The following is a 71,395-nucleotide window of genomic DNA, read 5'->3' on the forward strand; positions in this document are numbered from 1 at the left end:
GAGCAAGAATCAGTCAGCTTGACCTGCCTCCATGTTGTTATGTGCTTCAAATCAAATCCCCCTCTTTCCAGTGTTGTACATGGAAGGAAAGCGTTGCATCCTTTAATACTTTATCTTCTCAATTTTCCCGTGATAACGACAAATGTCCATGTGTCCTCTTAAGCTCTTGTCTTGTTCATCTTGAATCCTCAGAGTTTAGAAAAAGCACAAAATAAACAGAAATAATCTTAAATGGCATCATTCATGTGGGAAAAGGCTTCGTGCAAATTGTTTTGTTTTCAACAACACAAGAAAATGATCCAAGTAAAAAAGTTTTGTTACCTCGAGATAAAATAATCTGATTAATGGAAAGATATCAAGAAAATTAGAGAGTTCAAAACAACAGAAAGAACTTATCCCGGGAAAACAGAGTGTATAAAGTGTATGCATGTATGTCCTCTTAGGGCTTCCGTAGTTGCAGGGAATTACCTATAATATCAAAATGCTTCATGTAACAAACCCACTGATGCATTTTACACTGCAAAGCAGAACATTATTTAGATTCAAGAGAACTTAACAGAAATCAAGTCCTAAAGATATCACATATATAATGAGAAAACTTGAATGATGTAACAAATACATCTGTAATATTTGCAGACGTAGCCATTTAAAACTTGAGTTTGAATATTTCTCTTCAAACAAGCTACTGTTAGCTGTTACGGTGTTTTAACAATAAAACTACTAAATTGGAAACAACTTTTAAAAAAAGAAGAAGAAGTTTATTCAACATCATAAGGATCACAGAAAAATAATTACTCAAGAATGTAACTTCTTTTTTGTTCCTGTTTTTCCTTCCCCCTTTTTCATTTAATTTGAGACATGTGATTTCGTTCTATCAGCGGACTTTAGATGTGTTTGTGGTTGCTGCTGAATAAGTCCGATCTGTTAAATTGGTGGTCTTTGAAAAGAGCTTACACTGCGATCAGCATGTTTCATTCCCAAGTCCAAACATAGTCATAAATGTGAATGTGCCTGGTTGATGTTAACAAATGTGTTCATCAGCAGTGTTTTTAACTTCAGACTCTTTCCTTGTGTTTTTGCAGAGTGATGTCGCTGTTAGGTTACTCCCCCGACGAGCTGCTGGGCCGCTCCATCTATGATCTGTGTCACACACTGGACACAAACTGTCTGATGAAAAACCACGTGAACTGTAGGTATTTTTACACACACACACACACACACACACACACACACACACACACACACACACACACGCACACAGCAGCAGCAGCAGCTTCACCCCTCTGTATCTCTCTCTCTCTCTCTCTCTCTCTCTCTCTCTCTCCCTGTGCAGTGTGTATGAAGACTCAGTCCGTCAGCGGGAAGTACAGGATGCTGGTGAAAGGCGGAGGTTTCGTCTGGGTGGAGACTCACAGCGCCGTCATCCCCAGCGTCAGACCCTCCAAGTCCAGAACCGGGGTCCACCACCCGCTCTGCATCCTCTGTGTTACTTATGCGCTCAGGTAAAGTCTGAATCGGATTTTTTTTACAGCCATGATCAACGACCTTTATAACGTTGAATCCATCACAGTCAACGTTTCGTGGCCTTCTCTTGTGAAATAAATGAATACTGAGATGTACAGTAAAATAACAACACACAACTCGACAGATGGGATGATACAAAATACATCCGCTCTGTTCAGTGAGGAGGTTCCTGAGTCAAATCCCTGTGGGACAGGAGCCTCTCTATGTGGAGTTTGCATGTTCTCTCTATATCAATATATGTGCAAGTGTGGATTCTCTGTGGATACTCTGGCTCTTTGCCACAGTCCAAAGATATGCTCATTGGGGGAATTGATGACTTTAGATTGCCAGGTGACTGACTGGCCAACAATCCAGGGTGTGCCCCGCCTCTCGCCCACAAGTGCTTCTTCTTTGTTGGAGTTACTTGCGGTTCACATTATGTTGAGCTGCTGTGATGGAGTGATGTGTAAGGTTAGGGTTGGCTGTGGAAACTCAAGTAATATCATTGTTTACTGTTTTGAACCCTACCAAACTGTGCTGAAACGTATTGATTTATATATTGTTGATTAGGTGCTAGATTTCTTTGTATATCAGCAGCTGGTAAATGTTTTTTTAATTTAAGGATCTGAACAAAGGTTAATCACCTGATGGGACTTTCAATGTCCCACAAACTTACCTCAGTGAAGTGTTTCTCTTTTCTCCAGAGTATTAAAACACGTAAATAGTTAAATGTTGTACGATTGTCTCACAGTGGTGTGGAGGAGCCGTCCCTGCAGCTCTCTGTGGACCAGACTGTCTCCAGATACCGGAGCGAAAACTGGAGTCTAAAAGAACCCATCTGAAACAAACATCAGTCCTCTCTACCTCTGTCGTTTCTTTTATTTCATTTGTTACTGATGTAATTTTGTGTAATTTTCTCGTTCAAAACATCTTTTTTTTTTTTGGGTCATTCACCAACATTTCTTCATTTCTATCAAGTCAAAATGTCTGCTCCAACCAAACCTCAGGGAAGTGTTGTTTTTAACCCATTCAGCAGTAAGTTTCTTACTTCACACTCTGTCATGCTGTTTTGCATGATGGTTGCAGTAGCATGACTTCCCTCTGTAAATGAAAGTGGTAGCTCTGAAGGTGTAGACGGTGGTTGAGAGACCGTTGACGGGGAGTGGCGAGAGCTGAAATTTGTTGATGAAAGCAAGCAGTTTGACTTTTTTTTGACCTCTCAGAGCCTGACTTTACATCCTGTGGGGTTTCCTTCATAGCCACCTGACACACGGGGTTACATCTGACTGTCAATCCCAGACATGTACAAAACACACACGCACACACGCACGCACACACGCACATACACACACACACACTCACACACACACACGCACACACACACACAATAAAAATAGTTAGATATGCATCGTGCTGGTGAAGAGATGTGAGCAGACGCAAGTCAAAACCACAGCTTCCTGAATAGAGACACTCTATAGGAAAGTTCTCGTGGGAACTTGTTCAACTTTTTACCTCTTGGCCTCTTGACTCTCACACTTTCAAAAAAGACAGAATATTTCTAGTTTCACTTCTACTGACTCATCAAGTATACAATCAACATGAAATTAGAAGAAAATCTAAATAAAAGTCACGAAAAGACCTAAACAGAAACAGGCAGTGTTGATCATTTTTGAAGCTATTTTTGATAAAACTGAAAAAGCTTTAATTGTCTATATTTGGATGCAAAGGCATGAATTAGTCTTTGATTTGCACTTGCACCCCATGTGCGGAGCCTTTGGCTCTTCAATCAGGCGGCCCAGGTTTGAGCCCGGCCTTCGCCTCCTTTCCTGTATTTCATACCTTGCTCTCTTTTTCCCAGATTTATGACTCTATCCACTGCCCTGTCTAAAGAAATAACATAAACACTCCAAAAATACACCTTAAAAAAGCTTGTTTGTTGTTTTAAGGCTTTGGGCAGACGTCAAAGTTGCCACCATAGGGCCTCCACTAGAGGGAGCTGTGAGGAGCCAAATGAGCAAAATGTGCTGATAGATAAATAATTAAGTGTTGTGTGTGAAGTTTCTTTCTTTATGAAGTAAGTTTATTGCAAAGCATCCAAGAATAAAGTTTAACCTCAGTCGGCCTGTTCTCATTTAAAAAACACATCGCGGACCTCATGTCACCTTTTTGAAGTTTTCTAAGAATTTAAGATTTGTTGTAGAAACAATTCAAAACCTTCACATGGCACAATACCAAAAATATCATGTTTTTAAAAAATGGTTTAAACTGACCCTTTAATTACACTTTCATATTAATTCATGTTCACAAACTGTCCGGTTAAAAGACCTTACTCTTTAATATGGGAGGGGGAAGATGGGATAAGATGCAGGAAGGATTTCTGGTTTGTGTTCCTTGGGTTCCTGTTGTCTACACGTCCTTGCCGCTGAGGCGGAGGTGTTCTTAGTCACAGACATAACTGCACATGTTTAGAGTAAAGGAGAATTGGTAACAGAGGCGTGGACAGTACATTTGTATTCTCCTGGTTGCGCTGATGCCTACTGTACTACAGCATAAAGAAAAACAAGACTCTTGCTCCATCTAGTGTTAAACTGCAGTCAGTAAAAAAAACACAAGGTGGCCATATTCCTATTGAGCTTTGGACATAGCCTCATACTGTTTAAACAACCTTTAAAAACCTTTCTCTACATTTGGACTATCAGCACAGGGAAATGTTTTCTTTGCAGATGGGTAATACATTTGCTTTACCAGATAAAAAAAAAAAAAACTTTAAAAAATGTTCACAAGTGGAGCTTCACCACTTTGTCCTAAAAGCAACTTATTGCAATAAAAAAATCCATGTAAAAAGACAGTATAAATGACTGTCAACATGTGCAGTCCTTTGATCATAAGAAGTTCTTTTGTTGATGTAAATTAAAGTTTCATTTGAAAATCTGAAAGAAGATTTAATCGTTACCTCGATCAAACCCAATCCCACGGAAAACAACATGTTTCTAATAAAGCATGTCGGTCCACTCTGTTGGATATTTACATTAACAACAGTGCCAATGTTTATAGAGCACTTTGAAGCACCTTATCTTCGGCTTGTTTTGCTGGTGCGGCTGATTTCCCTATATGACTGTGCTTGATCGTGGTACATTTTATCTGATCCTCCTCTTTTGTTTTATGTTTTTATGAGCGTTGTAAATGCTGGATATCCGCTCTCATGTTATTGTACTTCAATGTATTAAGTGCTTTATGAGTTAGATAAATTCTTGTTTTTTCTCTTGGTGTTAGGTGAGCTCACTAATACAACCACCAAGCAGTCATGTTGATAGGACGGGTTATTGAAGGATAAATTATCATCTATTAATACAGGGGTATTGTCCAGTAGGTTGAAGACAGAGATTGGAGACTTTTTTTATTTATTTATTTATTTACAAATCACAAGGATGACATTTGTAGATTAAAAGTGATGAAGTTCTGGTGAGGACCGAATCTGGAAAGGTGTCTTTGAGCAAGGCACCGAACCCCCCCCCCCCCCCCAACCAGTTCAGGAGTGCTCCTTCCCCCCAACATCTCTCCATTAATGCATGGAGAGGATATTTCAGCCTATATGTGTGTGGCATGTTCAACAATATTCAGGGTAACATTTAATTTTCCTTCCCTGGATTATTGATTACATCTTCTAAAAAGTACATTTAATCAGACCATGTGACCATCTGCATTTTCATTCATTTATTGAGTCACAGGAAATCTTTCACAAGGATTTCTAAATAACACACAAAAATGCACTTTTGGACCTTTTTTTTTGTTCTCTGTATTCACAGTTGTAATTCTTTAACTAGTCTTAAGGACACTTTTTGAGCTGTCATGCCCTCTTATGTTGTGACCTTGTCTGTTTACAAGGTGACCCTGGCAGTCATCTTGAGAGTCCTGATAGCTCCAGTTTGACCCACAAAAAAGGGGTGGAAGAGGTCATGATGGTTGATTCAGGGTTTTCATTTACTAGCACGAGTTCTCATATATAATGAGGAGACACAAAAAAACAGGAAACGGACCCTGATCCTTCAAACTCAAACATGGCTTTCCAGTGAAAGCAACATGTGACCTGTCTGAACAGGCTGTTGTTGGTTCATCTCCTCACTCTCGGCTCCTTTACCCTCCAATTCACACCCCTCTGGTTGGGTGGGTGTTGTCAGGCGTTCAGCCAATGACTGGACAGTGCTCAGCTCGTTTTTGAAACAGGACCTTGATAAATCAGTGTGTGTCAGTGCAAGGATCAAAACGCAGAGGGGAAAGGAGGAGGAGTGTTCAAGGGGGTAATATGATTAAACATAAACAGGAGGCACACAAACAGGAAAACACTGGAATAGGGATTAAAGTCACTGAATTGTTCCAGATGTTTTATTTTAAATATTGGCATTGATTAGTATTTTGTGGTAGAGTGAAGAAGTGTTGTCACTTTGAAAACTTAGCTACACTTAAAACAGACATACTTGAGACAAGTGACCTGTGAGAAGTTCAGTAAGCTAAAGCAACTTCAGAAAAGAAGTTCAAACTGTTTTATCATAAAAAAGCAATCAATAAGGCAGTTTTGATAAGAAAATGACACAAGATAAAACACAACCCCGAGTTAAAGAGCTTCTAAATTACAGTTTATTGCAAGAGGGTGCTTGTGTTCATAAAAAAAATACATGTTCAAAAAGTACAACTGAAAATATTCCTTTATATTCAGAAAAGTCTCTGAGTGTGTTTTGATAACGTAAATACTACTTTAATAACAAATTCACACCTAATTATTCAAGTTCAGTTATACTTAACATTCCAACAAATGCTAAAAGCCAAATATTTTATTGATCTGCTTGTAATGATGGTGATCAGAAAATATTTTGATGAAGGGTCGTGTTTTTTTTTTTATGACAACAACGATGTGTAGTCACATCATCTCAGTGTGTGATCAGGATATCCCCATGTAAGAGTCAATAAAGCTATATGGCCCTTTAGTACACACAGATAGAACAATGGGGAGATAAGCCCCTCCGTTATTGCATTAGCATTAGTGAAACATAGCTTTGTGTCAGTTGAAATGGACAGCACAGATACTATTGATTGTTTTGTCCAACCTCAAACGAATAATGCAAGATGCTCAGAACATTTAGCCAAACCTGCATCAACCTGTGTGTCCTTGTTTATTAGATGGTTAAAAGAATAATGGACTTTTTCTTTTCACATTGAGCAATCATGCGTTTGTAACTCTGTTAAAGCATGTGTATTTGTACCTGCTGCTCCCGGGACCTCATCTAATCTTATCTCCTGTGCAGAGTCCACAGATGGAAGTCAGGGCCTCCATACAGACGTGCTCAGCGCTAAGACTCTGTGTCTCTGTCATATAACAATGTTCACACGCATACATGTTTCCTTAAAATACTGTGAACATGCAATGAATGTTGGGGAAGTTCCCAGCTACCTTATTGTCAGTGGACACTTGTGCACTTCCATAGAAAGCACAAAGATGGGAACTGCTGCATGAGATTGTTGCAAATGCTCACCGTGGATATTCGATTAAAGTTCCCAGGTTAGAAGCAGCTGGATGCTAATGTTAGCACATCATTTAATTTAACCTGAAACTCATCACCTCTGATTTCACATCATTATGTTTTCATTTGCTGATCATTTGGAAGTCAAACCTTTAACATTTATTTGATTGACGAGGCAACACAGCGATGCAACTTCATAACAGCAATTAAGCTTACCAACACTGAAATCAAAAGAAAATGGCTGCTATGGTTATTGAATGTGGTCAATGTTATTTTTAAAGATATTTTGCGTATTTTAGAGAAGTAGAATAACTGTTATGTTAACCTCATGGTGAATCCCAAAAAAGATGGTCAAAGTTAGGATACAGCTTCTGTGGGCTGCAAAATATAAAACTATTTCAACTAGAGTTTAGACATGACACTGGATACAACAATATGTAAAACTTGTGTTTAATGACGGACGGACAATCAGGGTACCACTGGTCTTTTTTGGTTCATCCCGTCGGGACATTGAATATTGAGAAATGATTTCATGCAAAAAATTGAGATTGAAATAATACTACCTGGCCCAGGTCAATGCACTGACTGGTGCTGCATGGTAAAACAAACAAACAAACAAACAAACAAACAAACAAAACTCTGCTTTGGCTGACCTGCTGATTAAACCCATGATACCTTGCTTCTATATATGTTGAGTCAAAATTCCTCTCAGGTTCCCTCTCAGCTCAGTGGGACTGACTCTCAGACTCTTTCCCCTTCCCCTTCCCCCTCCCACACAAACACACACACACACACACACACACACACACACACACACATCCCCCTGTCTTGTCCCAGCTGTCTCTGAAATGCTTCCTACCAAGCCCCCTTTCACACACACACACACACAAACAGACATAAGCACACCATGAATGACCTGCTGACCTAAATTACACCGTGTAAATTGGACACATATACTGTAATTGGATGCATTCAAAATGTTGATGCACCCATGTGTGCACTATAACACACACAAACATCTAGACAAACTAAACAGCCTATCCAACAACACTTTTAGTTTGTTATTGTAAATATGTATATAATACATAATGTGAGGAATTAAAAGTTTGTTTGAGTTATTTGATTTTAGCATGAACACACATTCAAATTTCAAAAGGGCCCTCTGTAGCATTAGCTTCAGAAAGTCTGAACCAGTTATTTTGAAATGAAGTTTCAAGTATGACAGGCGGCTGTGTTGGTCAGTACGCATGGATCCCAGATCCCCTCAATTTTGAAGTCACTTGCAGATAGAAAGAACATCTAGTCTGGTAAAATATGTCAACATCTACATATATGAATAGGACAACATTTGCAAACATTAATGGTTCTTAGAGGAAGTAATGCAAGTTCAAAGCAGAGCACCTCACTGTAGCAGATGCAGTGTGTGAATACAAAAGCATAAAGCGCTGTGGAGAAAGACAATGTTTTTTGAATTTATTGTTTTCAACTGGATGGACTGTCCCACACTTTTATTTGCACTCATATCTATTTAACAGAAATAATGTTAGTATCAACGATCCCTTATTTTCTTAATGTAGTACTTTCATTAAGGTCAGATAGTCTAGTTCATTGAAAACAAATATAATTCATATACCTCTGCAGCACTTTGTGTTTAATTTGACCAAATGTTTGCATGTTAAATGTTTGCATGCATGCCATATGGCATAGACCATTTTTCATATTGAGGCAAACATGGATATATTTAGATGGAAGCTGTCAGTAGAAAAGTAGGCTATTTGTGCTCACAAACACAAGCTGTACATCACCAGCTGATCCCCCCTCATTAACTGTAGCAATTATGGTGGGTAATCACTGATGCCAGCACAATGGGCCTTTTCACAACATCTCCCACCTGACTCTGTCTTTTCACTCAAAGCAGTGCCACTCACTCAACAGATCAGAAAACTGCTGATGACAGCACACCGCACAGAGATCACAAAGTACAAAACACTGAAAGCTAATGAATGACTACTGATGCACATCATCTATCTAACTAACTAACTAACTATAACAGTTTGGGATATGTTTCTACAAACAGAATTTTTTATTTACCAAACAAAGTATACATGAGATACTTCTCATGATCTGAAAATATCTTTAATGCTATAAGTTTGTTAACTTTTCATGTTGCTGATTGGTGGTTGTTGGGTCTTCAAAGTCACGTCTTCTTAATGTCCCTATGTGGAGAGGTTAAGTAAATATACATTATTAATATACTGCTTTATAGAGAATAGCATAGAATTAAAAAAAAACCTGGTACCCCAAGTCGGCCTACTGTACAACCTAACTTACATTTTTTGTGCATTAGGCCCTATAGGCCTAAATCCCACCTCTATTTGTACAGATCCAGGCTAGCTGTTTCCATCCACCCCCTTCATTATGCTTGGCTTGGCTAGTTGCCTGCTTTTGTTTCCTTATGGACACTAGGATGTTTAAGTTTATATTTCATCTTAGACAGGAACGCAAACCATCACATTTCTAGGAACTTATTTAGGCCTACTTAGATTGGCATGTCTTTAGGCTAATTCTAATGTCCATACAATTTGAGGGCATCTTCATTAATTGTTAGACAATAAATAGGCCTACAAGTCAATACCGTATCAAACAATAGGCTAAGCATGCTCGTATAATATTGATGGTCGAACAGAAAATATAATTTTCGCAAAAATGCAAATCACCATTTAGTTTGGAAATTTTCCAGCTTGGACTTTTTATTATTATTATTTTGACACCAGGGGAAATTATAACTCCTTAGTTGATCCTTTAACCATGTACATAACCATTATTAGATAGGTGAAAATAAACGATTTCTTCATTTGACTTTCATATTTAACCCTCATGCCTGATCCTGGCCATTTGTGTCCACTTCATTTTCGTCTTTTAAAAAGAAAAAAAAGTTTGTAGGCTATAAATACAAAAAGTTCCGTCCTTCATGGAGACCTTTAACAAAAAAAAAATAAAAAAATAAAAATAAAAATAATAATAATAATAATAATGCATCAGTCTGTGAGTGGCCATTTTTGACCTTGAACAAGGTGAAAGGGTCGTGATTAGGTCATAAGGAGGTTTAAATGTTATGTTTGAAAAAATAGCGGAACAAAATAGCGGGAGCGCGCGCTGTCAGTTACTTCGAAGTAGCGAGGGAGCGAGCGCGAGCTTCCCTCGGTTGATCCTCCTCTTCCGCGTGAGTCCCCCTACCCTCCTTGGCTCGTGCTGCCTTTTAAAGCAAACTGACACCGCATGCTATTCCCCACTCGGCCAGAGGACGGGACACGGTGAGGAGTCGCTGTGTCGTTCATTCTACCCCCCCTTTTTTCCTGTCGTCACCCTCATCGTCCTTGTTGTTGTGTTTAGTTCGTCAGTTCGTTCTCGCTGTTAGCTAGTTTCAGTCATGTATCGGTATTTCGGGGAGCTGCTGAGCCGCTCGGCGGGTACTGCCCTGGCCTCAGGGTGCGTGGACTCGGCTCTCCCGGTGTCCTCGTCCCTGATGCGGGTCCGCCACTATGCCGACGCGGCGGACAAGCCGGACGACCCCAATTTCTTCAAGATGGTCGAGGGTTTCTTCGATCGCGGCGCCTCCATCGTCGAGGACAAGCTGGTGGAGGACCTGAAAACCAGGGAGAGCCCCGAGCAGAAGAGGAACCGTGTGCGGGGAATCCTGCGCATCATCAAGCCCTGCAATCACGTCCTGAGCGTGTCTTTCCCCATCAAGAGGGATAACGGAGAGTGGGAGGTGATCGAGGGCTACCGCGCCCAGCACAGCCAGCACAGGACACCCTGCAAAGGGGGTAAGACCAGAGCCCACTGCCCCCGAATGACAGCTAGCCTTAGCCAGCTACTTAGCTTTAGTTAGCAGTGACATCAGCTTGTTAAAGACACAAACACAAGGTAGTTGCTTTAAAGAGCTGCACACGTTACTGCACCGTTCATTTATTTACTCTTCTATCTGTGTATTATCATTCAGACTGACTGCATGAATGGGCTTTCATGTGTTCTGTTAGTTTCCTGTGTACGTCACAGCTGCTCAGATGAGCAGTGCACTTTACACAGTGACCTTCCTGCAGCTCACCTGTAGCTGCAATGCTTCTGTAGTTGATTAGCTTGCATGCTAAGCTTGCTGTACTTTGTGTGCAGTGTTATCTCTATCTTATCAATTTAAACATATTTGTGCCAGCCCATAATACACTTTCTGATTTACTCCACTCACTAGATTGATCTGGCTCTGGGTGCATCTCTGGTGTCATTGATTTTATTTTCTGGGTACATGTATGATTTGATGAACAGGGCAGCGTTATATCACTGAGAATTGCAGGCCTGATCCATCTCCACTTGAGCTACAAAAACACATGGTTTCACAAAGAGGAACTATGAGTCATGGACTTTTTTTTTTTTTGCATGATTCATACAATCTGGAAGGACACACACACGTGCACAACGGGGCTCTCACCCCGTGTGTGCAAAGGGCTTTCAACAAGCCATGCACAGAGTATAATATGACAGAGTGAAATATGCTCTTAAGCTCAAAGTTCAAGGTTCAAAGCGGAGCCATTATGGGCTGCTGCAGTGCACTGTGGGTAGATTGTGAAGAAAGGGGATTTGATGTATAGGAAGAAGACAGGAGGTGTGAGGGCTGGGGAGGGGGTGGTTTTATTTCCAGGCACTCCTATTTGTCAGCAGTGGGGGAGGGTGCCGGGTGGTGGAGAGGAGGCATTCTCAATAGAAAGAGAAGTGCCATTCAGTCAGAGTGCACGTCTGAACAGTCGAACATTGGCATGGTGTGAAACCTATCCACTACATCTGCTCGTTGTGAAAAACGTAGACTTATTCTGGGGAGGGATATGTCTGCTAAAGAGTCTCACATGTTACACATTTAAAGAGGTCAAAGCCATGTGCTATCTCTTGAACAGAGCAAAAATATCAATCACATATTTTCACTCCTAACATCTTTACAGTAATGGATCTCTGAGTCTACAGTCCATTAAGATCTCTCAGAGAAGCTTTATGGGTAAAATCAATATCAAACAGACAGAATCACCCGAGGAGAGAAGATCCTCATTTTAACCCTGAGCTTGGCACCAAAAGTCCTCTACAGATTTACTTATTTTTCTCTTATATTCTGCCAAATCCAAAGTACAGCTTCTCAGTTTTCACAAAAGTAGTCCTACAAGGTGAAAAAATAATTACCTTTTTGTTATGGGGCAATAAAGAAGTGGACACATTTTGTTTTGGCCAATAAAGGAAGTTTGTTAATTTGATGTCTAACTCCTGAATGAAAGGCTTTGTACAGGGCAGTGGTCGGAGCACTTATTATTTTTCAGTGGGTTTAATCATTGATCATTGGTGCACAGACCCTTCGGTTGTGTTCGGATCAAACTTCAAAGTGCAAAGGCTGGTTTTGTGTGTGCATGGGCCGCTCATACGCACGCTTTCCACCACCATGAAAAGGAACAGCTGCACCACAGTGCTCTCTGCTGACTCCAGATCCAGGGTCTGCTCCTCCCTTCAGTTAGTTAGTGTGTATGTGATAATAGATTAAAGAAATACAAACATATGCACAATCTGCCTGATAGAACATTTTCTGGACAACTTCACAGATCATTTAAAAAGATTTGTCCATCAGAAGTCAAGACACAGACATGTTCTTAAAGCAGTGGAATATTTAATGATGCATCTCTTGAAGTGGTACATTTGTTTTAAGAGAAGACAAGAAGAAACAACTGTTATCAAGAGATGTCAGGCTTTCATCTCAGCTAGAATTTGTTCTTCAAAAAAAAAAAAAAAAGTTCAAATTTGCTTACACCTAAAAAGCTCTGGAGCCGAACGTGTCTTTTCATTAGGCCTTTCAGTCTGTCTGTAGATGTTAAACAAGCCTTCAGCAGGAATGCTTAATGTTTTATCGTGGGCTCCGTTTGTTTCCAAAAAGATCAGCTTCCCCCTTCAGAGGAATGTGTTTACGATTATGATTTTGTCCGGTTGCCATGGAGAACTGTTGGTTGGGCGGATACATGGGTTGTTGGGGAGGGGGAGGGGATGGGTCGGCAGCTAAGCTTTTTTTCTCTCTCTTGTTTTTAATTTGATCAGTGAGCACACAACAGCGTCCGTTATCGGCGAGCGGTAAGTCAGCTGATCTCTGGATGAAAGGAAGTAAAGAGGGCTGAAAGAAGGGGGCTTTGTTTGGAGAGGTTTGGTCTTTTCCTGTGACTTCAATAACACAAATGGAAAGAGGGCACAGAGTCAAGTCATGGAGTGGCACTTAAAGATGACCTCATAGTGGGCGGGCTTTTACTTGCTCTCCCAGTCAAACAGACTCTGAGCTTTTGTCCAGCGTGTATAGAATCTGCCGTCTCCTCTTTGTGCTTTTTGCCCTTGGGTCTCTCTGTGGGAGCTAACTGTGGACGGGCTATATTTGGAACTGCTGGACAGTCTCACAAACACACTGTGCCACAGATGTAAGGTGGAGTAGTGTGTCTTGGGCAGCCGGACTTTGTCATCTCATGTAACGCAGCACACAGTCTTCCTCACATGTGTAGACTGTAGGAGATCTCCCACTGGACTGAAGGACTTCAGCTCGGCAGCAGTGGAGAGGGAAAAGGAGGGCCAGGATTGGTTTATCCCGTCTCCACCCATCCTTTCGTACTTCTGTTACTGCCAGACGCCGTCAGTGTTCTCTGACCGGTAGAAAAAAAGATCGTGATTTTTTTGGGCCAAGCTGTCGATATAGTGGAGACAGTTTCTGAGGAGTACAATGACACTTAACACCACAGCCAAATACAAGCCACATGAGCTCATAACCTGGCATACATGTTTTATTTTGTTATATATTTTGTTATATCTTAGTGTTTATTTTTGGGCCATCAGAACATGGTTTGAATCATAAACAACATTGTAAAATCTTTGTTTAATTACAGAGATGTACACTAATAAAAAGTCTTTAGAATATAGTTCTTTGCTGATCAGGCAACAAGCTACCCCCCTGTTCCCCCCCTGGCCACACTGCAGGAACAGAAGAGTGTGAATGTGCTGGAAATAACAGCAAGAAGACCTCTTATAACGTAATGTGAAGGATTCGTGAACTTATGATTAACTTCAGTTCACGTTAGGTCTCATTCAAGTGAGGACGATGGATGAAGTAGTAACACGCTGAGTCAGACTGGCAGGGAAAGCTGTCGCCTTTTGTTGCAGAGGAGGACAGTGGAGAGGTAAGGAAACCAGGATCAGGGAGTAGGAAATGTCATGTGGAAAAGCGCCAAGTTGGTCTCGAACCCGGGCCACCTGCTCCGAGGCCTTTAGCTCCCGTAGATGTGGCGCATGATAGCAGTGTTCGGCTACTTGGGGGCCCTGTCTATTTTTGTTTCACCCCTGCTCTGAACCCTTTAGCTCATAGTTGCTAACTAGCTAGCAGACTAACTAGCAAGTAGCTATTGAAAAACTGATAAAAACATGGTTGGCAAGGTTCCATATTGACTCGTGTGCTGTACACACTTTACACAGCTCTTTCCTTTAATGTTGCACTCAAGCCGAGGTTAATCTGGAATCTTTCTGCTGGCTTCTGCAGCCATGTTTCCTCAGCTCCCATTTCCAATAACGTGCCTGGCAGACCTCGTCACATACATGCATTACCCACAAAAATAACCGCGTTGAAGAGAAAGACTGAGACTGTAACTAAAGCGAGATCCAACAGACAGACAGATACGGTTCACTTCCAGACTGGAGAGTCAGACTTGTTTTTGTTCCTGCAACTTTATCGATCAGTGAAAACTCAGTTTATTGAAATTCTTGCCATTGCGTAAAACTTTATTAATATTAATTAATTAATTAATGTCGAACACTTGAACATGGTTGCTGTATTTTAATCTGCTCTGTGTTTGTGTTTCCCTCAGGTATCCGTTACAGTACAGATGTGTCCGTCGATGAGGTCAAAGCTCTGGCCTCTCTGATGACTTACAAGTGCGCTGTCGTTGGTAAGTGTTGTATCCTAAGCTTCCACAAAGCCTCCTGCTGTGTTTTCAGTGATTTGTACGCATGTTTAATGTTTAAAAGCTTCCATTGGACTTTCTTTTACAACATTATACGTGATGCTTTTGTTTTAAAGAATCGCTGCCTCAGAATAGTTTTCTATCCAGCGTGTGTGTTGGTGTGTGTGATAATGTCTTATCGTATCATGCGTGCAAATCTTCTCGTGGTTTGTAAGTTTTATTATTCTCCTCCAGATGTGCCATTCGGAGGAGCCAAAGCTGGAGTCAAGATCAACACCAAGAATTACTCTGTAAGCTTTCTAAAGTCAATCCTCTTCCCCCACACGCTCATGGAGAGTCTCAGACGTGTTCAAGTCTTCTCTGATATGACGGCCTTTCCTGTGTCTCTCACTTTCTCTTTTTAACGTCTTAACAAGGATTGTTAGGATGTCAAAGGCAGAGCTGCTGGATCTTAACATCTAGTTTTCTTTCTTGGTCTTATTAGTTTTGATCTTTTCCTGCTTTTTATTGCTATATGTTCTCGTCAGGTCCAGAGATTGAGCTTTTTTTATTTAAAATTGTTCCTGAATTTGTGCTTAAGTGTCCTCAAAGTGCTCTTAACTACAATGTGTTATTAAAAATGAATAAAAGCAAAAACTATAAAAGAGGGAGCCTGAACTCAACTGTTGCAGGAGAGAATCAAAGACCTCTCTTAAAGGAAACTGTGTGGTCAGAGACGGTCTGACTTATACGAGCCTCCTGTAGCTGAGTTTTGGCACATGCATCTGATTATGTAGAGGAAGTTTAGTGATGAATACTGTGAAATAAACAGATATAAAGGTCACTGGCTGTTGCCTCCAGGCTCTTCACTCGAAAATAAACCCCAGAACAAAAATCTCAGTTTGTTCAAACACTAGAAGCATATTTCAGTTTATTAAACTAAAACTGTGTCTTCCCTGTTGGAGTTTCATTTATTTTTCAGTCAATAACTTCCCTTGTCTGAATATGTTATTCTGCTGTAACTAAGCAACAGATCATTTCCTGTAACTCTACTCTGTGTGTCTGTGGCAGGATAACGAGCTGGAGAAGATTACAAGGAGATTCACTATCGAGCTGGCGAAGAAGGGTTTCATTGGTGAGTGCTTTGAAATGTGTGAATTTAAACCAATCACAGAAGTCATTTTCAAAAGTTGCCCCTCGTCATTCGACTCAACGGCTGTGGTCGGTGGGGCGGTGAACGTTTCCACTCAGACAGGGTAAACATTTCCTGTCATGGAGCTGCTGTTTGTTCAGGTTGGGTTCGCTCTGGGTGCGCCCGTGTCGAAGGAGGAGGAAGACGATTAATCATGGTGAAAAAGAAATCAAGGATAGAGATTATAAACTGGAACCTGATTTTTAAAGGAGCAGAACACAGACACGATACGCAATCTTTGTTTTTCAGTAAAAGTTCCAACTTTAACTCCCAAAAAAACATTCGGGTTCAACTCGAACACAGCTACTACAGACTTTCAGTAGACTGCAGTAGTTATGTCATTTGTTGGGGGTTATGCAAGACCCTTCACATTTGATTGATGCACACTGGAGGCAAAGCTGCACACATCACTGCCCTGCTCTGCAACATGCTTAAAAGCCCTTTGAGGCACGAGTGTGACAAAAGCACAAAAGCCCTCTCGTCACCTTCAAATGGTCCAGAATGCAGCTGCTTTTATTAATAGAGACTCTGGACTCCTTTCATTCACCTCCCTTTCATTTTCATATTGATTGAAATATTGAACTGCTCACTTCCAAGGTTTTACATTCGCAAAGTGCCTGGTTATATTGTCAATCTACTAACCCTTTATTAGCCCTGGGACCATCTAAGATCATCCAATCAGGTTGTGCAATTTAGACAGTGTGCAGGAGTTTGCTTGCACACTGATTTAGTAATTGAAATGACCTCAAAGCTTTTTTTGTTGCTTTGGTGTTGATATTGTTTGATTTTTACAGGTTACATTTCTGGTATTTTTAAAGCCATTTATTGGCTGAAAACTGCTCAGAAAAAAAATCAGCGTTAACCATCCTACATGTCTCCCACTTCTTCCCCTCTCCCTTCCGTTCCTCTGATCTCCTCTCCAGGACCCGGCATCGATGTCCCGGCCCCCGACATGAGCACAGGAGAGAGAGAAATGTCCTGGATTGCCGACACATACGCCAACACCATCGCACACACTGTGAGTTTTCACCAGTCTGTATGGATGTTTATTTAAAAACAGCATGAGTCATATGTAAACCATGAACGGTGGTTTCTGGCTGCTCCCTTCGCGGAAGACCACTGAAAGGTTCCTCCCTTTTAGAAGCAGCTTCACACACTGACGCCTCTGTGTGTGTGTTAATCATTCTCTGATCAAAAGCTGTCAAAAATTTGACTAGGGATGGAGAAATGTACCCGTTTGTGTGTCCAACCCTTTGAAAACAGACCGCTCCTGGTCGGTGGGGTCGGTGGGTGTATTTTAACGTGGTCGTGTTTGAAAAGACTGCAGATTACATTATTTATCATCTGAACACTTAGACTGAGAACAAGGTAAAAACATGCAGGCGGCAGGTGTGGTCTTAATCTGGCTGCTGAATTATTGTGCAGGTCATAGGTCAATGATGAGAGGTGTTTCATTAAACAACATCTTTTCATTGTCCTAAAAAAAATATATATATATATATATATATATATTTTTTTTTTGACAGCCTTCTGATTCTCTTTGTGTAGCTGAATAAAACAAGAAATGTTTTTTTTTTCAAAGAAAGGGTCCCAGCTTCACTGAAACCTGTTGACTGACTGTTACTTTAAATGTTGTCATCCCACTCCCAACTTAACCTACAGTAGAGCTGAGCAATCTGCTCCACATAGCTCTGGCACGGCTCTGGAGTTGCTGACACATTCCTGCTCTGGGTATCGAAGGGTAGAGGATTATGGGTAGTGACTACTGCGATGCAGTCAGCTGTCACTGCGCCTGAGACTGTCGCACTATGAGACAGTACTGTGTGCTTGTGAAGCTGTAAACACCACAGCTGCAGAAATTCACTGTTCAAAGTGTAAATGAATAAAAACAGATGTTTATTCCAACAACAACCTCCTCTTATTGTCAACACATTTTTATTCCTAGCTTTATGCATCTGCTGCAGGGAGAATAAAAAGCCCAGCCCTTTGGCAATTATCTTTTTCTGGCCCTTACAAAAAGGTCATTGCTTTGCCTGGGACAGTGGTCTGATCTCCTTTTTTTGTGTGTGTGCAGGACATCAATGCCCACGCCTGTGTGACAGGAAAGCCCATCAGCCAGGGAGGAATCCACGGACGTATCTCAGCCACCGGTCGTGGAGTTTTCCACGGAATCGAGAACTTCATCAACGAGGCGTCCTACATGAGCATGCTGGGCCTGACACCAGGCTTCCAGGACAAGACCTTTATCATCCAGGTAACAAGACACACACACACACACACACACACACACACACACACACACACACACACACACACACACACACACACACACACACACACACACACACACACATCATAGTAGGAACATTATACTGGAGAGACCCTGATACTTGCTCACAGATCCTCGCAGGATTTAAGTTTTTATTTGAGATCATGATGAGAGCTTTTAGAGCTCAATCAGAGCCGAGCCATCTGTTTGAGTCTAACCCTGATCTCTTCATGTCAAGCCGTCAGCAGAGAACTGACAGAGTCCTGTCTTTGGTCATGAGAAATAGAAACTGTACACTTCCTCTGCTCCCTCTCAAGCTGGCCCACATTGGAGGATAACTGGCTTTGGTTCGAATTTCCCCCCCCATGATACAATCTCAGATTCAAATATGATTATAAAAAATCATGTGAAGATGAAATCGAGCTTGCCCTTTTTGTTTCTAAAGTCTTAGACAAATAATTTCTAAAAAAAGAAAAGAGTACAGAAGAGAGAAACATCTGAGACTCAAATCACGCCGAGCCTTTCTTTATTTCAGGAGACGTGTGATTGAAACTGTAATCAGAGAAGCAGGAGGGCAAAAGGTCTGAGAGCCGTTTATTCTCCTCAGCACATGGCTGCTCTTCACGTGTCACAACAACACACACACACCTACACACGCACAAACACGCACACACCAACACACACACACACTCTGCAGATCCACACATTGTAGTCCCCCAGGTGTTGGCCTCAGTTGCTTTCCAGGAATACCGTCTATAATTACCACTTTGTAACGACAACAATGTTATGTTGTATGTTTAGATGTAATTATATCTAAGACAAAAGTCAACTTGCTCTTTTTTTAGTACACTGTCACAAATATGGCGTCTTGTTGTAGATTTTCAAAAAGGTCATTTCTTTCTTTTCTTGCAGTAAAAAGGGATGATGTTTGTTGAGATTTTTTTTACACATGAGGGAGGGATGAGAAAAGCGTCAATGGGGAGGTGAAGACGTGGTCACAGCAGCTGAATCATGACGTAGATGCTCAAAAAGCTTATCTCTTAGTCGTGTGTGTGATTGAGGATTATACAGTGGGGAGATGAGATTTTCTTAGAGATTTATTAGGAGGAGAGAACAGACAGTATGACATCGAGATCAAATCAGAAAGTGCCTGATGGACCATTCATACCGAGGATACTGTCCCGTAATCTCTCTTTTTATTAGATTATAGTCGAGGACGTTGTAAAGCACTGATTGGACTGTTTTGCGTCACTTATGAATTTTGTTTTTTTGCATTCTTATTTGAATTTTAGCAACAGAAAGGTTTGACCAAACAGAATCAATGTTTTCTATTCTTGTTTTTTTTCTCTGCGACATTTTACACCTTAATGAAACTTACAGCATCTGTCTGATGTTTCATCTGAAGCCTATGTTATAACCTAAATCAGCCACATGGGGGCACCAGAGTACGTAGTTGCATGAGGAACGATGTCAAACGCATGAAGCTGATGATATGATGAAATGAATGAAGGTACACCTGATTGAGTCTCACCCTGCTCTGACTTTCCACAGGGCTTTGGTAACGTGGGTCTTCACTCCATGAGGTATCTGCACAGGTTCGGGGCCAAGTGTGTGGGCATCGGTGAGATCGATGGATCCATCTACAACCCAGAGGGCATCGACCCCAAACAGCTGGAGGACTACAAACTGGTAGGAGCACTGTCGCCTCTCCATCACTTCTCTGTCCTTTATTTGATCCTTTAAAGCTACTTTTTATTCTCCTCTGCTTTCGCTCCCAAAATACACAAGTACGACTTTTTTTTTTTTTTTTTTTTTCATCTCATGGAACAATATCGCTCTGAGAGGGTTGTTACCAGAATTGTAAACTTTGATATATCTAAAAAAGTGTACCGGTAGTTTTAAAACGTTTTAGGTACTGTAAAATGTTTTTTATTTTTATTTTTATTTTTTTTTTAACCACCAACTTGTACTGGTACATAAAACTGCAAAGATCACAAAGTAAAACATTTGGTATTTTTATAATAATAAGTAGAATTTTCTTAGATTTTATTACTTCATATTGCTGCACTTTAAATAACCATTTAATGTCTTTAATTCACTGCTTCATTTTTCGATAACAGTACCCTCTCATTACTTCATCTATAGTCGGCTTGGCCAATGATGCTCTCTGAATCTTACTCCCTTTTTTTTTTTTAATAGCTTTTGTTTCTTTGCGATCCGATGCAGTTCAATGGAACGACTCATTTTGTGTGTGTGTGTGTGTGTGTGCTTTCTGCAGAACCACGGCACCATTGTGGGCTTCCCTGGAGCCAAACCTTACGACGGAAACATTTTGGAAGCAGACTGCCACATCCTGATCCCTGCAGCTGGAGAGAAGCAGCTCACCCGTGCTAACGCCCCCAGGATCAAGGCCAAGGTAAAAACGTGTGATGTACCCATGATGCTTTGCTTTAAGTGCTTGTTTAAATGCACACTAGTTGGGAGAGGGTGCTCACTCTCTCCTGTATTTCGTCTCTCCCAGATCATCGCTGAGGGGGCCAACGGTCCCACCACTCCAGATGCTGACAAGGTGTTCCTGGAGAACAACGTCATGGTTATTCCTGTAAGCAAACACACAATGTGCAGACACAGAGACGCAGTATAGACGACAAAATGTAGCAGGATTTGGAAAGAAACACTGGAATCACTTTACACACAGAGCTGATGAAAGCTTTTCAAATGCTAACTCCAAAGTCGTGTTTACTATTTTTTCCCTCAGCGTAGTTTATGAGAAAAACGTGTCTTTGGATGTGAAACATAGTCATGTGAACATATAATACAAGTATATAATAATACAACAGGCTTCTGAATGTAGACAAAAAACAAACATACACGGATTTGATGAAATCAAGTCTAAAGAACACTTTTGATTTACGTTTTCTTAATAAACCTCTTACTGAAGATGGACACAACATTATGATTACCAGAGATAGACAAGGACGGTGCTGAAAAATAAAGGCAACAAAGACGTGCAGTACTTCAAGTGTCCACTTGAAGCAGGCTGCAAAAGCAAATTAATAGCCATAAGCGCCCATATTAATGTCAACTTTTTTTTTTTTTTTTATTGCAAATAAAACTGTACTAGGATGTTTTTTTTAACCCCCTCTGTTTTGATGATATTGAGTTTAGTTTGCATCCTTTGGCGTGTGGCTGTGTTGACTGACAGGGAGGTGTGTTGTAGCTGTAAGCCTTAAAGGTTACAGCTCCAACTCTTTGCCTCTTTTTAGATTTTTCCAAAGTTAATTTGAGGTCAGCATTTCCAACATGGCCACCACCAGCGTTGGCCTTCATAGTGTTTCTTCAGAAACCAAACGTCACTGAGACGACGCCCATCAGGCAGCTGTCATTTCAAGATTAACTTTCATCGAACATTGAACTCTAGCTAAAGATGTTTTTGTTTTTGAAATTCAAGTGCTCTTATTTTAGGAATATTTCATGTCGACAATTTTTTTCTCTTTTAGACCATGACTTCTAAAAAAAAAAACATTTCACAAATGTATTCATTTATTTGTTTATTCCACACAATAATAATCTTCCAAACATTCAGCATGACAAAGACATTTGAAGCTGTTCTATCTTAAACACACACACGTTCAAACAGGGAGATGATGTGTTTCTGTCTGCAGGACATGTACCTGAACGCTGGTGGTGTGACTGTTTCTTATTTCGAGTGGCTGAAGAATCTCAACCACGTCAGCTATGGGAGACTGACCTTCAAGTATGAGAGAGACTCAAACTACCACCTGCTCAGTGAGTACAAGACCGCTCCCCCCCCCCCCCCCCCCCCCCCCCCCCCCCACACACACACACACACACACACACACACACACCACTGCTGCAGACTCACCGGAGTCCGGAGACAATCTGGACATTCAATACGGATATATTTCCTTTTTAATGCTTATCTCTTCACACATACTCGATAAGATATGACCAGGACCAGGTTAAGAAAAAAAAGCAACAAAAAACAAATCAGAAAGCAAACTCAACTAACCCAGCTAAAAAAAAGAATTCTGTAATAGTCTGGTATTTAGACATAATGCTGTTCATTTATCGCCCCCAAATAGTTCCCTGCTCTTTATTCCTTTGCGTCAGGTGCATTGGTTTTTTTGTCCTCGCCCTCAGCACCTCCACCTTTATTTAAATCCAGATGTTCTAGTGTCTCTAAGACTGCCTGTTCTACTTTTACTAGCACATTCACTTTCATGACTTCAAAACCTCCCTCAAAGTCTTCCATTAGTCTGCCAGACACAAAAACTATTCCCGTCCTATACACAATTATGGTGCCATGTTTGTGCGTGACTTTGGTATATAGCTCTGTAGTTTCCTCTTGACCAGGGTATTTTTTCCGAATTTCTCGCAGCCATTCTTGTTCATTTGGAGTCTTGAAGATCAGGTTTGTTCTTGTATTATCCTTCTTTTGATCGTAGTACAGCTTTTCAGGATTTTGATTCAGTACCCTCTTCTTGAATGTATTTTTTTGAGTTTTGCTGTAGTCCTCAGGGTATTCAAAAGGAACAGCTGGCATCTGCGTCAAAACAACACAATCATTATTGTAAATAAAGACGCAGCTGATAAACTCATTGTAAAGTCAGACTTGCTGTTATATATTGTACCTTGTTCATTTCTTGCTGTTTTGATGCTCGTGGTTATTCTGCTTGGTGGCGGATACTGTGGTTCTTGCAGCAGCTTTCTGAACAACAACAACAAAATGGATGGAAATTGGATGTGAAACTTTATCGAACGTGGGCATAAAAACCTCCACTTTTAGTTTTACCCTTTATCTCGTGTTTGTTAATTACTCTTCATGTGCCAGATTAATTCAACTTTTAACACAAACTATTAGAAGTTAATCTTCAAAATAATTTTAAAGACAGTGAAGAGAAGTTTTCTTACCGAGTCTGTGTAGGGTCAGGCAGCGTCTGTGAAGGAAAATTCTTTCTGGGAACAACAAGTTCTGTGCCTGTTTTATACTCTTTGGCTGGTTTCAATTCAGCCAATATGTTGACCATATATAGTTGTATTATGCAACAGAAACACGATTTTGACTTGAAGAGGAGGAGCAGCATAGATTTTCAGGAGAAAGGAAACTGAAACTGTTGCGACATGAATAATCCAGGGTTTTGCTTTTTTTTTTTTTTTTGAGCTGACAGTGTTTGCCTTTATTAATTGTTTAATGCTCCAGAGTCACACAACACACTCTGATTTCACTGGGTTGGCCTTCAATAAAACAACGATAAAACTCTGTGGTGATCTATAAAAAATAAAGTATTTGATTATGACTCTTAAGTTCAATTTGCTTCTCGAAGAACTTTAAAAGCACTGTCACTCCTTCTCCGGGGTGAAATAAATTAAACAGTCTTTCACGTTAAAAACCAGAAAACATTAATCTCACTTTCGTAGATCATCAAAGCACTACATTACATTTGAGTTTGGTCGTCACTCGCCTTTTGGTGTCGAGAAAGAAGGTCTCTAGTGTCTCTTCAACTTTTTTTTTTTTTTTTTTTTTTTTTTTCTAGTGTCTGTGCAGGAAAGTTTAGAGAGGAAGTTTGGCAAGCAGGGTGGACCCATCCCCGTCGTCCCTACTGCTGATTTCCAGGCCAGAGTTGCTGTGAGTAACCTCTGCACACACACACACACACACACACACACACACACACACACACACACACACACACACACACACACACACACACAAAACTCAAATGTGGAAATAAACGTTCTGTTCTACTTAGTAATTGGTCCACACTGGTTTGGGATAGCTCGACTAAGATAACGTAGCGTGTAAAGGTTGAAGCCTTCATGTCTGTACATGGAGGTAAGCTGGAGCTCTCAACAGTGTTCATTTTATATATTTTTTTACAAAAGCACGGTAAAATCTGGCTATTGAGCTCATGTTTGTAACTGTTTCTAATGGGTCATTTTCCTCTGGTGAAATGATCAAACTTCTGAGCAACATAGATTGACTCTGATATCCATTCATCGTCTGTTTCAGGGTGCCTCTGAGAAGGATATTGTTCACTCTGGGTTGGCCTACACCATGGAGAGATCTGCTCGGGTAAGTGATCACAGGAGACATAATAAAGTTTGTTTCAGTCAACGGGAAACACGTCCTGAAGCAATTTGTTTTTGGTGCCTTCAAAAACTTTGATGTAATCTGCAGAAGTCAGTGGAAATGATCTCAGATAAATTAGTGTCGGCATATGTTTTATTTGTTTTCTGTTGGATATTGTATTGGGTGGTTGTTTTAGAAAAGGGGTCATTAGATAGCATCATTAACATTTCTTTCAGCACGATATAGACTGTGGGCCACGTCAGAGTAAAAAATTGCAATACCATTGCATGTTCAAATTAGTAAAAAAAAAAAAAAAAAAAGATGCACAATTTGCACAAAAAGGTCTGTTTACATTCCAGCTCACCATATCAGTGAGTTATTTTTTTAGTTTCCCCCTTTAAAATCGGTATGAAAAGAAAAATTCAACGCCTGGCTTGACTTGTTTGACCATGTGATTGGTTGGATTTATTGTTAGCCAACATGTATAAGTGTGTTTTCTTTTTCTTTTTCCAGCAAATTATGCGCACTGCGTCCAAGTACAACCTGGGTCTGGACCTCCGGACGGCTGCTTACGTCAACGCCATCGAGAAAGTCTTCAAAGTGTACAACGAGGCCGGGCTTACCTTCACATAAATGGCCAATCTTTTCCTCTCCCTCACCTCCACCCTCCTGCCTTTGATCCCTCCTGACCCCCCTCCCACCTTTTAAACAGCCTTCAGAACATATCACTGTTTACCGCTGCTCTTTGGCTCTTTTACACACGCAAGCACACACACACAGACACACACACATCGAAACATCGGCTTGCCTCATACTTATCCTGTGATCTCTGCGCTGCCATGCGTATCTCTGTTTAAATGTTGCCCTTATGTTTATGTTGCCTGGTTATATATTGAGATAAAAGCAGAAAGAAACAGTAACATCTTGCCGAAACAAAAGACCCTGTTCAACCTTCATAAAAAACGTTCATGATATTGTTGTGTGGCAGCCATGTTCAAAGCGCCATTATTGTGATCGCTGAATACACGTGTGACCCTTATTTTGCAGTTATTCAGTAAACAGCACTACAGATGCCTTATTTGAGCAAGAGGTCTGCTCTTAAATAGAAATAGCCTCTTGAGTCTAACTTTAATTTAAAGGGATTTAGATTTAGCTTCATGTGAATAAAAAAGAGTAGTCATTTTATGCCCCCTGAGTTTCAACTTGAGCTTTAGGAGGTAAAGGGTAGTTAGAGTAAGTTACCAAGGTTTAAGATCCCCCCACAAGGATCATCTTCAGTCAGAGTTTGTGGATTAACCTGCAGAGATTATCCCCGTCACCTCTTTTCTTCCCCACTTTCCTGTCGCTTTGCCTTGAATATTAAAAGCAGCTTCTCCTCGACTCCTCCGCTGGCCAAGAAATGGGAGCAGGGAGGGGGGCTTGGTGTCACTGTGACCGCCCGTCCCCATGTTTGCAACTGTACTCAGTTTTAATCGTCCAGTTCCTCAACATTCAAAGTGTTTTTGGAGGAATTTTTTATTTTTATCTTATTCTTTTTATTTTATTTCTTCTTCTTTTTTTTTGAAAACCAATAAAATACTCAGAAAAAGAGGCAAAAGTGTGTCCCTTCATCCTCATTACATGATAGGTCATTCTGAAAATACTGGAAACTGAAGTGGAAAAACAATGAAAGGTTTGATAGAAGGGTGCTTTCCTTAGAGAGAAGATCCTCTAACATCTCTGCTGTCTTTCTCCGACCACACAGTGTTCAGTGTTGTGGCATTTATATTTAGTGTAGTCTGCTGTTGGAATTTACTTTGTCACTTAACAGATTTCACTTGTATAAGACAGTCAGGAAGTACCGCTGATAAATTTGCAAAGATATGTAACATCCAGAGTGAATTTTCATCTGGACAAAGACCACCTTAAAATAAGAGTTGAATGGTATTTTGATATAAGCATTTTTTAGTTGGCAAATTAAGTATGAATTAGAATCACAGTTTGCTACTTATTGTGCCTTCTGATCTCAGTTAAATTGAGAGGTCCCTGTATTAAAAATCTAGCTAAGGGTGCCAGTGGCTTAGCGCTTAGTGTGCACTGCACTCCCCATGTGCAGCACATGAGACTATAATCCTATTTAAAAAAAAAAAAACAACTAGCTGTAATAAAAATTTCTGATATTTTTTAATGTATCACAGAAATAAAAGACACAAACAGTCGTAAGTCACCCCATGTTATAAATGTGAAGAAAGGAAGATACCACATACATGATTTATACACACAATGTGTGCTTTACGGGATAGATACCGAAAGGACTCGTATGACAGTTGACACACAAAGCTGGAGTCTCATTGTCATCACCAGGCAGTTGAGCAGAAATGCTACATGGTCAGATAAACGTGTTCAACAAGAACTTGTGTAAAAATGAAACTGAAAACACAATGTTTCCAAATGTAGTTGCTTTAAAGTTGCAGCATAGACTCTCTATTGTCTTCTCCAGGTGCAGCACCTCAAGGACACTTTCTTTATCAGAAACTAACACACAAACATCACCTCATCTCCGCTAAACTTTCTGCTGACACAGCACACAAACATTTTAGAGGAGGCAACTTACTACTGTATATAATCCTGTGATTTCTTACATTTGGGGTCTACTCTCTGGTTTTGGTAGCTGACGTGCGAGTCAGCGAGGTAGACCCTCAGCTGAGACAAGGCCCTCGGTATCTGCATTGTATTTCCTTGCTTCATTAAACTTTCTGGTTTGTTCGATTTGAACCCGAGTCTCTTCTCTCCCTTCTCTAAGAAAACCAACACGCACAAGGTGACTCAAAAAAAACCCTGAACAGTGACTAGCTGGAGCCTCATTGTCATCACCAGGCAGTTGAGCAGGAATGCTACATGGTCAGATAAACATGTTCAACAAGAACTTGTGTAAAAATGAAACAAAAATGTATTTGCATGTATTTCCAAATGTGTTTGCAAATATTTGGTTTGAGCTGTGTTAGCTATTTTCTTTTTCTAATATGCAAGGCTAGGCTAACCTTGACCCATCTCTATCTGCACGCAGATTTGAAATGGCATTTGAGTATTTTATGTCTTACTCTTGGTAAGACTGTCCCTAAAACAACTACATAGTTTGTTTGCTTCTTTTGCTTCAGTCTGAGCTGTGTTCTTTTTCTGAATGTTGCTTCTTTCAGTCTTTATGCTAGATAATAGGCCTTGCTACGCGTGACACATCTCTATCTGCACACAGCACACAATGATTTGAAATGGCTTTTCAATATTTTATGTCTTGCAACACCAAAAGATGAAAAGTTCTGGAGTTATTTTAAAAAGTCATCAGGTGTTAAACCTCACTTGAACACTTTAGCAGGTTAATCTGACACAGATTCACATCTTGTTCAAAAATCTTGACACAGTTGCTGGATTTCAACAAAAATCTTTTATTTCACTGGTACTGTTTATAAAATCAGCAAATCTGCTTTGATGCCAACTTAAACATGGTGTGCGATTTGTCTTTGTGTGGGATTTGTGATTTAGTGTAGAAGTGTGCTGTGTGTGTGTGTAAATTGAAATGTGGTGTCATGTAAAGTCTGTTTGTGTGTGTGTGTGAGTGAGTGAATGTCAGATTGCTTGATAAGGCAACATGCAGTCATCAGTTTCCATTGGCCTCAAAGTAAAAACACACAAACCTGATCCAGACACAAACACACACACAAACAAACACACACACATACACACACTTTGCTGGCTTAACAGGTTCTATGTTACCACACACATATATATAACACACACATAAAGTGCTTACAGACACACACACTGATGCCGGGCAGACAAGCAGTGAGAGATGCGACAGGAGAAGGAAGTCCTCTGATTGGCTGACACAGTTGATAGATGGGAGCTTCAGAACGGCGAGGCTTCAAACTAAGTAAAGTAAATTAAACTACCCTTAAAAATACAACTACATATCCCAGAATTCAAGCTGGACACATAACTACACATAAAGCTGATGTATGCTGAAACCTAAACCTTCATTCTGCTCTCTTAGCAGACTGAACTGAGGTTTTTTAATCACAGAAATCTGAACAACCTGCTTGTTTCTTTCAATGGCATGCACACAAAGACTAAAAAGCAACTACACACTAACAAGAGGTATCTGTATCAGCTGCAAGCTTCTCATCCTTGATTACAGCTTTTGAAACCTAGTTTTTCCTTTGAGTTTCATGCAATGCCAGCTTTGAATTAAAAACAATGTATTTCATCTTAAAAGCAAATATATGCTGTATGAAAATGTTTTAACTCTTCATTGACTCTTGACATACTAGTATTCAAATACATAATATTGACTGTTTCTCATTTGTATTCATTTGTATGTAATGCATAATTTTGATTTTGAAATCTAGTTTTATTATTTGATTACATTACAAGTATTTCTTTTTGTTGCTCAAAATAGCCAAAGACAATTTTTTGCTCTCTATGTTAGGTGAGGGCCGCGAACCAATCAGAATTGTGTAAACAATATCTTATTTGCAGGGGGATACTCCTGTCAATCAATATCTAACCAAAGCAATATTTCTTGACTGTTTAACCCAATAATGTAAAGCTCATTTGTTCCATTTACTCACTCTAAAAACATTGACTGTTACAGAGGCATTCTTTAAAAATGACAAGACTGCATAACACCACATGGAACAACGGCTCTTGTCTTGTCGTGCATCACTAAACGCAAACCATATTGTTGCTCAAACAGCTGAGAAAGATGAGCACAGTGTATTGCTTCCTGGTTAATGTTATAACCCTGTTTCTAATAAATGCCAACGCCAAACACACACTAATTATACAAAGCTACACAAAACAGCCACTACTCTATTATTACAACACGAGACGAGTCATTCCACACACATGTGCATGCAGGCTATTGTAGCTTTCTAACTACTGCACACACAAAACAGAATGAGATCTGTCTTTAACACCTCTGGAGATTTAGTTTATACGTCATCAGCTACACATGCAAACACACACACACACACACACGCACATACGCTCACACATATATTTAAGCTATCATGGAGAAAAGGCATAAAAAGAGAAGCTTGCACACACCCTCACACACCCTGCCTCAGTCACACAGTGAGTCATTGTTGTGGTTGCCCAGTGTGTGTGTCTGTGCTGGCTTCATGTACTGTATGTGTGCGTTTAATGTATGTGTGGAATGAAGGTGTATCAGTTTTGTGTGTGTGTGTTTGTGCGTGCACTGTGTGTTTGTGTGGGAGGATTCCCTAAAGGTTGTTAGGGGGGGGGGGGGGGGGGGTCGGTAACAACACAAGGACGACACTAACACACGGGTGAGGCAAGGGTGAGACAGGCAGTGAAAGAAAACAGAGCTACAGGCTGCAGAAAGGGGAGCGGATAGGTGATGGGAGGGAGCATCACGAAGGGTGAGGCAGAGTAGGTGTCGGTAGGAAGGCGGGGCTCAGGTGCGGCATCTGGAAGAGTCTGTTTGAGTTGATTTTGGTTCTGTAAAGTCACAAAAAAATATGTCGAACATCTGGAGTCTGGTACAGCGAGGCGAGGGGAGCGAGGGGCCGTCGGAGAGAACGGTAGGGGAGGTCCTGAAGACGACTAATAGCCCTGGGTAGAATGGGAAAAGAAACATGGTTATGCCATTAAGAGTCAAAAGAGTTAAAATCATTTCCAAGTGATAAAAAAAAGTATGTATATATATGTATATGTATATATATATATATATATATATATATATATATATATATATATATACACACACACACACACACACACATATAAATATATATATACATATATATATATATATACACATACATATTGTACAATATGTATACAAATTGTTTCATTTAACAAGAAGTTTCACAGATGAATATGGTTTGACTGAGTGGCTACAGTTCTCATTTAACCTCAGCAGCACTCAAATTTGTTTCCTTACCTCTCCTCCCTCCCCACCCTGCTCCATCCCTCCATATTCTCCCTGCAGGGGGACAAAATAAGAGAGAGAATCAGACATTGAAGAGAGGTGGAGTTTTCGGAGAGGATGAAAGGATGGGGTAATAGCAGGGCAGAGGGCCTCAAGCGCCAATGGCCATCTAGCGTCCGTTTCCCTCAGTCTCCGACATAATAAAGCAGTTAAGCCTACAAAGAACATGCTGTTTGGATGACTCGACTCTTATTATCATGCTTAAACTATTCCCTGCAGGATCAGTTAGAAGTTTATAGGTTTACAGCTTGTAAGAGGGAAATGGTAAAATTTTTTAACTGCCTGTCTGAAGGTGATTCAGGCGGAGCAATGCATGAATCTAGACTACATCGGCGCATGCCATTAATATACTCTAATTGCTTATCTGACGTGCTGGAGATGTGGTTAAGAGCTCTAAATCTACAGAGGGGCTGCATGGTTAGAAATGTAGAGTTTTAGTATCACTATTGCTTAAAGTAAACGCCGGAGAGGTTAGAGGAAAAGGTTGGCTATATTCAGATCAGGATACTTAAAAATTGCTAACAAAGACGCAGCTTTATGTTAGCAATTTTCTTTATTTAATGAAAACAGCTTCCATTTTTTCCTCCTTCCCTTGATGCTTACTAAATTGATTAACATAATGAGCTAATTTACACATTGTCACCAGTACCTTATTTACACCTGTACTGTATATCATGTAATCCAATATTCCTGTAATAAACCTCACCATAACCATGACTCTCCTGCAGGACTATTGCAGGTTCATTGGATCAGATTGTACAGGTTTGGTTTAATTTACTGGCAACGTTGTGCAGGCAGCATGCAGGTAATGCCCTTTTTTCTCTTTAACCCCAGAACACTCCATGGCCTATGAGCCAACAATGCTCTGTCCAATAAGCACCTCATATACAGGCTCCTCCTATCAGGGAAACACAGATCAGACACAAACAACAGTATGTAAGACCACCAGCAGCACATAACCACAAACAAGATGAAGCATACAAAAGCACAGTCAAAGTAAAGAATAAACAGAAGACACAGACAATCTGTTACAGAGAGATGAAGGGTAGACACAAATGTCTAAATGACAGTTCATCTAACATCAACAGATGTTAATCAGCGGAGTTCATTCAAAGAGGACAATAAACCAGACAATACAGCAAACTTAATTTAAGACCGAGTTTAAATCGTGGACTGTATAATCTACAAGCAGGATTGAAATTAATAACGTATTATCTAATTACATATATTTTAAATAAGTCACAAATGCTGATGTGTATCAAGACTCAGAACAGTTCAGCCAAAAAGGACATCACGTTAAACTCTAGGAAATCAAAATCCTCATAATGTTAAGTTTTCCCCATAGATCAAATTATCAGTTAATTAAAAAATGGAGATTCAATCATAATGATCGACTGTCAATTGTTGCTACTCTATTTCATTTAGAGACCAGTCAATTAGTTTACAAATTATTGCATGAAATGGTTCCAAATAAACAAGAATTGGACAATAAGAAAATATGGTGGATTCATTAAAATGTAACACAAACAGTTGGTGTGGCAAATATGGGGAAAGAGCTCGATCTAGTGGTTGAACTTGCAAAAAACAACAACAAAAGTTTCAACAGTTTATAACTAAAATTAAAATATCAGGCTCTACTAAAATAACTTTCTGATTCTGCCAACTTTTGTGTTTAAGGGACCTTTTCCATAAAAAAAATACGCTATCATGGTTGTCCTCTAGTATGGTTAAACTGAGGGCCCTTAACCTGTGTTGCCATGGCGACTGACCTGGTTGACCATTCCGGTCGACGCGGCGACATTCTCGAGCCCCTCTCCGGATGCTTGTGAAACTTCGTTGGCCGCGCCCACACCTGCGTCTCCGACGATGTTGGCCTGGTCTACACCGGTCCTGTTGGCGACTGGTATGTGCAGTGAGGTACGGTTAGTGTCACTTTAACACACTCAAATTGTTTAAGCACTCACTCAAAAACACAAATATGTCGGCCTAATTGAAACGGCCAGTCATGTGTGTGACGTCAGGTCCTCCATGCAATACGGATTTTACAAGGAATGTTCCGGAAACGGCCCATTAGTAGAAGCACAACCAGTTCAACCGGTTCAAACACTGTCGAAAGGTTATTTTATGTACTTGTTTTATAGTTACAACAGACTGCTAACCTTGCAAGTATTCCTTGCAAATATTCCTCTATATGTAGAAAACATGGCTGAATGCTAAAGGTGGTTGTTGTTGATGTAGCAAGGTGGCGAGCCTAGTTGATAATGAACTTTAGGCTTAAGTTAGCATTTATTATTATTTTTTGTTTAAATCATGTTAGCTCGGATATGAATTCTCACATTGTACAGTATTTCTTATTGTATTGTGTAACTCTACTAATATAATACTCATTTAAATTATTACTAACCATCGAAATCTTGCTTAAACTTTCAATTTCGCCAAATTTACTAACAGATTTTTTGCGGTTTGTCTGTTTTTTATTTAAAGAGAAGCAATATAACAATTTTATTGAATAAGCTTCATTTAATTACTTACAACCTGGGACACAACAGTTATACTTCATAACAACATTTGATCTTCCCACACTAAACATGACCTTTAAAAAGGAAAATAGCCTCTGTCTGATTTTGATCATTTAATCTTTTCTTGTCACCAAACTAGTTTCCGTAACCAGTTATTCGATGATCAACACATGCAAACATTTTCCTTATAAAAGAAAAAGTATGTTAATTAATAAATCTCACGTTTTTTCACTTGGAAGTATGTTTTCTTGAGTAGTGCCGTGCCTCTTAATTTTTACACTTTGCTATACTGTGCTTGCTCCCTAGGGGCCTTTTTAAAAACACCTACTTTTACCAGTTCGTAATGAGAACCCATAGACTGTAAATAATAATAGACAGAGCCGGGTGGCGCCACACATTGGTTAAACAAGGGGGCTTTAGAAGCCTGTTGGTGGCAGTCTCCATGCTAGAAATGCTGTCTCATCTTAACACAGTCAACCAACTGACAGGGCGGCAAGAGCTGGAGCTGAGGTTGGTCTTAAGGCCCCGTAGAAACAGCTACAACGTGCTGTACATGCACATTTTTCCTGCTAAAGTAAGTGTCCATAGTCAGAAAGAAAACACGCGAGATGACCTTCTTCCTTAAAATACAGACTACTGGTGGGAAATAGTTACAAAAAAGATTTTTCCTGTGCAAAGTGTTGCCACAGATGTGTACATGAGTGAAGCATGGGCAAGCCAAAAGCTTTTCTTACCTGTGTTTACTCCCTCCTTTGTCTTATTGCCTGAAAATTAAACGGAGATCACAATCAAATTCAATAATGAAAAATAGAATAATTATTTGATTTATTCTACGTTCAGTGTTTTAGGTTGAAAAGATAAAGTTGTTGCTGTAATGCTCCATTTAAAAAAACTAATTCCCACAGAATCAGTTCAAGTGATAACATATTTATCCTTAGTTTTGATAACATTTCTTAGCAGCTGTTGACCCCATCACATCACACAAATGCCTTCTGAGCTTGTCGAGTCACCTATTCATTCAAAGACTGACGTGTTTCCCCACTTTTTTGTCTCATTGGCTTGCTCCATGTATGCTGACATTTGTCTTTCACCCTTCAGAATTAATTGTTTTTAAGATCTCGTTAAACCTCGGCTGTGTTGATATTTCGTGGTCTATGAACACACTTTCAGTTAGGAACATGCTATGAACAGCAGCACCTTGCTACTTCCCCCTTTGCTCAGAAAAACTGTGCTCATTTCATTATGATCCCAAACAGATTAAATTGTGGTTATATAATCTGGCAGATTGAGGGGATAGAAATAGAGAAATATCTGCCCTAAAACGATGAATTGGAATATTGGTGGGAATGTTCAAACAAAAGGAGGAATGAAAGAAAAAAAACCTGCAGAATCACACGAGTTCTTGCACATTAACTGTTCTCTTTTTGCTCATTGACACAGATGCTGCCCTCGTGCATCCAACCATCCCCGCTCTGTCTCCTGTTCTCCTCCATCTTTCTGCACGCTCCCTGTGCTACATGAGCCACGTGCCTGAGCACTGAGCAGTACTGCAGTACAGCCCAACACACACACACACACACACACACACACACACACACACACACACACACACACACACACACACACACACACACACACACACACACACAAAATGCAATGACACAGCTTCTCTCTCTCTGTCAGTAGAGGGAGCCCCCTGGGTGTCACTGACAATATCTGTACAGGATCCGATGCTGCTCTGCCTGTGTCAACTGTACCTATGAAAGTTAATTTTTCTGATTGATCCCTCCTTTTGCTTTTAGATGTAAATTTTGTGCATATGCAATTCCAGGTGTTGCACACAATAATGCCAGTCTTTTAGAAAAACAAAACAGAATTTAAATAAATAAATAAATAAATCCTGTCCATAAACGACCCAGATCCAATTACTGAAGATTATGTGGATCACAGTTTTTTCTCTGGGGTTATTTTTTGTGTTTGCAGCTCCATAACACATTTAAATAATGTACAAAAACATTCTTGTGTGTAGACAGACACACTATCTACATAGACACATATCAATGAAAGCTGTGTAGGAGAGGTAAATGGCAATGATCTTTGTGATACTCAAACAATGATAATAAGCAAAAAAATCCTTTTTAGGAAAAAAATAATATTAATGCAAGTAATCAGAAGCTACAACCTTTTAGATCAACTGTTTTCTGGGGAGTTTTCAGGCTCAAAGTTAATTCATAAAAATGTGTAGTTACATGCTCCAATCAACCATTTTTAAGACCCAGAAAAATCCCCCACTATAAAACCCCATTGTTGGAAATATGTACAACTAAATTCTGTTAATTAAGCTTTTAAGGAATCTAAAGCTGTGTTTTTTGGAACTATTTTGTTGCTGCTTGTGTCCAGTGACCGTGTTGTTTGTTATTTTTTAATCCCAAATATCACATCACGCTGTCTTTCCACTCTTGACCTGTTGGTGTGAGTGGGCCTTCAGACCACCATAAACCCACATTTACATCCTGACGTCTGCACACTGCTACAGGCAGATACAGTGTGTTATCAGAGCTATCGACCCTCCTCACTTCAGTGATCACACCCCTCTCTCCTTCTCACTCTCTACCTCTCTCCTTCTCACTCTCTACCTCCTCCTATGCTGTACTCATTCATTTTTCCTTTCTCTCTTTCTTCTTCTCGCAGTGTATCAGTCTACTTTTACCCCCCTCCTCTCTCGTCTTTACCTGAGTCTAAACCTTCCACCTCCATCACAACCCTCTCTCCCTCTCTTTCTGTCCCTCCATCTGTTCATCCACAAGAACAGAAGCTCAAAGCCTTTTCCGACATAACCTCCCCCTCTTGTCTCTTCTTTTTCTGTCCCCCCCCCTCCCCCCCATGCATCCATCCATCCATCCTTCCTCCTTTCTGGGATTGGTGGTGGGGGTTGTATTTTCAGAGCTGGAGGGGAGGAAGATGGTTAGTCATCAGAGCAGCACCACTGACAGGCAAAATCCTGCAAATGCACATCCACGTACTTGCTTGAACACTACGACAGGGTGAGAGTGAATAGGAGGGGGTTTGATGGTAGCACATTGCTGCAATGCTCAAATGATCCTTGCTCCGTCTTCTTCATCTTCCTCCAATTTTAGCTCCCCAGTCTCCTGATATTACCCCTTTTGATTTTTGAAATACTAATTATCTGCTACAATATACAGATTTTTAAGCTGGACTGCTGGAGGCAACGACATGACTTCCACTTCGCTAACTCCTCACCCACCCTCCTTCTTTCAACCCCCCTCCCCTTCCCTTTCTAGCGGCCCTAAAAGCCTGCTACTCGGGGTAACCTTGAGATGTGACGCATTAGCTGCTCCAGCTAACATAAGAGTACACAAAAAGAACAGCATGTCCAAAAAGCCTCTAATGCATTTTTAAAATGTACAAATTCATATTTATAGTTGTCTTGATGCATTATTTTTAAACATGTGTGAGAAGAAATGAACGGTGGTCCTGTTAATATAGGTCAACCTATTAATTTTTAAAAGGCAGATTTACTGAGGTTGAGAACAATTTGGCTACATCGAGTCGATCACAAGATGTCACTCTGCAAAATGCTACACTGAAAAAATAGGACAGGTGCTAAAATCATTGGGCTGCGCCATCACAAGATCCTGCAGAAGTCCTGTCTCCTCCTCTTCCCTTCTCCTTTTTTGTTACCCATGACAGATAAAATGTAACTTCTCCATCTTCTGTCTACTCCTTCACTCTTTCAGACCCCCCACCCTCTGCCCTGCACCAGTCCTGCAGCAATATCCTTCCTCCCCCTCCTCCTCCTCCTCTGTTTCTGTCACTTTTAAAAGGGTCCCAGATGTGGACACCCATGGGACCCCACCTCAAAAACAGATGTTGCAAAAAAAAAAAAAAAAACCCAGCTCCATCCAAACTAACCTTATTTTCTGCTACTCAGTGCAGCTCCATCAATATTGTGATACGTACCTACATACATCACCCCTTCCTTGGTCTTGGCTGCTGCCTCCTCCATGCCAGCTTTGGTCTTCTCTGCAGCGGCCACCACCCCCTCCTTGGCCATGGAGAACCCCTTCATCAGTACATCCATTTTGGTTGACGAATCTGCTCCCCTGCTCCAAACGGGCCTGGCTGACTAGCTTTGCTGGTGCTTACAGTGAGCGTGCGGAAGAGATGATGTGAGATGACTGTGCGTGTCCGTGTGAGTATGCGTGTGTGAGAGTGTGTGAGACGGTGGCTCCTCCTCCCTTTGGTGCTACAACAGAGGACTGAGAGGACCGCACAGCAGGGCTACAGCACGCAGACTGAGAGCAAGAGGGGGGGAGGAAACAGCCGGTGTGCACGAGATGGAGAGAAGGGGAGGAGGAGGAGGAGGAGTGACGACCGGATGCTGCAGCATTTTCAAGTTATGCTGCAATCTCGCGCCTTGACCACGCCTCCATCCCTCATCCATCTTTCTCCAGATGATTCTCACTCGTGCTCGGCTCAGCCTCTGGCTCACTACCTGCATATTTTGATTGACAGGCTGCTTTGGACACACCTTTCTGGATGCTGAGCTTGTGCAAAATGTTACATAACCAGCAGAGAATCAGAGCTGGAGCAAAGAGGATTTTCTTTCTGACATCATATGCCTTGTGAGGTTTTTCCCACATAAGCTCTAATCACACTACACAGTTAGCCCCGAAGATAAGATTCATTCATGTTGAACAGCTTGTCCATTAATATTTTCTATATCATTTTTTAAAATGTTGCTTTACTGAAAAAAACTGGATTCAGAGAGAAAAGACCCTGCAGCTATATTTTTATTGTTGCGAGAGAAGACAAAATGCTTCGTCATCTCCACCTGGGTGAGTCACAACTTCCCCTCCCTCTGTTTCCTCATCATCGCCCCAATTCTCCCAGACATGTCGACTCAGCAGCACAGTAAATCTGTGGGTAGTTTTGCTATGAAACCAGCCACATTTTCATTCCACCTTGTAACCAAAATGGAGGCAGACAGAAAGAAGTGACTGGGGACACGAGCTGCATGAAATCTACAGTTATTGGTCCATCTCCCTATAAAACAAAAGGATAGTAAAACAATGTAAATGAAATGCTGTTTTGCAGAGCTGATCAGTCAGACTTAACAGATATCTGCTACCCTCTGGTGGCCTTTAAAAGTGCATGACAACATGACACAGCAGTACGGACTTCTTTCAAATACCTGACCAGAATTTAAAAAAAATAACGTTTTCTTTAAATGTATGATTTGCAAAAAAACAAGCTTTTCGAATCAAATTGCAAGTCACGGTGCGACTCATTTAGGTTTCTGTTTACTCATCGTTTCAATGACACAGCATCCTGAACATCTTCATTTTGAAGCAGAGTTTATGTTTTTTCCATGAGACCTGAAAACAAGTCCTCTTCTCTCTGCTTTGAAATTATAAGCCAAAACATAAGGAAACACATTTTCTTTTCTTAAAAATGTATTTTTTAGTTCAACCTTTAAAAAAACACTTTTAATTTGATTATTATCGTAGGCTATTTTTATTTCTTCCAGGAACTTTGCTGTTTTGATTTTATTTCTCAGAGTCAGAGTGGGAGGCCATCTCAGCTAACAAACTCTACATAACCACTTTGTTACTACACAGCTCCCAGACAAAGTTAGCTACTGGCTTACTTCTGTGCTACAATGTTCCATTTACTTTAAGCAAACGATTTTGTAGAAAGCAGCTTAAATCTGAGAGTAAACTTCAAGCCCACACAAGTTTAGAGGAAGAAATAAACAGGCTAAACAACCTGCTATTTATTGAAGTATAGCAGTGTAAACAATGAAAAAGAGATGCTTATGTTGCTCTGCATTAATTAAAGTGTAGCTAGTTTACTAGCATGATGCTGCAAGCTAAGAGTGAACCACAATATTCTGCGTAAGCATAAAGCATGATACATTATTTATAAAAATGTCAATATCAGTTGTGAAACCATTCACGCAAGGTTTCTTTATTCACAAAATCCAGAGTGACACGTTAATTTCACTGAGCCATCTGGTTTAAAGAAAACATTTATTCACATTGATATCAGTACATTGTTTGAGTGCATATTTAACATAATGTATTTGTGTATGTAGTTAAATCTCTGTTTAATGTGTGTAATGTTAAATTCCACATTTTTAAATGTATTCTACTGCATGTAAGCCATGAAGGAAATATTTTCACTTTTGCATCTCACCTTAAATTATTCTTTTTTTTTTGTACAATTTCCCTTTAATTTTTGAGAGACAGAACACCAATAAACAGAAAAGAAAAAACCCAAATGCATTATTAGGTCTTAGCAGCAGACATACATTTGACAGGTAATATTGAGCTAATGAACACATAGCATTCTCACACTAACTTTTAGTATCTCACATTCTACTAATCAAGACTACAACACTATCTCACATTCCTGTGGAGTTTCCTCCTCCTTGCTCCTTTTTTCCCTTATAATGTATCCCCTCCCCTTAACTCCTGTGCTTTTGTCCATTTCCTCCTCAACATGTCCCCTCTTTCACTTTCTCTCCTGCTCCTCTTCACTCCTGGACGTTAAGGATCTGTGAAGACAGTCCCTGGTGCCAATTCTTCAGCTTGGCAAAGCGGGGTCCTTTCACCTCCGACTCAAACCTCTCCCTGGAGATGTGGAAGGAAGACGAGGCTTTCATTAGGTAATTACACTGAATACAATTCTAGAGGAATTATTCAACCATTGAGATCAACAATACTGATACCACTTATTTATGTTCAACAAAAGGCCTCTATAAAGCTTGTTAGTTTAGCTTAGCACAAGACTTTTTGTCCCTGATCCTATACCTGACCAAGGCAAAGGCAGCTGTTTACGCCTACTTCCTTTTGTAATACTGAGTTTAATTTCACCTTGCTTCAGCTTTATATAAAGTACAGAAACTCCTCAATCTTATATCTAACTTTTGGCATTAAACAGCATTAGCAGATTTTGAGAATGTTAGCGACTAAGCCTAACAATTGACAAGACTGATAACTTCTCTGCCTTTGTTCACACCTTACCTCGACTTCTGCAGGGCTTCCTCATCTGGGTCTTGCACTGAATGGAGAGAAAAGAACAAAAGGATTAGGTACGGATGATCACTGAGTCTGAACAAGAAGTGAAGATCAGCAGAGATAATAATCAGAAAGATCAAGGGGTAGGCAAGAATACAAAGGGGAGATAAGAAGTGAAGGATTGATCTTTTGTACTGACGGTATTCAGTGCCAGTGATGTGGGCCAGCATCCTGAAGCTCTTGGACTGCAGGTTTGCAGCACGACGAGCCCATTCAGACATATCCGCACTTGTCTCTCCGGGCCTGATGACTGCTTGGTAAACCGGAGATGCACAGTCTACCACCGGGTCCTTAACGGGCAGAGCTCCACTGCAGGGCAGACAGTAATATTAGAGCTGTGTGTTTGTAGTGTGCACTGTGTGTCAAGACCCCAAATATAAAAGATGACCATAATGTATTAAATGCCCATGATGCAGCGGAAAAGATGATGTAGCTAGTAGGTGCGCATCAGATTTACATTTCATATGGACTGACTAATGTTCAGCACAAAGTAACGGCCGTAATACTTCCAGGCAGATCTGCTGTATATAGATATAGAAATACAAATTATTCTTCAAAAGGGTTCTGTGCAATACTCAGGTTATCCAAATAAATGTTCAAAAACACTGTCAAAAAGGATATTTCATAATATGTTCCCTTTAAACTACCGTAACTGAAAGTGAAGTAAATAAAGTAATGCATACATTTTTGTTAAATATTAGCCATTCTAGAATCTCTAGCGGCGTATTTTGATGCTTTACTTAAACTAAAGTAAGACGTTGAACTCAGGACTTTTAATTGAAGTATTTGCACCTTGTAAATTTTAAACTCTAATCTTTGACAACTAAAATGTTTTTGTCATTACAAGCCTTCTTGAATCAGGTTGTATTTGAGCATGGGCAGTTTTTACATTATGATCACTAATATAATTTGGGTTGCGTAACAAACAGTCAATGTTCATTTGTTTTATATTCATGTTTTCCTATAGGTGGTGATCAGACCTGTAGATGAAGTTTACAGTAGTTAATGGAAGGAGTTAAAACAGAAAAATAACTTAATTGTCCTTTTCTTCAACATTTTTTAAGAATTGTTAGAAAAGAAGCTTGATATATTTATAAGTCAGTAATCTTTTGATAACTTGAATTGGATACTCAACATTCCCATGCCATAAAATCCCATCAGGTTCCCGGCCCTGCGATATTCACTCTTACACTTCGGCCAAAGTAAACACATTTCTGAGTCTATAATGGCCTCCTGGTTAGTGGGTTTGTCCATCAAAACCTTAGTTTGACACAAAACCTCAAAAACACACAAGGTAACATGGAGAAATACATTTTTAGATTCCAGAATACATTCGATGGGATATTAATTTACAAGACACACGGAGCGATGCACAAGCTGTCATAAAATCAGGAGACAGAGGAGACATGAATGAGGAGAGGCGGGATGGAAAGGGAGCGCCGCTGTACTTACGACAAGGGGGAGCCGGCTTCCTCACTGAGGTCACAACCAGGAGGGAAGGATGGGGAGGGATGGGTGGAGGACAGCACAGGTGTGGTTGGTTGTTTGTTTGTGGATGGAATGAGGAGAGGAGAGTGGGTGAAAGGCACAGAGGAGTACGGGGAACGAACACAGACAACATGGAAAAGCCCGGGCATACAGTAAAGGAGGCATCAGAATCCGAGCAGTTTATAGATATAGATAGACTTTTGTGGTCCAAAGCTGCTTTTTAACTGGTGGCCTTTGTCAGAGGAAGGGTTTGCTATTGACCCCGTCCTGTCCGACCGTTAGCCCTGCCACTATGTGGGAGAAGAGAGCGACCAGCCCCCTAAGGGCAGCATTATGACAGCATCCCTTCACTTTGCAAGAAAACAATTCAAGAAGCAGACTTTCGAAAACATAAATATTGAAATGAAAAACATCAGAGACACAAGAAACAAATCACTTTGGGGCTGCAAAGCTGAATGCAGATCAGTTGTAGAAACAGCAGCACTCGCTGATGGAACGCTAAGGGAGGGGTCGGGGGAGGAGGGGAGGCGGTGCGCTGAAGAGAAACTGGAGCTAAAGTACAGCTGAAAGTGACATATCGAAGTGAAGCACTTTGAATCACTTTGCTGCTGAAATATGCTCTATCATACTCTTGCCTTTAACACCTGAAGAATAACGGTTGTTGTAATGTTCATCTCTAATGTGGACAAAATCAAGAGTTCTTTGTCAGCGGAGAATATTTTTGTAAACCAGTAACTTGATAAATGTCAGATGACTAACTTAATCTCCTTGCAAAACAAGAAAGGTTTCATTGGATACTGTTGGCAGTAAGTGATGTGCACTTTTTTGTTTATTTGGGTGAACCAACCCTTAAATGTGTTAATACAGGCCGGATTGATTCGGTGTGATGTGATGACAAGTGTGTGAGAGAGGGGAGTTTCTTAAAGTCTGCAGAGGGAAAAAGTTTGGCTGTGCTTGCTCACCCGTCGTGTCCCTTGGCTTGCGACTGCCCTGCAATGGCGTCCATGATGGCGTCCTGTGAGTACATGCTGATTGGTGTGTTGTACTGGGCGTGAACAATGGTGGCCTTTCCTCCAGGACCCTTCACCTCAATGGGCTTGTGGGTGCACATAGCAGAGTCTTTCAGAGCTATGGGGTTGAAGCTGGGAGTGTACTCCACACTGTCAGGGTCAGAGATCAGCGGGTCGAGGAAGAGGTGGGGACACGAGGGGGGTGGGGGGGATTACAGAGGAAAGAAATGAAGAGATTGCACCACATTGAAAAGAGGAAAATAAACCTATGAGCCTAAAGAAGCTGTGTCCCAGTTCCAAACTAAGTTCTGATTTAAAGTATTTTAATACGAGGTACAGAGTGAAAAAAATCTCATTAACTCAAAAGATATTCCTCAGGTCTAAAATCACAAGCAAAGGCACATGATTTCTTAATAACAGCAACAATATGATGAAATTTGAATGACGTTTCATTAACTTGATTCCCCCCAAGCAATAGATAGATGAGATGAGTGAACATTTCACACCAGGTCAGAGCGAACCAAACATGCTAGTGTTCAACTTTGTCTCCTGCACGACTAAAAACAAAACAAACAAACATTCACACATGTGGCTGGTGTTTGTTTTCTATGATATAAACTGCTGCCAAACACTCACTTCCCATGCATTATTATTATAATACAGTGATATGGTTCTTTACATTGTCACTGAGTGCATGTGAAAGCTTAAGAGGACGAGCAGCGGAGGAAAGCAAGAGGAAGAGATGTTGTGATATGAGTTCAGTGTAAAATGCAGACTTCAACAAATAACTTTTATTTTGTTAATCAGTGGTAAAGAGAAGGCTACCCTGTATATGTTAAAGTCAAACTACTCCAGAAAATACTCTTTATTTTTAAGTAGTTTGAAATCACATTATTTTGTGGCTTTACAAAGTATGTTCAGTTAATTTTTAATTATATTGGTGCCAAAAAATGGAATCAAATGGAGAAAAAGTCGAACATGTCACATAATGAACTCTTGTAAAATTGGGATATCTTTAGTGACGTTAGTAGTTTTTACTTTTTACATACCACTCCTGGGCTCCTGCGGTTTGTTAAAAGCACTAAGACATGAATAACACACAGCAAACACTTCCATACAGCTTCAATCCACACTAAAATCACTAACAGAGCTCTACTAGCTTCCAGGTTCTCTACAGATGCACACTTCATGCATGAAATTCTGAAAAAAAAAAAACGTGAATACTGACGTTGCAGCTGTGTTGGCAATGACCTGAAACACATCGGAGACACAAAGAGGAGAAGAGAATGTAATGAATCACCTCACAGATATTTTAGTGGTTACAGTGGCATCTTGTATGTTTGCAGGAAACTATCTAGATCCTCTGATTTACTGTAATCCCATGTACAGGTCAGAATAGCACTGGGATATTTTTGCAGCTTCCCCAGCACCATTAGGAGTGACTGACAAGAGCAGCAGTGCCTCAATCACATGACGCAGGACGAGGACACATTTAGCACGGAACAGCCACGAATACACACAGCGACACAAACACAACACCTGATCAACTTGTGTGAGGACTCCAGGGCGTCACAGACGAGACGTTGTTGTTGGACGAGAAGATTTCACTGAGATCCCACAGAACTATACGTAACGGTTTTTTAAAAGAACACCTTCTGTTTCGTTTTATGAGCTCAACAGGCAATGGCACATTTTTAGAGCTGTGCTGTTATCAGACGCTAACAATAAACTGAACCTTCAGGGGGGAACGCACGCCAAAAACTGATCATTAAATCATTTAGTTTTTGTGTCCATCATTATGAAGTTAATATTTTTGTCCCATTTATTGTTGCCAGCAAAAAATCCTTGACGAATAAGGAGTGTTAATCAGTCGTTAACACCCCGATCTTCTGCTACCTTGATGCCAAAATTCAGGACTGCCTCTGGAAGTAAAATTTCAAAATATCCAAAGAGATTTGTTTTCATGTTGAATCCCTGCCACTTGCTTATTTCTTGGTGCTTGGTTTGTTTGGATTCCTCCCATCTTTTACGGCCTCACAAAGTTTATTCTGGGTGCCAAATTATCAGGAAGCATCCCCTCGTCAACTCAAACAAAACAGGTTATAAAAAACACAAAAACAGAAAAAATCTCAACTTTCGTGTTTTTAAGTGGCTCTTTTATTTAAAGAGGCTCCTTTTTTTATTATTTTACAACAATGAATAATGGAGTTGAATAATTTTAAGCAACAATAATGAATTTGTATTTTTTTTGGTGTGTTGACACTGAAAAACCCACGGCTGAAAAAAAGATCAAAGGCTCCTTATTTCTTATTTTACAACAATGAATAATGGAGTTGAATAATTTAAAGCAACAATAATGATAGGATAGGGGCATGAACCTTTGCAACACATGAATCAGAAAGTGGGTTTGTCCATACAGTACGTTACGCGTTTCGGGTACAGTAATCTAACGTGCTGGGGAGAGATCTCACACGTGATAGGTCTCTCTACAGAGAGGGGGAGCTATGTCAGGTTTGGTATCTTGGGGATTCGGCATGATAGTGTGTAACCAGAGCGGAACATTCCATGACCACGTTCAACAGCTGCTCTCTCCTGTGTTTGTGTGTCTGTGTGTGTGTTGGCTTGTGTTAGAGCCAGTGGAATCAGAGTGGACATGAACTGGGTGAGGTGAGGCCGCTGGCATGATACTGCCGTCATCGCTCTGCAGTCTGCCTGGAGCACGTTTCTTGCCTCCTGACTTACTGTTAGCTGTCGCTGTAAAGCCGCTCGGCTCCAGACGGGAAACACATTAGTGGAGGCTGATACCTGGATGTGATATGTCAGAGGCCAAGCAGATAGTGCCCTTAATTAACTTCTGAAAATATTCCATGGCGGAGGCTTCACCCAAGCTCACGCCAAGTCACTGAGGAGATTTCCCCTAGATGTGGCCACAGCCAAACTCTTGTTACTGCAGCATACATATTAGTCAAGAATACATCAATCGTAAATGTTTAAACCTATAATCTGAAGGTTACTTGGAGAAAATAAGATAGAACGGAGTGGTTAGATTGCACACCCCATGAATGGATGCTATAATCCTCGAAGCGAGCGGCCCGGGTTTGAATCCAACCTGTGGTTCCTTTCCCCTATGTTATCCCTCACTCTCTCTCTCTTTTCCTGATTTCAGACTATCCATTTTCCTGTCTCTTTTGTCCCTAAAGACACAAAAGCCCTGACTGTCACAGTCTATATATGCACACAGGCTATAGTCCTCATCGCAGCAGGCACAGGTCCTCAGCTGACCTCGGCGGCCCTTTGCTGCATGTCATCCCCCCCACTCTCTGTCCTCCCAACATCTCATCTCTCTTCAGCTGTCCTTTCCAGTCAAGAAAAAAATGTCCCACACATAACTTTGAAGATAAAACAACTGTAATTGATTTAAAGTATGTATTTTTAATGTTAAGGAATTAACCTAAAATGTATTTTTGAATGTTTTAGGAACAGGCGCAACAAATTGTAACCTCCTTTGTAACCTGATCAGAAACTGAAAACCACCTGAAAAGCTTAACTAGCAAGTTTCAGGGCGTTAAAGGATTAAAACTCTGCTTTACGATTTGCATATGTAACGTCATTGGGGAAAAGAAGGAGCTGTATTTGCCTGAAGAAAAAAGAATCAAAGAGGGAAGTCAAGGAGCTGAAGCAGCAAAAAAAAAAAAAAAAAAGATTCTTTGATAAGATTTTTTTTTTTTTTGCATCATCCTCTCCCTGGTTTAATCTTTTTTTTGAGCCTTCGCCATTCACAAGGAGTAACAAACCAAAGGCCTTTTCGTATCTGATAAAATGAATCATATTTAAGTTTGATTTTTCAAACTTTCAGATGTCATCTGAGGGTTTGGGGCACCGAGTGCTTGACCTTTCGTTAAGTATATAAGAACAGCCTGTAATGAAAATCCTGAGAAGACCCTGCACTCTGATCTCCTGCTATTTTGTTACCTGGAGACCAGCCAGGTATGTTTGTGTGTATGGTCCCGATATAGTGCCAGTGTGAGAGGAATGAATGCCATGATAGCGATGGAACACTCGGAGTATATTTTTTCACCATGGCGAGGTTAAATGGGGAGGGTTTATCTGCATTTTGTTCGATACCTTCAGGGTGTAAATCATGGTTTGTTTTGTCAGTTTAGTAGGTGTGTGTGCATGTGTGTGTGTGTGTGCCTTCTCTGTGTGTCTCATAACTGGAGGTTGTTTTACGCCAGATACCAGCTGCAAAACTCTCCTAACTTGATGTACCTTGTCAGGTACACAATTAATATGTCAGACAGCTTGGTGGAGATGCAGCCGATGGTCTAAGGGAATCAGAAGCAGAATTTCAAAATGAAACTTTTAAAAAAATCTCTTTTGCCTTAATTAGATTGCAGATTGCTGGGGTCTGCACAGCACCCCCTTAAGTGTGAATACATGACACTAGGGGGCAGCAGAACACTGTCTGTTGGCATCTTTGAAGCCCAGTGATGTTGAAATCCTTGTAAACATAGGACAAGACTTCAAGACTCATAACACAGACATGCAAAGAAACGTGTATACGTATGCACATTTACTTATTGTGTTTGCATGTGTAACTGGTGTGTTTTTGGTTCATACCTTCTGGTGGGGGATCATTTGCATGGGTGAGTCCATTCTTGAAGTTCCTGTGGGAATTAGTGCGGGACGTCTTGATCTAAAGATTAAAAAAAACATACAGCCTGTTCAAACAGTATAAAAAATGTCATTTTTTTGATAACAGTTGGCATATTTGACACATGGTTGTTTTAACAATTTGACATATTCCCAAACTCAAAATGTGTTTTGGATTTTCTATCTTTAGAAGTTGGTGAGTGTTTTTGAGTGAGTGTTGCTGGCTGTTACTTCTGCATGGTGAGTGACAGTTTGTTGACTGCAGACTTGATCTTGTTCTGAGCCTCCAGGTGCGTCATCCCCTCGGTGCTGACCCCATCGATGGCTGAGATGATGTCTCCTTGGGCCAGGCTGCCTCCCACTGCCTTGCTGCCTGGAGTTATCTATGGAGGGGTCAGAGGAGCAGGTCACATTGGGACCACTGACACAGATTCCACAGGGAAACACACCAGCAAGTCAAAAACATATACAGTTACATTTAACTTAATGGAGGAATGTTTTGCATTATCACCCCAGGTGGCTGTTGTAAAAAAAGCTAAAAAAACCAAAGAGCTTTTAAGTAGGAGGAACATCTTTGAGGCCAATTAAATTAATTTGTCACTGGACTGTCTAAGACCCTAATTACATGAGTAAGAATGTGTTATGCATAGCAGGTCAGTAAATAAGCTTAGTAGACAAACTGACAAAATAAAAGGATCCACTAAAAGTAGAAACTTCTGTTTTGAGTCAATCAGTGGAGTCGATCTACATATATATCCTCAAACTTTAAAAGCAGCTAAAATAGAAAAAACAAATAGGAAAAAAGTAGCCGGATTTTACTGTTTCAAACACAGAAGTGTTGTGTCAATAGAGTGTTTATAAGAACAGGATAACGCTCTGGTTACCAAAGTGAAGTTAAGGCACTATACATCTTTCTAATAACCACAAGGGGGCACTCCGATGGCAATAAGAAGTCGGATACCATGAAACCAGATGAGATTACTTAGATTAAGGTCTATATTACTAGCTTCGAGGCTGATGCAATGCGTCATAATGTTTTGTAAATGACTGATAAAAATTCCAATTAAAAAAAAAATGTCATTTGTCCCTGGGGGGCAATTCAAGGTGGTAAATTTAATGATTTTATAAAGTCAATAATAAACAGGGTATGCCTGTATTTGACGCTACAAGGGCATTCTGACTATCAGGAAAGGGACGTGACAGATATGATATGGTCACATATGGTTTCAGAAAACAAACGATACAGGTGACCACAGCCAAAATGCCAAACGCAGGCCTCAGTGAAGAGTGAAGCGAACCCGTGTGACGTCATGGTGGCATGATTGCCTTCAATCAAGCAAAAGTGTAGACCAAACCAAGAAACCTTAACCAAAATGTTTTTTTCTTCTGCAGGTGACATTATTATGACCTTTTTTTTTCCTTTCAAAACTTTTTTGTGATTGATTTTCAAACAAACATTTCGATCAGTCAGCTCTTTATTGACCTTCAGATAAATTCTCATCCTCCTGGCTCAGTCTGCCACAAAGCCTGACTTAAACTCTGCAGAGAGGAGGTTTAAACGAGCTCAGAGGCCTTCAGGGACATACAGGATTGGATCTAAGCTTACAGCAGACTCGTTAAAGAGTTAAAAATAAGCAATGCTGTTGATGCCTGCCTGGCTTTGCTGTGATTGACTCTGTTCAGCCCCTCCCAAACAAACACACACACACACACACACACACACACACACACACACACACACACACACATTATACCCCTCCCACACACCTGCTACTGACAGTCACACAAGACTTCCTCACTTCTCCTACTTCTTGCATTAACCTCTTACATCCATGATTTTTGTCCACAACGTTGTTCCATTTCACATAACATAAAACCCTCTCTTTTCCCTTCTGTTCTTCTTTTTTGTCGGCTTTTTTTTGTTTTGTTTTCCACCCCTTTGTATTTCATTTATTAATCCTACAAGTGTACCAGGAGCCTTCAGCATGCAGAGCGATATTAGGCTGGGAAAAATGTTTCCTGCACGGCTTCCTTAGTGTAATCAAACACACATGTAGATACATAACACTGCCGACCACTCTGTCATGAGTGTTTTTATAAGAATCAAACAGGAAGTGGGTATGAAGGCTGAGACCTTCATAAGTGGATATTAATGAAAGAGCAACACTGGTTGGATTTTCTGAGTGTTTGTCCTCTTCCATCAACAAGTCAGCTGATCACGGAAGAGCTGTTTTTATTCTCTATGTAAATACACTTAAGTGTCTTGAATGACACATCTTGAGTCAACTATTTTAGCATCGTTTCATAGTTTTAAATCAAATCTCTTTTCTATCTCTTTTTTTATACAATGACCAGGCGAGAGTTTAAAAAACATTGGTGTGTCACATATTCAGTGGTCAGTTCTTCAGCTTTGTTAACAAGAATGTCAGAAATCCTTTGCCCTCATTCCTCTTTCCTTTCATATTTCTTTGCAAGAGCAGGCCGAAATCCAAACCCTAGAGGTCTTACGTCAAACTGAAACGGCACCCTGAGGTGTCATGTCAAGCTGAAGGGTTTTATGATAACCTGTCAAAACCAGACATGACCAGAGGATGAACACAAATCCAAAGACACAGGAGATGTGAATTAAAGCTTCAACCCTATTGTCTATGGGTGGGGGGGATAAAGAAAGTAGTGTGTGGATCAATAAAACACACAAGCTGATCACCAACTGGGCATCAATCAGGACTGACAAATAAAGTTCTAAAGGTAAGGAGACAGAATTCATGTCCACATTTTGCTACTCTGTCTTCTGAATCCATCAAATGGATTCCTTTACAACATCACCCTCTAAGAGATGAATCTATAACTGAGCTATCAGCAGGGAATGAAAGCTTACTAAAGGCAGCACTAGCGTCATTAGCTACCTCTCTCTCGTTGCCTCTTTCCTGCCCTCTTCCCCTGCCCAAGCCCTCTCCATCCATCTCCATCCAACTCCCCTCTAGTGCTATTTAAAGGAAACGCTGTAAATACACCAACAGTCCTGCCAGAGAGAGAGAGAGAGGGCAATGCCATGTCTCTGCTGCTAAAGTTTGCTTTTTCTGTATACTTAATTTTTTGTTGAACTCTGCTTATGTTTGACAAATGATCAGATTTACTGATTGTTGAGAATTTACAGATTAGAAAATTGTTAATTTGCTGCCCTGGTGATAATGTAGTTTCATTACTAACGTAAACATTTAATGTCACTTTGAAATGACATCTCAAATGCAAAATATGTGATTGACTCAATGAGTCTAATTGAAAGAATCACTCTTCCTTAATACAAGATCTTACTGCAAAAGACTTAAATGTTACTCCACTATGCTGATGATATATTGATGTTCTGTCAAGCTGAAGCCAGATGCATCAACGCTTTAATGCAATCGAAAGGTTATATTCTTGGAAAGGGATTTAAAAAAAATAGCCTAACCCTAACCCTAACAACTTTAAAAGTTGAATAACACTGCAGCGCCTCCACTCCAGTAAAACTATTCCAGTCTTTCCACTGCCGCTCTATTCTCGAAATCTCTCTGGAGATATCATCTGAGCCCCGCTGTCATCATCACGTACAGTACAGCAACATTACATAACAGCTACAGCCTTTGCTCTAACACACATGCGTAGACTTTTGCACACATGATATGCATTAACAGTATGAATAGGAATTTTCTCTTGAATCATTTTGAACATACACCATGTTAGTGTCCAATCGGGATATTTAGGTGAAGAGGAGGTTCAGATTTGGTCAGAAAATTGTAAACAGTAAATTTGACCACATCATTTTTTATAGTGTATTAGGTCCTCCTTTCATAAACATGCTTCACTTACACACATTTAAATGTCCTAAAATAAGTAAATGCTTCACTTTTTTTCTGCTGAGATTGTATATTACGTATATTTGCCTGCATACCACTATTATTTTCTGAGGAATGTGTTTACATTATTTTATTTCTGAGCAGATTGAGTCACAGTTCATCAGTGCACTGCGTGGACGATCTTTAGTTTGACTTTTAGTCCTCTTTGAGGTACTGTGTTTTGTCCTAATAAATCATATTGCTACTTTGCTGCTGCTTTGTTTGTCACTGTGGATAATCAGTTTAAATATCACATTGCTTGTTTCTTTTGGATTTATTTCTCACAACAAATCTCCCTCTTTACATTGCGACTCTGTCCTTACCCTAGAGATGGTTAGTGCCATGTTGAAGTCCTTTCCTCCCTGTAGTCTGAAGCCCCATGGAGCGGGGCCATTCAGAGTCACTGTGTACGTACTCATCTTCGGTTAGATGTCAACACGCCTCCTTTAGACAACTCCTGCTGGCTGTGGCTTCTCCTCCTGCTCGGTGGGCCCTTGTTGCCTCGTCCTCCTCCTGCTATCCTTTTTGTCCCTGACGGCGCCGCGGTGCTTGCTTCTTCCCCGTAAGCCCTGAGTTCTCTTCACCGTCTCTCCCCGTTTGCTCCCAGTGTTCAGGACAAACACCCTGGAGTTGTGGGTGGTGGTGGGTTGGTCAGGTGCAGTTGAACCTCTGTGACACACACACACACACACACACACACACACACACACACACACACACACACACACACACACACACACACACACACACACACACACACACACACACACACACACACACACACACACACAGGATGGGGTCACACACAAATACACAGATATAAATGAACACACTCTGAAATACCAGCTGCTGCAGGAAAACCACAAAGAAGTTCTTGCCCAGAAATTAAAACACTCAAAAAATTACAAACTTTAAAAAGTGAACTTTGAAGTTAATATTAAAGGAGACTAGCTTCTTGCCTGTAGAGTTGCTGAGGGTTAGGGACACAGCCTAAGAATAGACGAGGTGAGCTGAGACACGGGGGCCCTGGCCCTTATAAGGCCAGTAACATGAAGCCCCAGAATGCTTCACTGCCGATTCACATGGCCAATATAGACCCCTCTGACTGCAACACATTCTCTCTCTCTGCTTCTCCCTCTCTTTTCCCCTCTCTTACAGTGCTATCACTTCATGCTTCTAGCACCTTATTATCTGTAATAAGCCTCTGTGCACAAAAGTCAGCTGCTTTGCAGCCTGGCAGTTTTTGCTCAGGGAAGGAAACAACAAATTACTCAGTGTTGAGGCCCCACCAAACATCCAGCCCTCTGTTTGTGTGCACCTGTGTGAGAGAGAGAGTGGTGTGTGTGTGTGTGTGTGTGTGTCTCAAAGCAATACAATTAGCAGCAAACCACAGCTGTTGAGGTTAAGTGAACCAAAGAAGAAATTGTGACATAGGTGGTGGCAGATTTGTTTCTTAAACCATGCCTTTTTGTTTTTGTCAATGTCAGTCATGCACCTCTTAATAAAAGTTTTGTGCTCAGGTGTAATAAGATTAGAAATTGGTCATGATCACGATCCGATCTATACATCTTCATCAGTAGCTGTAACTACAAGTCCATATGGACAGCACACTCAGTTACAGATGCACATTCACTCCAGATCTACCTCAGGGGTTGAATGTACGACACATTGTGTTATGTAGTGGATACATCTAAATTGAATTCACCCATATTTTACTAATGTTTGAAGCACTGAATTCAGTGTTATGGTTGTTGGCATCTTGTTTTTTTAGGTGTCATAAATGACAATGTTTCATTGAGGGGGCGGAGCTGGATACGTGGATGTTTGTGTATGCTAGTTTATCAGGCTCATGCCTAAGGCTAACTTGTTAGCCAGCTAAATAGATAAAATAATCAGAAGTAGTTTAAGATAGTTGTTACCAGATAAGAGTGTAGTTCCTCATTACTACTAACATACTAGATTTTTACTCATATAAAACTGTTGTCTTGTGGTACTTCTGCTTCACTAGGTAGAGACTGTTTAATCTGTTTGAACTTTTTCTGTATGCTTTAAAAAAGTGTCTTTATATTATTAGACCTGGAAATTGTAACCTTGAAAAAAAGTCTGCATGCACCGGCTCTCAATAGCTTGCAACACCTAGCAAAAGTATGCATTAATATTTAGTTTCATATTGCTCTGGGATTTAACAAAATCACATCCTTAAATAGGTACAGCATAAACTTAAGAAGTATTAAATTAAGACTCAAAGACAGCCTAAGCTTGGAGAAAAATTAATATAACTAATGTGCTTAATCATTAGCTTGTTATGCCTCACATTGCGTGAAAGTAAATTCCAGTTGTGTGTGCTCATGTGTTTCTTTATGTATCTTTCTGAAGAAAGATCTTCCTTGATAAGCCTCCACACAGTAAAATGAAAATACCTCCCCCACATGTTCTGCTGGAATATGTAAGTATAGCTACTCAAGTACTGTATGTATTTGTGGTAATTGATGGTGATAACATTTCAGCTGTATGAATAATGGATGTTCATACCTTTTTAATTTTCAGCCAGCTTTTGTAAGCGTCAGGATTTTAAACACAAAATTTATGAGCTGATGAATTATAATAAAGTGCCAACTGTGACCTCTGTGGGGCGCCATATAGCTCTGCTGGGATGCTTATTCAGGTCAAACATGAGGATAATAGTTCATCATGTTTGCTTGCTGACATGTTGGTCAGATATGACACTAATGCACCAGGATGTTCCAGCTGTTATCTGATGTTCTGGATGGGTCTTCAGTCAGGAAACTGACCTAATGATGTCTGAAAATTCCGGACAGGCAACAATGATGGACAGATGGCGTATCATGAGCTGAACCTCATGAGAGTTTCTTAAGAAAAGAAAAATCAGGAATGCACATGCAAATGGAGTATAACGTGTCTGTGTATATAATTTCTTTATGAAATAATCCGCTGAGTCATTTACATTGTAATCATAATTGTTTGTTGTCTGAGCCGAGGTAAGGACCACAGAGGGGAAAAAAACATGGACACATGGCTACAAGCTGCGTGGAATATAGCAAATTGTTTTATTTATAAAAATAAATAACAACACAAACATTTCATACAAAGAAAATAAATCAACATGAAACCATTACTTCATAAACATCACTTCATTTAAGGAGAATTTAAATCATACATATTCAGATATATATACATATAAATATTTTTTTTTGTCATAATGCCGAAATTTGAGCCAACTTTTGCTTTTAGAAACTTGACATTATGTACATTCATCAAACCACAAACAACAGAGGGACTTGACAACCTTTTTTCATTAAGTACTTTCTTAGATTTCATTTCGGCAGTTTATCATTTAACACAAAAAGACAGCATGTGTAAGATTGAACTCAACATTACGAAAAGAACAGTTATTACAATCATAGTCAACGATGCAGCAGTCTTAGGATTCTCAAAGGGAATTGCAAAGAACAAAGGGAGAAAAATGGCTTTTGGAAATGTACAAGATATGAACACGTATAGTAGTGATGTGAATCCTGAAGAACAGTTTTGCCATTTTGCAAACTCACCTGTAGACCAAAGAAAAAAATACTAGAACAAAGAATGGTATCAAGAGAAATACAAAGTACAGTACTGAGTCCAGTTTTTTAGTGCAGACAACAAATCATTCTGACACGTGCATGCTTATACACTAATGAACTATAGTGTTATGACACATTTTTGACTTGATTTGGTTTTTGTGGTACTTCATTTCACCAGGAGTAGAAAAATTAATGGAGAGCAAGAGCAAAAAAAAACCTGACATTATTTAGCTTTTGGTTCAACTTCAAAGAAAGGACAGAAATAAAGGCAGCCAACAAACTGCAAATGTTAACATTTTTTATCTGGAACATTACACTAATATTGTTTCATCAACACTAAAAGTATGATCTACACATCCACTTGTTAGCAATATTCTCGATAGGTGCAGTTATTCAACCCAAATTAGCCTTAAATAAATTACTCTTTTGCAATTTACTGATCACAATTGACAATAATTGCATTGCTGACCTTTTATAATTAGCAGCCGTGTCTCGAGTTAACCCATATCAAAACACATATGAAGGCTAAGCACATACTCGTAGATGAGTTATACCGTGTACATACTAGTTTTAGTAATAATTTACTAAAATGGAGAAAAAAAACATTTAATAATTGTCTTCTGACAGGTGAGGATTTAAGACTCTGTGTATTGACGTTTTGCTGCAGTCGGGTGAAAATGAAGTCTAAACGGTATAGTAGCTAGCTTCCATACTAACTGGCTAGCTTTTAGCTTAAGGCACATCTCAGTTTCTTGTTCTGATGACACGCATGCACCTGGTGATCTTACCTTAAAGGTGCCAAAGGTACCCGCAGGACTATCATCTTTATAAACGTGTTCTCGTAGGATTGCGTGTTGTGTGGTGTTCAAAGCATACAATGAATAACATCGGAAAGTGCCAATGATGATCTTTGTTAGCATATGTGACAAAAAGCATTTTTTCAGCTGAAAATGTAAAAAGTATTTTTAGTAGAACCAAGATTGTGACCAAACTCTAAGGAAAGAACATTTCTCATTTTGTTTTTTAGGCTCATTTATGGCCTCCAGCTCCGGGGTTAACATCTTCAAACTCTATTAATTGAAAGCATTATACTATTGCACATTCACATTCACAAATCAAAAAATTTACAAAACTGCGTGTTGGTACAGAAAAGTCCCGTGCACGCAAACACATTCACGCGCACACACACACACACACACACACTGTGTTGCACTTTTGTCCGAAATGTTCATGGTAATACTGTTGTCTCCAGTTTGGCTATGTCCAGTGGCTCTCTGGCAACTGGGCTGTAAGATTTGGTTGATTTGAGACTGCCATGAAATCCTGGAGGACTATGCAGTATGGATGGACTGGAAATGGAGGCGACAATGACTGATGACGTCTTACACACAGTCCTCGGCCTCAACTCCTCTGTCACATTATCCACCTGTGTAGGTGGGAAAAAAGAGAGATGTTTCGTTAGTGAGACTGACTTTAGTTAGTGAGACTGACGTTAGTTAGTGAGTGTGGATGTGTATGAGCCTGCACCTTGGTGTGAAAGTGAAATCAGAGAGTCATAGGTTAAAGGGAGATAATTAAGTATTATCAACGTTGCTTTGATTTGGGTGGATACGACTCTCTTCCACTTAAATTGCCAGCACAAGACATGAAACAGTCACGGCTGATCAAAAGATTGATCTATGTTAGTAATCAATGGCTTTCCCAGAGGGCCCTTGTTTGAGTGGGACTGTATCACACGCTTGAAGACCTGAGCTCAATAACAACAAAAGAACACAGGACTCTATCAGTCACTTTTTAAGGATAATCTAATTTCAGTTTTTCTATTTGTGTGAAATTGGTGTGTGTGTGTGTGTGTGTGTGTGTGTGTGCGCATATATACATATATATATATATATATATATATATATATATGCACACACACATTTCTGTCAAGACCTATTTCACACAAATAGAATGTATGTATGTATAAAAACACACTCGATTGCCTTTTTGTGAAGAGTTAAATAAGACGATCTTAGGCCCCGCCTCTGGATCATCCTCTTCGCTCCCTGTTTGATCAGGAAATAAATGATCTCATCTATAAAATATGTAGTAAGATGTAGCGGAGCAGTGTTGGCCATACAGTGGCCATTGTCAACAGACTGTTGCACACAAACACTTCATGCGAGCACTCCTGTGTAAAAAAGCCAGCACTTTTCTGCTTGGTGTAATGAAGCCTTAGATTATTTACGTGTGAGGACCTGCATCTACTTAGTTTTTTCTTGCAACTGTCGCTATGTTACATTAGTGGTCTTGTGTCCCTTTTGCATCCCTATGTCTGTCTTTAAATGGCTCTGTATCTTAAATATTTGCTTTTATGCAAGACATTCTTTTACAAAGAAAATGTTAGCGCAAATGAAGAGGTCACCGATTCCTGTTCTTAGTATAGTAGCAGCTACAGACCTGGTAATTGTACCCTCTTAAAAAACAGCATGGATGCATGACATAAAACAATTGTTGACAGGGCTAAAAATCCAGGACCAGCCACTTCTTGATTTTGATTTTTGATTTAATTTGATTTGATTCAGTCTTTCAAAAGTTTTACTATTTTAAACTTAAAGTGCTGTGAGTGCTGCAGAAAACATACGCTGATGCTCATAAGGCATTTGTGCACTGAGAATGATGAACCCAAAAAGTGCTTAACTGCATTGATTTTAAAGGAAGAAAAAATGAATAAAATCAGTGAATCAGTCTTTACATAACTTCATCTGTTGGAGTGGAGATAATCCACAACAGATAAAACAATCACTTTGTTAAAGACAAAAATGAGCAGCAGATGACAGGGGAATACTTCAATCAGCATTTGATGTTGCACGAGGTTTGAATTATATTCATGTAAGAGCAGCACAAAATGAAAGTAAAGTGACTAGATGTTAAACTCAGCTGATTGGACTGACTAGAATGGGCAGTGAAAGAAAGATATGCCAAACATTTCGCACTCCTTTATATTTCTGTAAATCAGCTGGTTCATTGTTTAGAGTTTGTTTTTTTAGGCTTTGTTAAATACTGAGGAATCACTGGACAGTTATGTACAATGGTTTCCCCTTTAAATGTGTCTTAGACAGAAAAGACAGAATAGATGATAATGGATAATAGGTTTGTCAAATGTTTTATTCGGGCTGTCAAATGATTACAATATTTTTGATAATGAATTGCAATAGTTAATAATGATAAAAAAAACATTTTAATCATGTTTGAAATTCTAGCTTTAGGCTTTTATTTTGAATATTCGCACTGTCTATGAAGTGAAAGTACTACTTCCTGTTTGACTACGAAACTACATTTAATTTGAAATTAAATAAGGAACTTACAATGAGGTGCAGTGGGCAAGGATCTCATTAGGGATATATACCGAAAGTAAAAGATAACATTTTGACTTCGACTTTTTTTTAGAATTAGCCTATAGTTGATAATTTTTTTTAAATTAATCTGAAAAAGGTGTGAAATCTTTGCCTACTCGTGACAACATGATTTACCACAAAATATGATCACTTGCTCATCAATCAAGGCGCTGTGATATGGTGATTTAGCACTCTCTATCTTTTGTCAAAGATTTCACAACAAACAATATGGTTGTTAATGGTGACAACAAAGAGATGTGCAAAATAAAAATAAAAAAACAGACGCCACATCTACTACACAAATGGAGAGGTGGACTTTTGGTGTCCTCTTACAGTAGCTGGCAGATGACTGGTCGGCTGTAGACTGAAGTCCGACATGGAGATGTCTTCAGGCTCTGTCAGAGTCTGAACAGTACGCACATAAACACAGCCACTTAGTGTTTGTTATAGTCAAAAGATCTTTTGTTCTGAGTCGCTGAGAAACATTCCTGCTGAATACAAATCTAAGGTTGGATTAGAGTTTGAACTCAAAGTAATGAAGCACTGGTTTTAAAAAAGTATGTCAGATGATTTGCAAAATGATGTAGGCTACCAACAGCAACAGGATAAGCATTAGAGCTGAAAATTGGGGCAACTTGAAACTGATAGTGTTATAGTGTTCCTTGAAACTGATAGTGTTATGAAACAAATTCAGAATTAGTTCTTAAAGTAAATGTTTGTGGATGGAAAGTAAAGGTCCCGTGTTCTTGAGAATTGGAGAAGAGAAGTAAAACAGAACTCAGGTCTGTCTGTTATTTATGAAGCTACATGCCACACTGGGCTAGCTTTGCATTAATACTGAAGATATCGGCCTACAGCTATTTGCTTTGTCCAAAGGAATAAATCCCTTCACCAGCAACATAAAAGCTGAAATATTTTTATCAGTGTGATGTTGCTATAGGCAACGCATTGAGACTACTGGATCTCTCTTTGTAAACAGAGTCTAGCACACGGCTCCCATACAAACGAAGCAAACAAGACATAACATGCTAATTTGGGAGTTTGAAAGGTGATAGTAGACTGATTTTATTTACTGTGGAAATAGCTAATTGTGTGTACGTATATACAGTATGCTAAACTTAATCTTAGATTTTAACTACACTAAAGTCAGCACTTGCCTGCAGCTTCATATTGAGCATACAGACATCTTACTCAATCATTATATCTCTCTTAGGTCGGGCATTCAATCAAAGTTATAGTTGAGTTCAAAGTAAAACTATCACTTCACTTTCAGAAGTCTTACATCAGAAAAATACTTTAGTCATCATAATCAAGATTTATAAATAAAAAATTCCCAAATAAGTTACCAGAGTTATGTAGTACTGATTACTTTCAAATATTTTGAAACACAAAACTGTAATAAAAGCAATAAAAAATGGTTAAAGACAAAAGCAACAGTGTCTATCTTCTGCTCTGAGCAAAGATTGAAGCAGATGGGGGTTAAAGACTTCTGAACAATCAGCCGTCTTCGTCTGCCTTCAAGTACAGTTTATACGTGGATTGGCGTCATGCAAACTGTGGATTAAGACTGAAACACCCAGATTATTGGATTAGTCTTTCGTCCCTCTGTAATGGAGTCCTCGGTGAACCTGACCTGCATGTGTGCGTTTGCATTAATGTGCGTACATGAGGATTGCTTGTGTTTTTTTTTCTGTGAACTAAGATGATTACAGAAAAACGGAAATGCTCCATATCCTGTGTCCCACTTTGAGTGTGTCGTTCATTGGTAAGACTGTTGGTTTGATCGAGCACCAATATGTGTGGACGTTTTTCATGACCTACCATCTGTCCTAAGGACTACTTGCAGAGTTTATGGCGAGTTCAATAACATCTTACAAAGACGAGCAAACTGGCCACGATTGTGTAACGTATAGTCCACGATTCAACATATCAATTTATGATATAGAAGTTGAATTCAAGTCAAAAGTGGAAAATAAAGAGAACTTGAGCGGTGATAGAGCTCATATATGGGTCAAACAGGCTTTGTTTCAGCTGCAAAGCTTCTACCCTTTAAAATTGTATTTTAATCATTATTTACTACAGTACAATATGTTTTTATAATCTTTTAAATATATTTATATTGCAATCATACCTATGATAGTTTTTTCTATATTTACTTCAAGCTTTACTTGTTTAGTACGTTTTATTGTGTTGCTTTATCAGACGAAAGAGCTTCTTGCTGAACTTTGTACTTAGTAGTAATGTAATAATGCAATCAACAAATGTTATTTGAACAGTCTTTTAGCTTGTCACTATAAATACATATATAAGTCACAAAGGGCAATAAAATGTTATTATGGCGAATGTCTAAAGTCATGGTGTATCCCTGTGTGTGAGATGAAAACTCTTTCACCAGTCATAAAGACAGCAAGATGGGTGAAAAAACAACAAGCACCGGTTTCAGTGGAATTGACACATTTTTACTGACTTAGTTATTATGTCTTTTTTTCAATCTTTGACAGAATACTTTTGTGGGCGTTGTGAGCACTCACAATAGTTCTGCACTGATGTTTTTAAGTGAAGAATTAAGTATGTTAGATGGTTATGTCATTCCAGCCTAGAGGATTGAAGTGGCCATTACAAAATCATTTTAATTCATGTTTGTCAGTCAGCTTCAAAATTCTTTCTAAAACCTTAACTTTTATAAATCTTAAAAAACAAAACAGTGACTCTTTAAAGGAGAAAAATGTAAAGTTCTGAGTGTTGTCCAGATCGACACGCGAGGTGATACTGAATACTTGGATCACAAATCACACCATGCTGCGACAGGGGACCAAAACAACATTCCCTTACCAGATCGTACGCTGAAGAAAGCTCCATCTGATATGACCTCATGAAGTTATGGGCCAGTAAATACCGGACATAAATATGACGTCTATGAACTCTGACTTTGAAAAAACATGAGCTCACTACTCAAAGGATTGGATTACAATTAGGTTTGACATTATGCCAAAACAGGAGCCAAATCTCCCATCTAAAGTTTGAGAGCTGAAACGTGTCTCACTGAGGTGACACCTTTGTGACACTTAAAGTAGAAAAGTTAGATATGTATCAGTTTCACTATTGTACGTTAAAGTGTGGAAGTAACACTTTGTTGACAGGATCAAGGCACCAACACTCACTGTGATGTGCGAGATGAGACGTATGCCCGGGTCAGGGAGGTTGTGGCCGCTTCTCTCAGAGTCTCCCGTGTTGTGACCTCTCATTTTTGACCTCTGGCTGGAATGGCGCACCTGTTTGGCATCAGCAGACAACTGACGACTGACAGGCGTCCGAGATGAGCACTCATCCTCCGTGTCTGAGAAGTGAGCCTGAGAAAAAAACAACATGGACAGAATCAGCAACTTGTGATTTAGAGTATTTATCAATGGAGGTGTAAGACAAAGACATACCATATTATATATGAGATAAACTCACTGATTCGCTCTCAGATAGGGACGAGTTGCGGGGCTTGCTGGCGCCTTTGCTCTCTGATTGGCTAGTTAGGGTTGATCGGCGGGTTGACTGGAAGCTGCTGCTGCTGAAGCGGTCTCTGCCAGTCATGCACAGCAATACCCCGAGATAAGGAACATATCTGTTGATCGCTGACCTGAGGGAGAGAAAAAAGATTCAAATTGTTAATCAAAAACATTTTAGTTTATCAAAGAATTGTCCTGAGTGAATGGGGCCAATTTGACCTTCTTCATCAACATTTCAAAAGAAGAACATATAAATTCTATTAACACAAAAAGTGAATGACTGCAGCTGTGATATTGCAAAGCTCTCTATTGCTAAGAAAATACTGAAGAAATGTTGTTTAGTGCATGTATCAGATTTGCACCTGAACATATACTGTATCCCCATTCAAACAATTATTTTTTCTTCTGTTCTATGATATTATATTTTAACGCAATTCTATTTTCTTCAATTCTTGTAATCATGTGTATCATTTCTATAATTATATTCTTTGCTATTCTATTTACTTCTATTCTATTATTTTCTTTACAATATATTCTATTGTATTATTTACCATTCTATTCTATTCTACTTCTATGATTTTTTTATCCTTTCCTACCTTACTCCACTCCATTCTATTCTATTCCATTCCTTTCTACTCAACTCTATTTATTTCTACTCTATTCTATTACATTCTTTTCTACTTCACTTTATTCTGTTCTATTCCATAATACTCTACCCTTCTCTATTCCATTCTACTCTATTCCTTTCTACTCTTCTCTTCTCTATTCTATTTCATTCTATTTGGTTTTATACTTCTTTCTGTTTTGTATTATTTTATGATTTATTCTCTTCTCATTCTGTTTTCTTGTTCAAAGCTCTTGTGAGTATTTTATCAACATTATAAAAAATAAACTATGATTGGATGTTACGCCTCTTAATAAACTACAAAACAAATAAGACAATCAGCTTAAAGATAGACTGTTTATATATCCTAAAAATGAAGGCTTGAAAATGTTGCTTAAGGGAAAGTGTCAGCAGTGATTAACAGCACGCCGCAGGAACTGCCTTTCTTTTTTGTTTACATTTTATAAAGTAAACATGGACAAAGACATCACAGGTAACACTTTGTCCACAGGGGGCGCCAACATCAACACTAATTAAAGGTTCCTCCCAGGAGCTTTAAGTTTCTTAGATTGTTGATAATTAAATCAAAGCACAAGGCTCTGTTACCTTCTGACTATTAAGATAAAAACATGCAAAACATGTACAGTATTTGCTGAATGAAAGATATACAGTATACTACTGGGAACATGGTGCTCTATGTCTGGTAAGACACTATACTGTCTATGTCCAATACATCCAGTTAGTTTAGCATCTCAACAACCTCAGCTCTTTCCATGCTTGACTTTTTTATTCCATGCCTTTTTTTCTCCTTTAACCTATTTTGTGTCAGTATTTGTTGAATTCAGTGATTAATTCATCAACGGACTGTCCAAAAATGGCTGCTTTAGTCATAGATAGCTTGCCCATAATAAGAATGAGCCAAACAAATGTTTCTGTTGAAAGGTCACACACATGATCTTCTTGGCATGTACTGTGATGACATAACAACATCATAATACTGCTGATAAAAAAACAGATATCAGAGGATTTGGAAACTGTGAGACATTTATAGAATATTGGCCACCCAAACACAAATACAAACCTGGAAACTCAGAGAAAACAGAGCAGAGTATACTGCAAAGCACTGCCAAGAATTGGACACAGCCTGAGACCAAAATAAAATTCAATATTTACTCGGGGAGAAAACTCAGTTTGAATTGGAAGCAGAAAAATATGTCAGAGCATGACACAGCCTGAGGTAAAACACATGAAACTCTACAGGGATACTTTTAAATCGGCCTCCTGTTTCTGATTCAAAAAGATTTTTCTTTTGTGGTTTTAATCATTGACATCACATTTGATGGTTGACTAACATAGTCTCTTTTTTTTATTGAATTGTTTGCAATTTGTCTTTTTCATTTTCAAAATATTCTGTGTAGTTAAGTAAAGAAGATACAGTGGAGACAGAGAGGACACGTTTAGGTCTCCATAAAACGGCCTTTCAGTGATTAAGTCAGCAGATTGTTTTCCACACAATAAAATGCTAATTAACTCACCCCTTAAACATGAATTTTACCTGTATTTGGGATGTGTTATGGCATATATAATGGGGTTGTAAATCGCAGATGCTTTTGCGATCACAGCAGGAACAGAGTTCATATATGGAGTCAACAGGTCGGCATACCTGAGGGAAACAGAAGAGAGGAGGAAAAAGGATAGAGGGAAGTGAGACACATTCATGTGACAAGGGCAGATGTGGGTGCATTCCCAAAGTAAAAGATCAGTGTAGACCCACAGTCACAAGATTTCAAGTAGCTGTGACTGACCGTGCACTGCTGTAGAAGTCCTTTCTAACAGATGAACTGCTAGAAGGCACCCACATGAGCTCAATGGATGAAACAGAGTCTGAGGGACAAAGACTCAAAGCTGCTGTCAATCTTTTTAAATAGGAAGAGTGCAATGTCAAGACATTCACATTTTCTCCTCTTGACATCTATATAGCTCACTTTTTATTGAACAGTTTTCTTTTCACAATCCAGCATGCTGAGTTATGATGATTTTTATTTAACCTGATGAATGTCCAGAATTCATTCATTCTCTTTTGGCCCCTTATCAGTTTCTACCTTCTCCAGAACACATCTTGCTTCTTTTTAAAAATGATAAACCAGTTGGTTTTTTTTCATATTAGATTTGTTTTTGAGCTTCTGCCTTTATTTAGACAGGAAAAAGGATAGAGTAGGAAATCGTGAGAGAGTGTGAAAGGACACTAAAGGAACCACAGGTCGAACTGAATCTGGGGTTGCCTGCTTGGAGAACTTTTAGCTTCCATCCGTGTCGCGATTTCACAGCTAGGACATCAGCACTCACCAGCTTGTTACTGAATTCATCTGTCCGCAGAAGCTTTTTCTTTTAAATCAGTGGCCTGCTAATGCTAAAAATAAAGCTGTAAAAGCGTGAGAGTGAAACTGCAACTTTTTCATCCACATTGGTTAACAGAGAGATTCAAAATGACTTAATGTTCCTTAAACAGAGGAGAGATCTCATCAATGCATTTAAGCCCCTTTTACACAGCAAAATGCCGATTTCCATCAGAAGGTATCAGTTAGAGCTGCTTTAGAGACTCTGTTTCCTTTAAAAAGCAGATTTTACTGCCGGATCTGACTGAAAAACCATTTCCTCTTAATGTGTCTAAATGAGGATTTATTTGTCCCCCACCAAGCAGCCAGAGTAGCATTCAAGTTGTAGAGCCTTAAAGCTTCTTTGACAAAAATGTTTTTAATCCTCAAGGTATTTCCAGATCGAACACAAAGTAAATGTTTGTGTTGCTTGTGAATGGAAACACACTGCTGCCTGTGCCTGGTTTAAATAGAGTGATGGATGGACTCTAGCAGCTTTAATAACACATGGCTGTCAGTACTGTGCTGCCACAAATATAGTGCTAAGCCAGTTTTCACTTCATACAGAGACCTTTTGACATCACTAGAGTTAAGAATATATGTTTTAAGCAGTTGTGGGCAAAGTACACACACATACACACCTACCCTGCGAATGCAGTGAGGGCAGCACAGGAGTAAGGAGCCCAGGAGATGACAAACAGCAGGATGACGATGAGTGCAATCTTCGCCATTTTCCACTCACTCCTCATCTTATGGGCTCTCTTTGCCGAGTCTCTGGTCCCTTCGCAGGTGATCTTTGTTATCGCTCTGTCAGAAACAGTCATTCATTACAGCAATGAAACCTTTTTTTTTTCTCTTTGTTTCTAAAATGTTTCATATCAACGTCTATTATCTCTCTCGTCTTTTCATTTAATTTCTTTAAATGGTCTTGTAAAATTACTGAGAAATATGCTGTGATTGTGCGCTGACACAGTTTTCTCATCACCTACATTGACAGCCAGCCCGTGCAGACAATATAACTGTTCAGTTTGAGCACAACATCAGTGGAAATCAATAGAAGAACCCAGACACATTATTAATCAACAAGACATCCGTTTCAACCCAACCACACACACACACGCACATGCACACATATGTGAGTGTTTGCTCTAAAAGTGAGTAAGATAGAAGCATGATTTAACATTGACTGCGTGTGTGTGTGTGGGTGGGTGCGTGTACCCACCGTGTTGTGTGTCGAATGGCTCTGAAGATGCAGCAGTAGCTGAAGATGATGACAGAGAGGGGGATGAAGAAGACAAAGGTGAAGAGCAGCATGGTGTAGGAGCGGACAGAAGGGGTGAACGTCATGTAGTCCCAGGAGCAGGATGTCATCAGACCCTCGGGGACGTAGGCACCTGTGGAGAACATAAACACGTCAGGAGGTTGTTTACCAGAAAATCTGAGAAATTCTTTATCAGTCAGTTTTTGTGTTTTATAGCTTCCTGCTTCTTGTCTATCTGAGAGGCCTTGAACTCCCGGCATCTTTACAATAGCACGCACACATTTTTCATTACAATTTTCCTACAATTATTGTTGTGTTAAAGCTGTAGACAGTTACTTTTCACATTGTATTCAAACAATACTCATAGATTTACTCTGGCTGCTATAGTGACGTTCTACTAGTCCACTTCTTCCCCTGCTGTATTTATATAAGTGAACCAACAACATGGACCTGGTGCTGCCCGAGACAAATTAGCATTAGTTAAAGGAACAAATTCAGCCATACCTTTCTACATTGCCAGCACAACGCTGAAACCAATTCTTGAGATATGTCTGGCAATGGTGTGATGTAAGATTCTATAAAACTATATAATATTCAACAAAAAAGTCAAATTATGAAACTGCTTGGCTACCAGCACCCCCCAAGGAGCTACTTTCAAAGTAAGTTAATCGCAAATTTAAATTTAGATCAGCCGACAAGTGACAACACTCAAAAGTTTGAAGAAACCCACACTACATAATAATATAGCAGCAGACCTTGAAAGAAAATCACAGTGTCTCCTTCAGGCACGGAAGGAAGCCATAAGTCAGTTTTATTGCATGTTGTGTTAAGTTGTTGTGGCAGTTGGGGCTCCAAACCCCAAGAGATTTTCTGGTGAAAAACAGCAACAAAGCTGACAAAGATAATAGAGCAGCATCAGGAGTGTGTGTCTGAAATATCTGTGTAAATAAATATACAAAATGTAAACCTTTTTTTAAAAAAACATGCCTTTACAGTAGTTTGAAAGTGGAAGGCAATCATCTGTATTACAAGATTGTTATATGAAAAGAATTGGATGAACAAAAGGGAGAAAAAAGAGAGAGCCAATAAAATGGCCCAAAAAAATCCAAAGAATATCTAAATAATTCTAATTATTACTACATATTATATTATCTATTATTATTTTACCAAAACATAGGCAAGAAACACAATTTTGCATACAATTTGGTTGTAGTAAGAATTAATACATATGTATTAAGTGATTTGTTTTAAATTGGCTGCATGCTTTTACTGTATATAGTACTGTTTATGTTTTTACGTCTAGTTTCCTAAAGGAGTGCCGCAGGCCTCCGTACTTGGTCCTCTCATGTTCTCTCTTAACATCCTGCCACATGGAAACATTTTCTCAAATTACAAAAAATATATATATATATAGTGGGGGTTTTTTCCAACTGGTGCTCCCTTCGTTTATGTATAGTTTGGATAGATAACTTATGGTCTCAGTTTTGAGAACAAATGGAACAGGTTTGGTTTTTGCCCTCTGTCAGGCCTATGTTAGGTCTTGTAGACCGGCTGCCAATAAAAAGGACAAGCAGTGACTGTGACAGCAGTTCATCTGGGTGTGAAAGCAATAGATGTAAGAGAGCCAGTAGTTGAATACATGCATGCTTGGAATTACTTCTTTAAGACTACTAATACTACTATTAAAGGGAATACAGAAACATTGTGGTTCACATAAACTCACATCTAATAGTATATGGTCCTTTTGTTAAGCAAAAAACACTTTTACTTACCAAGACCACCAAAACAGTAAACCTTATTGACAGAATTTACAACCAGTGCTTTGCTGTTAATCCATTATGAACACACAGCCTTCCCATAACCTTTCCATAATGTACCTTGTACTTAAACAACTAAACTTATACAGCAAATACGCTGACATGACAAGTAAGTATTAGGATATAATTAATCAAATGTTTTAAAGTAGGACCAAGTATCATCCAATCAGAGACGCTTTAACCATATACTTTCTTCAGGAGCTGTAGCCACAAACAAACTGAGTTTTACACACTATTTTGTACACACTGGCACATACACACAACTAGGTTGCTAGGAAACAGAGTGGTTGTGCTGTCACTCTAGGTAGGTGTTGCTTACCTCTCTGAGCGCCATTCTGGGAGTCCTCAACACTTTGCTCTTGGTAACATATTGGCTGGATCTCACTTTTTATTTATCTGGTCGCACTTAACCAGTATAGTAACGACCTCTGCTCCAGTACGACCTGCTCACCAACACATCCCACTATAACCAGTCAATTTATTCCCCATGTCTATCTAGCCAATCTGTCCCACTATAAGCTGTCCATCTCTCTGTCCAACTTCTCATGATCTTAAACAATTTACATTGAAGGAAGCACTTCATTAATTAGTGAGTCATGGGTTAGTTATAGATACTGTTACTATGATTTGTACTTATGTCTCTCTGCATACATTCTATGGCTTGAACTGGTTGTAGTACACTTATCTCACAAAGACCAATGCAGTTAAAGTTGAAGTAATAGTTCCATGTAAAAAGGCTAAACAGAAAGCCAACCTCACTGAAGATTCAAGTACGTAACAAAGAAAATATTGAAGACAAAGTGACCATGTGATTTGATTTGTATCCACCGAGAGCATACAGGCATTTAGCTTTTAGCCACACCAGCATACAGGGCAATGCAAGTTTATTTATATTGCACATTTCAACAACAAAGCCATTCAAAGTGCTTCACACAGAGGAAAGTAAAATTTGAAAATTATTGAAATGATTAAATCTGAAAAAATGTTCAAGTAAAAATATTTCAAATAGAATTAATTGAAGTAAGAATTTAAAAATAATTTAAAGTTACAGTGTAGAGTGAAATATTGAAATGTTTATTAAAATTGTTTAGTTAAAGGCAACTGTAAACAGATGAAAAAAGAGCTGAGAGTTTCAGCAGACCTGCAGTTTTCTGGGAGTTTGTTCCAGATATATGGAGCATAGAAACTGAAAGCTGCTTCTCCATGTTTGATTCCGACTCTGGGGACAGACAGCAGACCCGTACCAGATGACCTGAGTGGTCTGGATGGTTTGTAGTTGATCAGGTCACTAATGTACTTTGGCCCTAAACCAGCCATGACTGATGTAATTCCTTTTCTTGGTTTTGGTGAGGAGTCAAGCAGCAGCGTTCTAGATCAGCTGCAGTTGTCTGACTGATGTTTTAAGACCTGTAAAGACACTGTCACATCAACCAAGACGACTGAATAAAATCATAGACAAGTTTTTCCAGGTCCTGCTGGGACATAAGTCCTCTAATTCTTGATAAGTTCTTCAAGTCATATTATGCTGATTTTGTAATTGTCTTGATGTGGCTTCACATGCTTTTAATGCAACATCTTTGGTGTGCATGGTTGGAGTCATTTACATGCTTTGGGTGGTGCATTAAAAGGGTGACGTAGCTTTAAAGGCGAGGTCAAATAAATAATAGTCCTGTAACCCCACTCCTAATAGTAAGAGCACTCATAAAATGAATTGTATTAACAGTAAAGAAGATGCTGTTGCCCACAAGAAGATATGTGGTGAAATACACTTGAGGCATTTAGCTCACTTTAAGAGTGTATAAATAGACATGAGTGCTCAGTTAAGAGGAGTGATCTAACCCTATCATGTCGTAAGAAATATCAATTGAAAGTATTGTCACAGTTCAGCTCTTTTTTAAGCACACAGGCAATACAGTCCACATAAGAGTGTAACTAACACAAAAGTATATTAAATATTAGTATTTTAAAAAACAGCTCACCCTCAGAGAAGGACAACTTTGCATCCAATTTAATAGTTTTACATGGACTAGTATATTTAATAAAAAGAATTGCTATCTGGGTTGAGGCTGAAAATGTATTTTCTATTTTAATGAGACAACAATGTAATTGGCAATGAGGGTTTCACATTTTTCAAACAACACTGTAAAGGCTGCCTCTGTTGGCCCAGTAACAGTGGTGTCCTGAGGTTAGCATTCAGAAGCTGGTTCATGGTGACAGATGGAGAGAGAAATCTAAGTTCGATGAGTGAACAGCAAAACCTTTATTGTTTTTTTAGAGAAATGTGTCAACCAATGCAACTGAAGTTATCGCAAACATTAACACAAATGCATTCAACAAGCTAACCGCTTCAGAGTGTGAGCAAAGTAGGCCGAGCAGTCTGTGTGTGGTGAAGTAACTGATCTACCCGGTGAATCCATTTTTTATGTTACAGGATCAACCAATCTGACTTGGATGTAACTGTGTATTTAAACGACATCTTATTGGTCAAAGCCACAAGGACTAGAACTGGGCCCGGCATGCACTGTATATCAAAGGAGAGCACAAAGCATCAGTCAACTACCTCATCAGTTTTTGTGAGGCTACGAGTGATTGTGATAGAATAATATTAAATTCTGTGCCAAGTTGTAAATGTATTTGTCAGAATAAAAAAACGCTAATCTGTTCTAGATTACATTGTTGGGTTTTCAGCGGGAAGCTGACGCAGTCACTTTAAAAAGTAAAAAAAGTACTTGGAGAAAACTCAAGAGAACAACACTTAAATGATTCTTAAATTGTACTCACTCCAGCCAAAGAAGGGGGGCAGGCTCCAGCCCATGGAGTAGACCCAGGCCGCAGCTACAATGCTCAGGGCTTTCCTTCGGGACATCGCCCCAAGAGAGGCCAGAGGTCTTGTGATCACCACGTACCGGTCCACTGCAATCACCATCAGTGTCATCATACTGCAGATACCAAACAGAGCTCCGCAGAAGGCATACAGTTCACAACCTGGAGGAGAATAGGACAAAGTTTAGCCAGCATTGGAAACACTTCAAGCTCAAAGATCTACATGATGGTAGAATTTTTTTACATTTTAAAAATATCTTAGGACACATTATTCTGCATTGTTTGGTCAGCTTCATAGTATTTTCTGTTCCGTTAGCTAGACAACATCAGCTACATACATATTTTACAATTGCATTTGAAAACCTTTAGTAATGGCCCACTCCTTTGGTTCCATCCCACAGCTCCCAGAGCAAATTTTCTGGCTACAACAATATAGCTGTTAAGAAAATTGTATCAAACCCGATACCCGAAGCTAGCTGGCAAACAGATTGATGCCTTTAGCTAAAGATATCAAAATTTCCTTCAGCAATTTGTGGAACCACCCCCCCCCCCCCCCCCCCCCAAAAAGAAAAAAAGAAAAAAAGAAAGCGTATAAAAGCGTGAAAGACAATGATAGTAATTTAAATAGTAAAAGGCTAGTGAATTGCGGATTTAACCTAACAACATGTGGGTTTTGGGACTTGCTGTACATCTCCAAATTATATATTTTTTTATTATTAATGTAATAGGATGGTACTAAAATTGCCTTAAAAAGATTTGAAGTCTTTGTCAAGTAATTGTTGTATTTAACTGAAACAAAGCCCATTTGGATTGATTTAATGGATTGGATTGGAATGGGATTGGTAAAGACAA

The 71,395-nt window shown here is 39.6% G+C and overlaps 5 protein-coding genes and 1 long non-coding RNA gene across 9 annotated transcripts in view; 2 read left to right on the forward strand and 4 right to left on the reverse strand.

The window, feature by feature from the left end:
* Positions 1–3,619, forward strand: part of epas1a (endothelial PAS domain protein 1a) — a 4,952-nt gene extending 1,333 nt beyond the window's left edge. The window contains exons 5-7 of the mRNA XM_079334340.1: positions 1,083–1,189; positions 1,334–1,502; positions 2,255–3,619. Of these exons, the coding sequence (XP_079190466.1) occupies positions 1,083–1,189; positions 1,334–1,502; positions 2,255–2,345 (367 nt within the window). The 3' untranslated portion in view covers positions 2,346–3,619. The remainder of the gene's footprint in view (positions 1–1,082; positions 1,190–1,333; positions 1,503–2,254) is intronic.
* A 6,547-nt stretch (positions 3,620–10,166) lies between these two features.
* glud1b (glutamate dehydrogenase 1b) lies at positions 10,167–26,165 on the forward strand. Its single transcript, XM_079334324.1, has 13 exons — positions 10,167–10,846; positions 14,939–15,019; positions 15,269–15,324; positions 16,085–16,148; positions 17,129–17,223; positions 18,280–18,459; positions 20,026–20,163; positions 20,753–20,890; positions 20,996–21,076; positions 22,140–22,263; positions 24,033–24,124; positions 24,509–24,571; positions 25,082–26,165. Exons 1-13 carry the CDS (start codon positions 10,450–10,452, stop codon positions 25,199–25,201), a joined length of 1,629 nt encoding a protein of 542 aa, XP_079190450.1. The 5' UTR covers positions 10,167–10,449; the 3' UTR covers positions 25,202–26,165.
* Positions 22,379–23,944, reverse strand: LOC306817461. The gene is made up of 3 exons (XR_013778026.1): positions 23,410–23,944; positions 23,130–23,206; positions 22,379–23,041 (listed from the first exon to the last, which is right to left on the reverse strand). It is a non-coding gene; the product is annotated as an uncharacterized lncRNA (long non-coding RNA).
* On the reverse strand, positions 26,080–37,750 carry sncgb (synuclein, gamma b (breast cancer-specific protein 1)). 3 transcript variants are annotated; one of them, XM_079334346.1, is made up of 5 exons: positions 37,058–37,718; positions 33,811–33,840; positions 32,327–32,457; positions 30,510–30,551; positions 26,080–30,178 (listed from the first exon to the last, which is right to left on the reverse strand). In XM_079334346.1, the coding sequence occupies exons 1-5, from the start codon at positions 37,176–37,178 to the stop codon at positions 30,170–30,172; spliced, it is 333 nt and encodes a 110-aa protein (XP_079190472.1). In that variant the 5' UTR covers positions 37,179–37,718; the 3' UTR covers positions 26,080–30,169. The 3 variants fall into 3 exon arrangements, with proteins under 3 accessions (XP_079190472.1, XP_079190474.1, XP_079190473.1); XM_079334348.1 differs by lacking the exon at positions 30,510–30,551 and having other exon boundaries at positions 37,058–37,724; XM_079334347.1 differs by lacking the exons at positions 26,080–30,178; positions 30,510–30,551 and adding an exon at positions 31,390–31,455 and having other exon boundaries at positions 37,058–37,750.
* Positions 37,751–39,110: 1,360 nt separating this feature from the next.
* On the reverse strand, positions 39,111–52,203 carry ldb3b (LIM domain binding 3b). Of its 2 annotated transcripts, XM_079334338.1 has the most exons (10): positions 52,165–52,198; positions 51,529–51,874; positions 47,562–47,713; positions 47,298–47,373; positions 43,906–43,928; positions 42,630–42,827; positions 41,632–41,655; positions 40,319–40,488; positions 40,126–40,162; positions 39,111–39,732 (listed from the first exon to the last, which is right to left on the reverse strand). In XM_079334338.1, exons 2-10 carry the CDS (start codon positions 51,622–51,624, stop codon positions 39,636–39,638), a joined length of 873 nt encoding a protein of 290 aa, XP_079190464.1. In that variant the 5' UTR covers positions 51,625–51,874; positions 52,165–52,198; the 3' UTR covers positions 39,111–39,635. The 2 variants fall into 2 exon arrangements, with proteins under 2 accessions (XP_079190464.1, XP_079190465.1); XM_079334339.1 differs by lacking the exon at positions 41,632–41,655 and having other exon boundaries at positions 52,165–52,203.
* Positions 52,204–55,919: 3,716 nt separating this feature from the next.
* LOC306842255 (melanopsin-like) overlaps positions 55,920–71,395 on the reverse strand; it is a gene marked incomplete at its 5' end in the record, with an annotated part of 18,701 nt that continues 3,225 nt past the window's right edge. Inside the window, 8 exons of the mRNA XM_079372382.1 lie at positions 55,920–56,212; positions 58,500–58,571; positions 61,328–61,516; positions 61,623–61,794; positions 63,823–63,930; positions 65,288–65,449; positions 65,865–66,036; positions 70,502–70,705. Coding sequence (XP_079228508.1) covers positions 56,015–56,212; positions 58,500–58,571; positions 61,328–61,516; positions 61,623–61,794; positions 63,823–63,930; positions 65,288–65,449; positions 65,865–66,036; positions 70,502–70,705 — 1,277 coding nt within the window. The remainder of the gene's footprint in view (positions 56,213–58,499; positions 58,572–61,327; positions 61,517–61,622; positions 61,795–63,822; positions 63,931–65,287; positions 65,450–65,864; positions 66,037–70,501; positions 70,706–71,395) is intronic.

The sequence above is a fragment of the Symphodus melops genome (assembly GCF_947650265.1).
Source record: "Symphodus melops genome assembly, chromosome: 21".
Classification (NCBI taxonomy): Eukaryota; Metazoa; Chordata; class Actinopteri; order Labriformes; family Labridae; genus Symphodus; species Symphodus melops.

Excerpts from the sequence above, each read along its gene's own strand:
- glud1b (XM_079334324.1), top strand. The coding sequence starts at position 10,450 with ATGTATCGGTATTTCGGGGAGCTGCTGAGCCGCTCGGCGGGTACTGCC. Across the intron at positions 16,149-17,128 it reads GGCGAAGAAGGGTTTCATTG|GACCCGGCATCGATGTCCCG; the intron begins GTGAGTGCTTTG and ends TCTCCTCTCCAG. Across the intron at positions 20,164-20,752 it reads AGCTGGAGGACTACAAACTG|AACCACGGCACCATTGTGGG; the intron begins GTAGGAGCACTG and ends TGCTTTCTGCAG.
- sncgb (XM_079334346.1), bottom strand. The coding sequence starts at position 37,178 with ATGGATGTACTGATGAAGGGGTTCTCCATGGCCAAGGAGGGGGTGGTG. Across the intron at positions 33,841-37,057 it reads GGAAGGGGTGATGTATGTAG|GCAATAAGACAAAGGAGGGA; the intron begins GTACGTATCACA and ends TTTAATTTTCAG. Across the intron at positions 30,552-32,326 it reads CGACCGGAATGGTCAACCAG|GGAGAATATGGAGGGATGGA; the intron begins GTCAGTCGCCAT and ends GTCCCCCTGCAG.
- ldb3b (XM_079334338.1), bottom strand. The coding sequence starts at position 51,624 with ATGAGTACGTACACAGTGACTCTGAATGGCCCCGCTCCATGGGGCTTC. Across the intron at positions 47,714-51,528 it reads TGGCACTAACCATCTCTAGG|ATAACTCCAGGCAGCAAGGC; the intron begins GTAAGGACAGAG and ends ACCCCTCCATAG. Across the intron at positions 42,828-43,905 it reads ATTGCCAACACAGCTGCAAC|TGTGGAGTACACTCCCAGCT; the intron begins GTCAGTATTCAC and ends TGACCCTGACAG.